This window comes from Oncorhynchus kisutch, linkage group LG9 (assembly GCF_002021735.2).
Source record: "Oncorhynchus kisutch isolate 150728-3 linkage group LG9, Okis_V2, whole genome shotgun sequence".
Taxonomy (NCBI): Eukaryota; Metazoa; Chordata; class Actinopteri; order Salmoniformes; family Salmonidae; genus Oncorhynchus; species Oncorhynchus kisutch.
In genome coordinates, this window is record NC_034182.2 from 13,752,582 (window position 1) to 13,815,185 (window position 62,604).

Genomic DNA, 62,604 nt, shown 5'->3' on the forward strand with positions numbered 1-62,604 from the left:
GCCTAGGAACAGTGGGTTAACTGCCTTGTTCAGGGGCAGAATGACAGATTTTTACCTTGTCAGCTCGGGGATTTGATCTTGCAACCTTTCCGTTACTAGTCCAACGGTCTAACCACTAGGCTACCTGCCGCCCCATAATATTTCAAACGGACAAAAAACATTCAGAAATCAAAACATAGATCAAAATGTTACAGTTCTTTCAGGACAAAACATTTTTACCACTTCAAAATGCATCAAGTAAATAAAAACATACACCTCACTGGAACGTTAAATGGAATCGCAGGTTGCCGGGTAATGTTCTCAGAGAATGTTGGCAACACCCCTGGAAAAAGTTACTATAGCCTTTTGTTTCACTACCGGCCACAGAGAATTACACTCCTACCTCAGAAAAATGAAATCTATGGCCTGATAGACTACAGACATACGTAGATAACTGGTAGGGGTAGGGATTTTTTAATAAATAAAAAAATCATTTTTCCTTTTGTTGTAATAGTTATGGGGAGGGGGAATTGTGGGTGAAAAATGTAAAGTTTGTTTCCTTTTCTATCTTTGTGTGCGAGGTGTGTTTGGGGGGTGTTCACGCCCCCTGACTTTTTCCACATTTTGTTGCATTGCAGCCTTGTTCTTGAATGGATTAGGTTGTTTTTTATTTGGTCCGTCTTGGAGTGGGGCTGTGGCGTGGCGGGGTGGGGTGCAGGCGGGCAGGGAGTCTGGGTGCTTTCCGGGTGCTCTGTATACTCATGTCTGTCAAGTTATTGTTTAATGACAAATGTAATTCAATTGCATTGTTGTTAAATCATAAAAGGAAACAAAAACTATAATAAAAACATTTAAATGCAATCCAACAAGGAACTGTATGGCTTAGTAGTGTATCAGATTTTGACAAAACCACTACAACAGAGCAATATCAAGAATCTCAAGCACTGCATAGAACGTGAAGCTTTTGCTATTAAAAACTGCACAGGCATTTAAGAAAAGATGCCCAAGAATCACACCTAGGCCTTGTTAGCGGTCTGTGTCAGAACCAAGAGAGTTTGATAAGGAATTAACTGTACTTTGTTTTCCCCCTGCTACAGTAGGCCTTCCCCTTTGGAGAGGCACCGGTAAGTATCCGTTCCCGTCATGCAGATATTAAAAAGCTTAACCAGAGATAGTTTTCAAGTAAATTAGAGAAAACAAAATCTCCTGATTAGTCAATTAAGTGGCACATTAGCCAGAGAGTTAATTAAAAGATAGGGCCATAGTCTTTAAGGATACGTCGCTATGGCAAGAGGAGTGTTTAAACAGGAGATTGAACAAATGCTGCTTATTAAAAACTTACAGTGAATCACTTGACATCTAACACATCTTGCACCTAGAGCTACACAAACAGATTGTCACACGGTGCCAGTCCCTGGATTCCACTATGTAAATCTTTGGGATGGGAGAAAGCGAGGAGATGTAGAAGAGAAGTGCCATGCGTCACACCATGCTGGCACGTCAAAATGTTAAAGCTTCCTACAATCAGGGGCTTAGTGTGGCTGCCACAGCAACCGATGAGGGAAAAACACCCAACTCTTACTGTTCACTATGCGTTGACTCTTCGAATTGCTTAAATTTACGTTAAGGAACACACAAACATATCTCTGGACTGGCAACAAATCTCAGCTGCAGATGCTTATCCACAAAAGTATTTTGCTTTGTATAAAGGCATAGCTTGTGCATAAACAAGGCTGTGGGATGCTGTTTGTAATCAGACACAAGCATTCATAAGAACATTCAGAGAAAGGGGAATATTACACTCTCATACCTTCTTAAGCAATTCTTAATGGAAAAAGGCAGGAGTTGAGGCAGAGAGCCCTGAGAGTTAACAGTAAGGTACACTAAAACATCACAGTTCAGTGGGTGTGCGTGTCTGTCAGAAAGACTGAGCCCTGAGAGTTAAGAGTTAGGTACACTAAAACATCACAGTTCACTGCACTGTGTTGCCGCCTCAGCATCACGTTCAATCCAGAACAATGCGACAGCTGACAGCTTGCGCCGAGGAGCATCACGCTAAAACGGAATTATTTCTGCCACGTGTTAATTTATTAACAACCACACATGCTCTAATGTAGGCACATTTGAATATACATTTTTAACCTGGAAGTCGAATCATGAATATTCTTGCCAGGCAGACATGAGGAATATTTCTCTTTGTTATGTGCGTTTGAATTTTGAAGGATGGGGTGAGAGAAAAAAGGGGAGACAGACACACATTTGTGTGAATGTCCGCAGGGCACATCTTCTTTAAGGGCAGATATCAACACTTCATCACCTGGAACATATCTGAAACCTTCTCTGCCCCACAATACGGTCTCCGTAGCTGCAGCTTGTCGTCTAAAAGAAGCATGCACCAGGTTTTAAACTAACTGGTTAGTTTTAAAGGGTCAAGGACTTGACAGCAAACATATAGAATACTTTAAGATGAGGTACTGATTAACAGATGATAAAATACACAATTGAAAAAGAGATGACGGCATGAAAGACCAATATTTGAAGTATCTTTAACGCAGAAACTAGTTTTAACGCATGCAGAGCACTGACAAAAATCAAGCAAGAGGCTGGGTCACAGAGTTCAGATTAACATAATTATGACACAGTACTATGAATGGGACCATAGAACACTGTATATATTCATCAAGTATGTTGTGACAAAAAGGTCTGTCCCAAGTGTGAAGGCAGCAGGTGTTTCGATACACATACACCTGCAAAGTATCTCACATATTATTATTCCCCTAGGTTACACATGCATGAAACCTGCAGATTCCTTCTTCAGGTTATGGGGCTGACTTCACCATCACCAACAAAGCCATTGTGTGTAACAGTGACAGGTTGTTACTGAATGGTTGGTAAACAAGGATGTAAACAGAGATGTAGTTGTTGACTTCGGATGAGACAATTAAGAGGTTGACAAGGAAACAAACACATCAAGGCGATGCATCTGTGAGTTGAGAAAGAGTCTCAGGTGTAGAATGCTACCTGTGTGCCTACAGTAGGTGGTATCTCTGTTACAGCGAGACTGAAAGACTTGAAATGCATTGTTAAAAGTGCTGTACGAAATGACTCAATAGGTATACGCAGATTGATCAATTATCACAATGAATCTCAACTAAAACCATAATAGGCATTTATTCATCTCTGTGTGAATAAATGCAATATGCAGCCACATTGCTGTGTGTGTGTGTGCTTTCCTCTGTGTATATGAGACTTCACTTGTCAGTCATGTTAACTCAATGCGAAGAGGGCTGCTCCAAGCGGAAATTTGAGTCCTATAGCAGCACAGAGCTGGTAGTATTAAGACCTTCTATCCATCCGCCCATGTTTTTTTCTGCATGGAAGGAGGTAAACTACGCTCTCTTAACTACCAGCCTGTGTATAGTAGCTCCGCTGGGCTTATTCGGGGGGGGGGGGGTAACGCCAGCCTGGTGTGTATCTACGCAAGCACACACAAAAGTTTTTGTTATTACACACCATTAAATATGTTCCACCTCCTATCGTAGAATCTACATAGTAACATGAACCTTTAATAATTTCTACATTCTGCCTGTTTACTATTGAATAAAAACGGGAGCAAAGTAATGCGTGATCTGAATAGGCTACGTAATAAAATGAAGATTGTATTTTTAAGAACAATCTTAAAAAGAAGCCATTGTCTGTGTTTAATTTAGTTTATTAGGCTCCCCATTAGCTACTGCACATGGAGCAGCTACTTTTCCTCAGGTCCACATAAAACATAGAAATACATGACAAAGTACAGAACAGTTACAGACAAGAACATTGTAAGATATTAAATTCCAAATAAAAAATACGAGTTCTATATTGGAAGGTCACCAAGAGAAACTCTTATTTTTTTTACACAATATGCATACACTACATGCATACACTTCATTCCAAAATCATGGGCATTAATATGGACTTTGTCCATCCTTTGCTGCTATAACATTCCTCCACTCTTCTGGGAAGGCTTTCCACTAGATGTTGGAACATTGCTGCTGGGACTTGCTTCCATTCAGCCACAAGAGCATTAGTGAGGTCGGGCACTGATGTTGGGCGATTAGGCCTTGCTCGCAGTCAGCGTTCCAATTCCATCCCAAAGGTGTTCGATGGGGTTGAAGTCAGGGATCTGTGCAGGCCAGTCAACTTCTTCCACACCTCTCTTGACAAACCATGTTTGTATGGACCTCGCTTTGTACACGAGGGCATTGTCATGAAACAAGAAAGGGCCTTCCCTTGTTGCCACAAAGTTGGAAGCACAGAATCGTCTAGAATGTCATTGTATGCTGTAGCGTTAAATTTCCCTTCACTGGAACTAAGGGGCCTAGCCCGAACCACGAAAAACAGCCCCAGACCATTATTCCTCCTCCACCAAACTTGACAGTTGCCACTATGAATTGGGGCACGTAGCGTTCTCCTCGAATCCCCCGGATGATTTTTTTTTTTTAAGTCATCAGCAATCTACACACAATACAGCATAATGACAAAGCAAAACCAGAAATACCTTCAGACCCTTTGCTATGAGACTTACATTGATCATCCTTGAGATGTCTACACAACTTGATTGGAGTCACCTGTGGTAAATTCAATTGATTGGACATGATTTGGAAAGGCACACACCTGTCTATATTAAGGTGCCCACAGTTGACAGTGCATGTCACAACTAAAAAACAAGCCATGGGGTTGAAGGAATTGTCTGTAGTTCTCAGAGACAGGATTGTTGAGGCACAGATCTGTGGAAGGTACCAAAAAATTTCTGCTGCATTGAAGGTCCCCAAGAACACAGTGGCCTCCATCATTCTTAAATTGAAGAAGTTTGGAACCACCAAGACTCTTCCTAGAGCCAAAATGAGCAATCGGGGGAGAAGGGACTTGGTCAGGAAGGTGACCAAGAACCCAAAGGCTCTGACAGAGCTCTAGAGGTCCTCTGTGGAGATGGGAGATCCTTCCAGAAAGACAACCATCTCTGTAGCACTCTACCAATCAGGCCTTTATGGTTGAGTGGCCAGATGGAAGCTACTCCTCAGTAAAAGGCACATGACAGCCCGCTTGGAGTTTGCCAAAGTATATATTTAATTACACATTTGCAAAAAAAGTTCAGCTTCTTCAACTTGTTCAATGGTCACACCCTTTACTCAAACCTCCAGGTGAGGTTTAGCTCTAAGAGAATGCATTGAACCAAATACAATGCTTTTGGTTTTAAATGTATTTAAGACCAGTTTATTGTAAATTACCCATTCGGACCCTGACTGTAACTCCTTACTAAGAGTCTCAATGAATTCACTGGCTGTAGGTGTAGAGTGTGCAATCAGAGGCATCCATACTGTAAAACTTCCATTAATAGCCAAGACATGTATTTGCTTAAATCACTGAACACAACAGGCGCTTAGAGACAGGCTTCTATTTAAGCCAGGCGTCTATTTCCTTAATGCACAAAGCTGTTGCTTATTTGCATAGTTCATTGTTGAATTCCAGCAGTTTTATTTTACCAGGTAAATTGACTGAGAACACATTAATTTACAGCAACAACCTGGGGCATAGTTACAGCAGGGGGGGGGGGGGGGAGATTAATGAGCCAATTGGAAGCTTAGGTGGCCATTATGGTATGAGGGCTAGATTGGGAATTTAGCCAGGACACTGGGGTTAACATCCCTACCTTTATGTTAAGTGCCATGGGATCGTTAGTGACCAGTGTCAGGACACCCGTTGAACATCCTATCTGAAAGATGGCACCTTACAAAGGACAATGTCCCTAATCACACTGCCGTGGGGTATTGGGATATTATTTTAGGAGTAATATCCCACTGGCCAGTAGGAGTGCCTCCTACTGGTCCCCCAACACCACTTCCTGGTCTCCCATCCAGGTACCAACCAGGACCTACCCTGCTTACCTTCAGAGGAAAGCCAGCAGTGGGATGCAGGGTGGTATGCTGCTGACCTGACATCTTTGACTGTGCATTTAAGTTCTTATTTTCTTTCGCCACTAGAGGGCGATCTGATGATTTCTAGGAGTCTGTACTCCCCAATTGTTGACTGTTTTTGTGCTTGCCAGTTAGCTAGCAGTTCTCAGCTGTTAGCAGCCAATGGCTAGCAGTTTCTCACTGGCAAGAAACTGATTATTGCTGTCATTACTGAATTATTTAATGTAACAAATCATGGTAACATCGTAAACAATTCATTTAAACCCAGCGTTTATTTAAAAGTAATTTATTAGCTCAAACGTGGGCCAATACCGGGCTATTAGAAAGGGAGTGGCAGCTATTTGAGACTGCGTTTAATTTACGTTTTACATGTGTCATTTGTAAAAATAGAGAACAGAAACGGCCCAAGGCAACTGTCCTGAGGGATACCGCACTGTACATATCTGATATTAGTGTCTGCATTAGTTACATACCTTTGACAAGCATGGCAGCATTACCTGGTTGTAAATAACCGGAGTATAATGAAGCAAGCACTCAGCGTTCCAAACAAACTGTCAATCCCAACGAGATGACTGGAGGCCAGTTGGAGCCGTTCATTTAAGTCATGTTAAGAGCAACAACAAAAAAATCAAACCAGCGACCCGGGGAGAAAATACAACACATCAGTAAATGACAGGTAACAATGGTGACATCTAATTTATAGTTCAAGGACCGTGTACAAGCAAACAAACAGGCAGTTCTGTTCCACACGTCCTTCTCAATTTGCCTCTCCCACGGTCCATTACCTTTTGGAGAGAAAAAAAAAAAAAGAGAAAAAAAAAGTTGAAAGTGTACAACTTTAGTATGATGTCTCACTTGCAGTGCAGAGGCCTGAGCCCGCAGCCCAGTCTTAAACACCCCCCAAATAAAGAAAACAAGCTGACAGGTCTTGATACAAATGGTCGATTTACATGCATGCTTACTTACAGATACAACTCACAGAGGGTGGGGTTGGGGGTAGAAGGCTGTAACGGGTGGGGGACACTTTGTGCAATCGAGCGGAAATTATTTGAAAACATCTCATTGTGTCTACCCTATTTCCTTCCATCCCTCCTTGCTTTCTTTCCTTCATTTCTTCCTTTCAATCTCTTAGGCAGGTGTTGTCAGTCCCCACTTCACAGAGTCAAGTGGCAGAAACGTTGAACCTCTGCTCCCCATTCCTCCGGCAGGTTTTGGGCTCAGCTCGTGATCTTTGTATGCGCATGGCACTTGCTGTCTTTACATGTTGTCTTCAGCGCCTCCAGGTAACAGAAAGATTAAGCACAGTGAGATGCCCTCATACAGCAGCAAAGCTTTAGTGAAGGGGATCTTCAAATATTTAGGGTATGAGTAGAACGACACGTTGCTGTGCAAAAGGGAAAAAAATACAAATCTAACCATTTACATTTAATTCCTGGGTGTCTGTTTTGTTAGAAAAAGAGCAAAAATAGCATTTTTGTAAAAGATAATACATTTATTTGTAAAGTGTGATATCCTATGTGAGGTGATGGTGGAATATTTCATGTTAAATATAAGTGTTCATACATCATTAAATGCACATACATCAAATCGCTACTAAAAAATACATCTATAAAAGGTTAAGATATCTAGCCATTTCTATAAATGATCATCCATCAAAATGATAATAAAAAAAACGGCAAATTTTCTAATTTAAAATATCCCTTTATCCCTCCACAATATTTTCATCAATATAATTTTCATGTGTGCAGACTCAAGCCATATTCTCAAGCATTTTCATAACAAGCAAATAAACATCACGTGGTTTCACCATTCTGGCCCTGTGTCAGAGTCAATTAACTTCTCCAGGTAATGACCCCATTTGCATAGTAAACCGGGCCTGTGTGTGAACCCTAATGGGGCCACTACCTGAGGAGATTAATTTAGAGTGACATGACTTGAACTCCATTCCTTTTCCCCCTCCATCTTGCTTACCCCCTCCGAAAGATCTGCCTCATATTATTTTTATACCGCGCTACAAGCCTAAATAGCGGGAGTCCTTGAAACTTTGACACAGGCTCTGAGAAGAAAGGACGTTGCTTGCATTATGCATCATCACATGTGATGTTCGGAGCAGGTGCATCACTGGGCTGCATGGTGTTCCTAGCCATGGCAGAGCATAAAATAATACCCAAGCTTCATAAGTGAAATGGAACATGAGATGTGTCTTTTTACCAAACATGCTGTGTCTCTGTTCTAATTACCAGGTAAAGAGGTTTAATTTGCACGGGCTGAAAGGACAGCAGTACAAAAGCACAAACACACTAACGCTAAACATAATGACGAGTACTATAACTGGACCATTTGGAAGACACAGTCCTATGCGGTAAATTGCCATGTAATGCAACCACCCTCTTGTTCCTATCAAATTACTTGTATTAGTTATAATTATCAGTATGGTTAATCTTATCAATATGTGACTGAAGCCTACCTCTAATGTGAAAATGAGGCAACTAAACACCATTAAAAGCCCCATCCCTTTATGCAATAAAAAGTGACAGTATAAATTTGTTCTCATGGCTAAGGGCAGCAGACATTCATTTTCTGAGTGACAATTCCATCCCACCCAGAAAGAAGAGAGAAAGGAGACAGCGCAAGAGAGAGGAAGAGAAAGGAGGGGTGGTAAGGCACTTTTATTTAATATTGAGAGATGACCCCAGGTCCAAGAAGCACCAAATTTCAAGACCGAAAACAGAAACAATGGATGTGTCTTAATTGTGACATTACAGGCACTCGCACAGCCAGGAACAGAGGGGGACTGATTAAAAGGATGGGAAAGGTGGGTGACTTTGTGAAAAGGTCATCGCACACTTACACACCTGGGGTTTTCACATATTTTCCTCTCAAAAAAGAGAGAGGAAAAAAAGAGTGAAAGAAAGAACTCCTATGTGATTATAGAGAAAGGAAATGCGTTTCGGGGGCCGGGGACAATATTTTACAATGCATTAGTGAAATAAGATGGTAATTTCCTGGGCAGTGTGTATCCAGGCAGAAAATGACAAAAGGGAAGGATCCTCCCTATCTCTGTTAGCTTGCAGCAGGTTCGCCTGCCATCATCACCCAATCGCCAGGTGGGCTAGGCGCAGGGGTTAATTGAGAGGTTAACAGGAGGTTGTGTCAGTCAAAGGTCAGGGCATTGCTCTCCATGGTCCCTGCTGACCTCGCCGAGTGTTGGTGGCCGTGTTTCCATGTTCCTCCGCTGCGTCTACGTGAGAGGCTCTCTAATAGAGAGTAGAGCAGAGGGGAACCACACTGAGCCGTACTACATAGACGACCCATTGTCTATGAGTGATGAATTGTGGTGAAGATGAAAGAGGACGGTAGCGTAACAGGCAGTGTATCATTGACCAGAGAACCTGTGCTGTAGTCATACTACTGACCCCCCACATTACACACCGGTGTCATTGTTACCCTATACATTGATAAAAAAATATTATAAAAGAATATTATAATATGCAATTTGAGGGATTATAGTACCTGCCAATTCATAACTATTTTGGAAAGCAGACAGTACAATTACAGTACACAAGCTAATAGAGTTGGTCAAAGAGCGCACACACAGAGACCACCACACATTGACTGCTGCCCACCAAATAAGGATGTACATATGCCATACAGTACATTCGGAAAGTATTCAGACCTCGACTTTTTCCACATTTTGTTACAGCCTTATTCTAAAATGGATTAAATTGTATTTTTCCTCAAACTACACACAATAACACAAAATTGGCGTTTTTTTAATGCAAATGTATTTTAAAAATGAAACACCACATTTACATATGTATTCCAACCCTTTACTCAGTACTTTCTTGAAGCACCTTTGGCAGCGATTACAGCTTCAAGTCTTCTTGGGTATGACGCTACTAGCTGGTACACCTTTATTAGGGGATTTCCCCATTCATCTCTACAGATCCTCTCAAGCTCTGTCAGGTTGGATGGGGAGCGTCGCTGCACAGCTATTTTCAGGTCTCTGCAGAGATGTTCAATTGATTCAAGTCTGGGCTTTGGCTCGGCCACTTCAAGGACATTCAGAGACTTGTCCCGAAGTCACTCCTGCGTTGTCTTTGCTGTGTGCTTAGAATCGTTGTCCTGTTGGAAGGTGAACCGTCGCCCCAGTCTGAGGTCCTGAGCGCTCTGAAGCAGGTTTTCATCAAGGATCTCTCTGTACTTTGCTCTGTTCATCTTTGCCTTGATCCTGACTAGTCTCCCAGTCCCTGCTGCTGACAAACATCCCCACAGCATGATGCTGCCACCACCATGCTTCACCTTAAGGATGGTGCCAGGTTTCCTCCAGATGTGACACTTGGCATTCAGGCCAAAGAGCTCAATCTTGGTTTCATCAGACCAGAGAATCTTGTTTCTCATGGTCCGTGAGTCCTTTAGGTGCCTTTTGGCAAACTCCAAGCAGGCTGTCATGTGCCTTTTAGTGAGGCTTCCTTCTGGCCACTCTAGCATAAAAGCCTGCTTGGTGGAATTCTGCAGATATGGTCGTCCTTCTGAAAGGTTCACCCACTGACAGGAACTCTGTAGCTCTGTCAGTGACCATTGGGTTCTTGGTCACCTCCCTGACCAAGGGCCTTCTCCCCCAATTGCTCAGTTTGGCCGGGCGGTCAGTCGTCATGGTGGCTCCAAAGTCCTTTCATTTAATAATGGAGGTCAATGTAGTCTTGGGGACCTTCAATTCTGCATACATTTCTGTGACAACACAATCCTGTCTCGGAGCGTTACGGACAATGCCTTCGACCTCATGGCTTGGTTTTTGCTCTGACATGCACTGTAAACTGTGGGACCTTATATAGACTGGTGTGTGCCTTTCCAAATCATGTCCAATCAATTGACCATAGGTGAACTCTAATCAAGTTGTAGAAACATCAAGGATAATGGAAACAGGATGCACCTGAGCTCAATTGAAAGTCTCATAGGAAAGGGTCTGAATACGTACGTAAATAAGGTGTTTTGTATTTTTAATACATTTGCAAAAAATTCTAAAACCTGTTTTCGCTTTGTCATTATGAGGAACAACATTTAATCAATTTTAGAATAAGGCTATAAAGTAACTAAATGTTAAAAAGTGAAGGTGTCTGAATACTTTCTAAATGCACTGTATGTATAACATACTGGTAGCTTACGAGCAGATCGTTTTGTGCTGTAGCCATGTGTTCATCCTGTTAATCTCATGCCAATGCTATGTATGGCATGAAAAGGAGTGACAAAACAGTTGGCTAAAGTGCCAAGGGATCTGCTTCCATGCCAGTAATTGTTACAAAATGGCTCAAAGCCTATCTGAAGACAAGCTATAAAAAGTCAAATTTACAATGTTCATACTTCTTTTTATATGTTTTATTATTTCAGACATGATTCTGAATTAATGTACAACAACCTACAAACTGTTGTATGCTAAATGCAGTGAAAAGGAGGTATTCTAGAAGATGGAAAAGGTGAAGACGGTACAGTATATCATATACACAACTAGTGGACAGAATATAAAAACATACTACAGTTAGAGGGGAAAAAAAGATAAATACATGTAAATACTATGTCTTCACATTATCTATAGTGTTGTTCCTGTTCATAGGCCTGTATAGCCAGAAGAAAATATCCAGAGAAAGACCGTGTTAGTTAATCATACGAATGTTAAGAGGTCTGCGGCTTAGTTTCATACAGAGTGCGACTGAACACTATCTGCTGCGGAGGTGTCCTTCCAACTCCTTTAAACATAATGACAATCCACCATTAGAGAAGCAAGCCTAAGATCTGACAGCACATTATCTTTGATGGTGTGAAGTGAAGGAACTTTGCCATTTAGAAAAGCAACACACTAATGAGTCCCTGTGTTAAGTATCACTAAAACAACATCAAAGCAAATCTTTGAAACTGAGAAAGTGATTCACCAAACTCAACTTGATACACGGAAGAAGAAAAAAAAAATCTGCTGGGGAAAAAAAATGTTGTTCATTAGTTTAGGATTCTCTTCTCTGAATCTGACTGTCCAGAATACTTCCTTATTGTGTTGCGAGTCATTCACTTGTAATCCAAAAGCCGCTTATGGCAAACAGGGTCAGCCATGTTTTAATTCCTTATCACTTTCTGTTACTAAAGAGTGCATTTGAACAAGTAATACTGAGGCAGTATCCCAAATACATGCTAAATAACATCACAGAACTAACTGTCGTACCGTACAGTATGTAATCAAAGTGGAGTGTAAGACTGAGCAAATAATTGATTGACAACAATATAAAACAATGATTGTAGGGAACAAAATGTTATGACAATGATAAAATGTTGCGCAATTCACCAGTCGTAAAAATTTCTCGTCCCTTGTATATTCCAGGAAGCCAGTATTTCCAATGTATATCCAGTAAATTCACGGCTTGAAAGACTGACAGGTGAAAACCATGGTGAGGGTCTTCAGGATAGACTAAAACCATTATTTCCAACAATATGGCTTTAACATTGCGTGAGGGCACACGCTACAGTATAACTCAAATGTGCATTAATCATTAGTTATATCAGGCCAACAATCAGACAAGAATACTACTACTCATATCTGGAGTGAACTGCTGACGGTAGGCCTAAATAAAAAATCTCCTCTGATCTAATAACAGCAATGGCAGCATACTCCAAAGCCTGACAACCCAGATGTCCTTGAACTCCATGTTAACCCTATGGTTAACCCTGCCTGTCATCCATCAATCCTTCTCAAAAGAGATTTGTTGATACAGGTAGATATTAGCAGAAGTCTCTCATGGACAGACTACGTAACAGAAATGGTTTCGTAACATCTTCCAAAAGACTCTGGGATGCGACGACAAGCAGAGATTTTAGTTGTGGGTGTCCGAGATTAGCGTTGGTTATACATAATGGAGCTCCATTTGTGCAGTTTTGTAAGTAACTCAAGCACACTTGAATCCGAAAGACTACTAAAACGTGCCCTACAAAGCACGTACATTATTTACATAGTTGAAATGTTACAGAACAAAAACTGAAATCTGGATTAAATACATTAACAGAAAAGGTATACACTAATCTACCTGATTTAGTGCTGATCTTCAAACTTTCTTTACACGAAGCTTTCCAATATTTCTTTACATGGAGCTTTTCAATACGTATCGTTTTGCAAACTACAGTAGATATGGACTATAACTACGGCTGTTCTGTTGTTACACATTGTTCACGAATGTGTGTCTCGTAGTTCTTATACCTCTAATTGAAGGTGTATTAATATGAGTAGGAAAAACACATCCCAAAAAACATCAAAGTTATTACAGTGTCATACAGTACTGACTAAACACACTAAAAGGTTGCTAAATATCAAGGTAGAACATGTATTCCTTTGGTTTAGTGTCAGGAATTTACATTTTGGTAGTGAAAAAATAAGAAAACTTTCAAGGCAAAGATGTCAGTCGGACAGTATTCCTGAAATGATAGAGATGATCTTCCTATCCAATAAGGCATCTAAGGTAATACTTTTTAAAGAGCTGATTAACATATCGGTCAAAATTAAACACACACTTTGGTAAAAATAAAAAAAAAATCATATAGCATGTTTATACTTATGGTACGTAACAAAAAGCATTTATAAAACTATTTTTGGCCCCTGCTTGGCCATGTTGGCAGAGAGGCCCAGTGTAGATTAATAGATCTCTCTGTGTGGGCTTAAATCGAAGGCACGCACTTGTACACACACACATATGCTAAACACACACACCTAATTAGCCCACACACACACTTTTCCTCTCCCTCCCTCCCTCCCTCCCTCCCTCCCTGCTGGAGCGTAAAGTACAGGTAGCAGTAGCACTATGGCCAACATTCCCAATCCCATCGCCATCATGGTCCTTCCTATGTGGGGAAGCAGATGCCGCAGCACTCCATGCAGATCTCCAGGCAGTCGGAGGACTCGCAGCAGGCGTCCATGATGCCACAGTCCATGTCGTCGCAGGGGCAGTTGCAGTCATCTCCCATGTCCTCAGCGCAGCAGCAGCAGCAGGCCTCCGAGGTGCAGGTGCCACAGCTAGCCTGGGCCACCACCATGTTGCACAGGGTCAGGAACTCACAGAACAGACAGGCCAGGATGCAGTGGACACAGCAGTCTGGGTCCAACACACACCATGTCCATAGAGACGGGTGGAGGATTATGAAAAAGGATGAAGGATGGATGAAAAACACAGAAAACCACACAAAGCATGATCAAATACAAAGAAAACAAAAACAAATGTCTTAAAAGCCAGTGGGGGGAAAAAAATCTGATTAAAACCCCTGCCTGGAACAGAGCGAGTTAATCCCTGGTCTTTTGTAATCAGAAGCCTTGAGCAGGGCTCAGGCAGTTATACAGTCACAAATCAGACTGGCCAATTACTTTGACACGTACAGTATGATAACGTCCTTACAGTAAATAAGTCAAGATAAGACTATCACTATTGACTGACAAAACAGATGAAACCACAGAATGAACTGGAAGAACAGTATTTTCAATAGTATAATATTGTATCTCTATGGATAAAACTCTGTGTGTGTGTGTGTGTGTGTGTGTGTGTGTGTGTGTGTGTGTGTGTGTGTGTGTGTGTGTGTGTGTGTGTGTGTGCGTGTGTGTGTGTGTGTGTGTGTGTATATTCAGGTGCATAAGAGAGAGTGTAAGCTGTGTAGAAGTTGCTGACTAAGCAGGGAGGAGGAAGGAGAGCCAAATGGAATCAGGGAAAATTCCAAAGGGACTGAATTCCACTTTTGGGTTTTGATTAGCAGCTTTCTAAATAATTGGGGCATTATCATGCAAATGCACAGACTTGATTACGTAAAGCTGATTAGCAAAGTCCGAATTCTTCTCCCTGGCAAATTGTTGTGCTAATGCTGCCATTTCTCTCATCACTGATTAACATTTAACCTCTGTAGACCTTTTACGTGTCTGGTGAGCATGACGCCAAATCACTGTTGTTTTCCAATGAACGGATGGAAAACCCTCTTCTCTATTTCACCAATAAAACAGCTGTTGTATTTTGTGGAATTTATTATTCCGTTTTTTTGTTCAGTGGTGTTAAAACATTTTACAGAATGTAAGTGATGTCATGCACTAACATCCGTTACATGAAAGTCAGATGGTACACAGTTAAAAAATAAATAAAAGATGGATGGATGGACAGATTTAGGCAAAACAATAAGTAAAGAACAGGTAGAATTCAAATAATCAAAGCACATGCAAGCATTTTAAACAATGTTAGTTGAAATGAATGGAGAGACATCTTTGTAATAAATCATGGGTACTAAATCACAGATCTACTCTGACATGCTGTTTTCTGTAACATGCAAGGAGCCGTGAAGGTTCTCCCCGCCACACTAGAGATGGACCGATTATGACCTTTCAACGCAGATTATTTATTGGAGGACCAAAAAATCCGATAGCGATTAATCGGACGATTTCTACATATATATTTGTAATACTGAATGAACAATGAACACTTATTTTAACTTAATACATAAATAAAATCAATTTAGTCTCAAATAAATAATGAAACGCGTTCAATTTGGTTTAAATAATGCAAAAACAGTGTTGGAGAAGTGCAATTGTGTGCCATGTAAAAAAGCTAAACATTAAGTTCCGTGCTCAGAACATATGAAAGCTGGTGGTTCCTTTTAACGCGAGTCTTCAATATTCCCAGTTAAGAAGTTTTAAGTTGTAGTTATTATTGGACTCTCTCTCTCTATACCATTTGTATTTCATATACCTTTGACTATTGGATGTTCTTATAGGCACTATAGTGTTGCCAGCCTAATCTCAGGCATTGATAGGCTTGATGACATAAACAGAGCTGTGCTTCAAGCATTGTGAAAAGCTGCTGGAAAACAGAGGACAGTGTGGTTTGAATGAATGCTTGAGCCTGCTGCTGCCTACCACCGCTCAGTCAGACTGCTCTATCAAATATAAAATCATAGACTTAATTATAATATAATAAACACACAGAAATACGAGCCTTAAGTCATTAATATGGTCATGAAGATTGCTATGAAAATTTGAAAAATCGCCCTAAATAAAATCGTCCAGAGCATGCACCTCTACCCACACTGTAGTCAAGGCCCAGCAGAGCTTTGGAGATGCAAGACATTTATATGGATAGAAAAATGCCAGTACAATCAGTGTCTTTGCATAACTTTCATCAGACGTTCTCAGCCTGTCAGAAAGACAGGGCTCCTTTTTGACAGCCGCAAAGCTTGACCAGTAGCGCTGTACTGGACACAAATCAGAGAATGCAAACATGAAACGATACAAACGGGTTCACCAAGATGTTTGAACGCTGATTATCATAGGCAACTACAACAGAGACACTTTAGAACAAAAGTATCATATTTCCGCATTTGAAATAATTGTTATTGAAAAAAACATTCATAATTATTGTGCACCGTATTCTAGAACTTAAAACTCTGTACTACTAGAGAAAGCGAAAAGCAGAACTTTGCCAATGTCAAATGATGAAACCTCAAAGCATCTAAAACCTTGAAAGACGCTTTACGATAATTAAGCTAGTACCAGCACAGTACACTATGTTCTGATACAAAATGATCTAAATAATGTCCATAGCATCAAGCAGTTGGGGCATCTTAGTTAGCAATTCACTTGGATGTATAATTCAACAGCAGCGATTAGTGAAAACCTTACAGAAGGGGGCGAGGGGGGCTGGGTCATGTACACAAGAACGCCAGACATCTCTCCTACCACAAAGAAAAATACGGCACAAATTGACACCGCCTCAGTGAGAGAGCGTTCATGTTTAATGTCAGGCCGCGGCGAAGATGCCCAGATTCTGGAGGGCCAAAAACAGCGGCGAGCGCCTCAGAGGAAATAGTTTGAGACATCTGGAAAAAACTCCAAAGGGAGCAGCATGACATAAAACAAGCTGGAATGGGTGCACACCATCGAGCCAAGCGAAAACATTCAAATGAAGAGAGACTGTTGGGTGGAGGGCCAGTATACTGCCTAGCTGCCTGCAAGGCACAGGGAGGGAGAGAGGGAGGGTGAGAGATAGCAATTGAGAGGAGAAGCCCACCCCATGCAGTAGTCTTTAGAGTGCAAGTCCATAATGCATGAATGAGGGTCAAACATGTGGCTACGGGGAATATACAGACAAACCAAGATGTGAAGTTGGTGCAAAGAAAGCATTCCAAATTAGTCACCACAAAGGCCGTAAAAAGTATTGAATGTGACTTAAAAAGGAGTTCAAATCATAATTGATTACACAACAAATAAAAACCACAGAAAGGCCCCAACCGAACCCCGGCCTGACTAAAAGACGAGCGGTAAACGGCTCTTCAGTCAGTAGCGTACACAGAACTGTTATCACAGCTTCATTTCAGTGCCAGAGAACATGTGCCAAGAATGCTCTGCTCTAGAATCCCCTGAGCTAGTTTCTCTTCCAGTGGAGCTTTATTCTTCTAGTGTTCATAGGGGCTGTTTAGTAGCTAATTTACAGGCAAACAGATTATGGTAATCCATGTAAACATTAAAACACAACAGCTTGCTGTTATACGCCGGGAAATAAATACTTGAGTGTGAACATATTGATTTAGAAAACACAAGTCGAAGAATAACCAACACAAAAGCTGTAATGAGACTTATTGAACTGTTGCTGCTATTTTTCTTTGCCAATTAAGACATGGAAGAAAAACATGACGCCTGTGGAATACATCATTGGTGAATATTTTACTTGTATCATACCTTTTATTTATAGGGAACTCTGACTTGTTAGCCTTAGCTCTACCGTCAATCTGCTGCATATTTCAAATAGCTTAACCTTGGTGAAGACAAACAATCTCAAATTCCCCAATTCATTTAAAACAGATTTACAGTGAGCTCCAAAAGTATTTTGTTGTTTTGGCTTTGTACTCCAGCACTTTGGATTTGAAATTATACAATGACTACGAGGTTAAAGTGCAGACTGTCAGGGTATCATTCTGGACTATCTGTAATCATGGTAGCCTCCACACTAATGAAGACGTGTTTAGAAACATCATAGTCTTATTTACAATAAAAGTGACTCCAAAATGACAAAATCCATTATTTACCATTCATTTCTATTGGGCACAAAACAATCTGAAACACAACCAAAAACAAACAGCAAATGCATCCAGCAAGTCTGTAGGAGTCACAAGCTTGATGTAAATCATTGCATGCTATGAATATGGGACCAAATAATAAACTTTTGACTACTTTAATACACATAGCTGAATTTTGTCCCAATACTTTTGGCCCCCTGTACAAAAGTGCTGTAATTTCTAAACGGTTCACCCAATATGGACGAAAATACCCTCAAATTAAAGCTGGCCGTCTGCACTTTAACCCCAGTCATTATATCATTTGAAATCCAAAGTGCTGGAGTACAGAGCCAACATAATAAAAAATGTGTCACTGTCCCAATACTTTTAGAGCACACTGTATCACATATTTCACACTTATCATCTATTATTTTTTCTCCCTCTTCCTCTATAAGACAAAGTAAAAGACAAAGCGAGGAGTCAGAGACGAGGCGATGATAAGCAGGGAGCAGCAGGCAGGTTAGATAATGGATAGCAGATAACAGATAGCAGACAGCTGTTACAAGGTAAAAAGAGGATGCGTGTGTGACTCCCAGACAGACAGAGCCAATGTTAATGAGGAGCCACAGTAAGGCTGGAGACTGGAGGACAGACATAGGCCCATGCAGAGGGAGGGAGGGTGGTATGGAAGGAGGGATGACACTTAGCAGGCACCCTGGGCGGCTCATCCTCATTAGAAGGTCACACCTTACTGACCATTAGTCATTCAGAACACCAATTCATTACTGCACTCACCTCCGCACAACACCTGAGAAAATGATGGCTCCCCCTGAATTCTAAAATACATCCTTTCGGTTGTTGTTGAGGAAAATAAAGCCATACGAAGCAGGTCTTGACCAAATGAAAGTACACTTTCATCATTAAAATAAGAGAACCGAGAGAATCTGTCCATTTTTGACCGTCTTTTCTGACAAATGGAATGTTAATGGTGGAAGACCTGCAATAAAGGTGTTGATGAAGTGCTAGCGGAAAGTCTAGCCAAGCAGATGAGGGATGTGTGTTCATTGTGTGATTATTAGTCTGTGAGTGACTCTAATGACCTTAAGTTGGAGCACAGTACTTACCTCCTAGTGAGAGAGTGTGTTCTATATAAGACAGAGTGTGTGTACAGTCGGCGCCAAGCACTTATAACTCACCCTCTGGTAACGTCCCAGGCTTGTGAGATCCGGTGGAGCTTCCCTTACTCCGCCTGCTGCTGTCGCTGTTGACCGACAGGCTGGAACGAAGCTGGCTCTGCATCTTCTGGGAGACGCCGGGCGATGGGTGCTGCTTCCTGTGCTGCTCCGCCCCACAGGAACATTGCCGGCCGATTCCATTGCCGTTACTCAGGCCGGTGGAGGATTGGTGGCCATTTTGACTTCTGTCAGAAGCAGCATCTTCTCCCTCGTCGGGCTCTCCCTGCGCAGAGGCGGTTGGCTGGGGCAGCGGCTGAGGTTGAGCTGGATGGGGAAAGTTATTTAAAATGTCACACTCCTCTCTTTTCAGTTAGAGAGCACTTATTGTGCTTTCAGCATGTTTGACTGAGAACATGCCATTTATTCTCTACTAAGGTTTTACAGCTAGATTCTGAGTATGAGAAGGATGTTTAGAACGTTCAAGGTACTGACTGTCTTTGTTATGTTGGGTGCTCATGACAAGTATCAAATAAGTCACTTAATTAAGAACCATTTTTTTGTAACCCTCAAGATTTCTTGTTTTGATACCATCAGAACGGATACCGGAATCCCGAGGATAAACCTTCAATAACTGTCCTTTTTTTGTACTGCCATCATGGAACCTTAACAAATAAAGGAGAACTGAAGAAGAGGATTTACAACCCTCACACACCCAAATGATCACACAGTACAGTATCCCTGTAGGTGAACAGTGAGTGAACAAGCATTTTCTTGGAGAAGCACCCAGGTGAGTTAAGAGAAAGACTGATCCTGCATTCCTGCCCCTGCTACAGTAGAGTAGTGATTTCCCTTCCCCATTCTCAAAGCTCTGGCTCTTTACATTCTTACAGTCACTCCACGTGTGACAGGCAGCAGCCAGCCATAAAGAGTCAACCACCGAACGAATGAATGTCGGGCCATCTGATAAAATAAAGGGAGCGGTGACATTTCCAGGGGAAGAAGGAGAAGACTCCTGCACATCCAGCTCTACAGGGAGATAACTCCTGCATTACCTTCCATCTGCATCAGAAAGGAGAGAGAAGTAGCGGCACGGTGACTTATTGATCTCTGTTGAATTATTCATCTCTTTTTTTATTTTTCACTAACTCTGCATTTTAGGGTGCGAGTGCTGCACAAGCGGCGGCCCGTACGGCAATACGACACTCACAGGGGAACTTTGTTGGTGACAGCCACACGATGTAGTGTTGATTTGTAGAGTGCTACTACTGTACCTGAACTTCTCCAAGTCAAAGTGGATGCGCCAAACAGCGATCTGCATACGCCTGTTCTTTCGTTCTTTCTTTCCTGTCTGCTCACCAACTAGTGCAATTATTGTTAACAAGAGAAAGGAAAATCGAGTTCTAGCCCACCTCTTTTTTACAACACACTCAGCACCCAGGGAGACCTCTGACGAGAATGTAGATGTAAAACAATGCAATTAAAAACAGACACTGCTTTGTCTCCTCGTACAGCGGTCCGCACGCCGCCTCTATAAACAAATATAGACTTTTGGGATCAGATTTCTATGCAATTTGAATTAGACAACTGGTTGGCACAAAGGAGAATTCATTATGCTCCGATTTAAACCCAGGTTGATGGATTTGACAGCTTTTTACGTGACATTGTTAGTAAACTACGGATGGCTAACAAGAAGATTCAACAATTGCTTGTTTTCTTTTGCAAATATTCACATGTAACTTGTGAGATATCAACTTTGTTCTTATATAGTGAACATCAACAATCTATTCTGTAATAAGACACATTTTAACAGTGGAATTCAGAATCAGCAACGAACAAACCATACTATAACTAGCACAAAAGTTATCTTAAGCTGGCCTCCCGAGTGGCGCAGCGGTCTAAGGTACTGCACCGCGTGACGACAGCCTCAGGTTCGATCCCAGGCTGTGTCACAGCCAGCCGTGATCGGGAGACCCATGAGGCAGCGCACATTTGGCCCAGCTTCGTCCGGTTTAGGGGAGGGTTTGGCCGGCCGGGATATCCTTCTCATTGTGCTCTAGCAACTCCTTGTGGCGGGCCTGTAAGCTGACCTCGGTCATCAGTTGGACGGTGTTTCCTCCGACACATTGGTGCGGATGGCTTCCGGGTTAAGCGAGCGGTGTGTCAAGAAGCAGTCGGGCTTGGCAGGGTCATGTTTCGGAGGACTCATGGCTCTCGACCTTCGCATCTCCCAAGTCCGTAGGGGAGTTGCAGCAAAGAGACAAGACTAACTAACAATTGGATACCACAAAATTGGAGGGTAAAAGTTTTTTTTTTTATCATTAAAAAATACATAATAAGTTCCCTTTAAGGTCAATACCCTTTACTGATGTAGCCTACTGGGTAGGTACAAACACAGTATGTAGGCAGGACTATGTGACGCCACACTCTGGTCTAAAAGACGACACTTGCCTATGAAATAAATTACCCATAGCAGCTTGTGTAATAAAGCAGTCTCTTTTCTCATACAGAGGTCATGGAGGCATCCACAAACGACCAACCCACAGTCTGTCTATTCTCTGCCTCAGCCAGCATAATTACCTTTCCCTTTGAAGAAAGTCAAGCTTTCAATTTACAAAGTATAAATAGTTATTAGGAAACCACCGCATAAAAAAGCAGCGGTTCGGGTTTCCGACACACTAGAAAGCCTAGAAAGTGGTTCAAGTGCGAGCCTACGAAGACACATTTCCAAGGACAGGTTCCCAGTCTCTCGTGGAGACCAAGTTTTATTTTTATCCAGTGAAAGCAATGGGAGACAAAGATGAATGGACAGGAACAGGGTAATATTCATAATCATTGATCACGGTAATGATGATCCTGCCAAAGATGATGGCATGATGAACCATGTAACCACACTGAACCAAGCCAGCTAGTAGAATATACTGTAGAACTACTGGTAATAATAGAGAAATAGAACTAGCAGCAATAGATAATAACAGTTAAACATCAACTTGGATAAGAACTGTATACTCTAGACTGGGTATACAATATAAATACCTATGTAATATAAATGCACTGCAAAGTCAGTGTTCCTATCCGGACAAGGAAACATATCCCCCATAAAAAAAAGGAACAACTCCCGCTAGTTGAAATAATCATAAGCGATTAAAATTGAACAGTTGTGTGGTTTACCACAAAAACTTGTTCGGAGCTAGTGGACATACACAACCTGACAGATCGCATTAAAACACCATGTTTAGGAAAGGAGGAGGGGGGGGGGGGGGGGGGAACACTTCCAATTGGACTTCTAACCACCCTATTTCTAACACATCAACAACTGTTGAGAGTGTACATCTGTAGTTGAATAATACATGGAGTAGTCCTCTACACAGGCTGTCAAACATATCAGATGGAACTGGGGGGTGAGTGGTTCTTGACTGTCTAAGCAGCATCCCAATTTGGTCCCTTGTATCTGACAGGCTCAAATATCTCGGGAGCATTTTTAAAAAGGCCAGTGTTTGATGGATTCATGAAGAACACACAAATATAATTGCCATTTGTCACCAAGTCTTCAGTGAGTAGTACGCGACGCCATGGGGACCGCAGCGCCATTGCGCCTAGAGAGCGCTACGGTCTGTGTGCGGGATCACTCTGTATGTAAAACTGTGTATAAACACCTACTTTTTTTTTGTGGCAAAAAAAGAGGTCCTATAGGAAGAATTCAAAATTGCACCCAGAAGACACAAGGAGCATATCACACGGACCCAACAGGAAGACAGAGGAATATGAATGAACATCAACTCAAATGTGCTGCATAAACAAGAATTCTAAAATAGTTCAGGTACCGGAAATATAACTAAGAGGTCAAAACAGGGCAGCTTGGAAATTCTAATTTGCACATCACTACACTATAAGTCATAGGTAAGGCAGGAGCTGGATAGGAGTGCAAAAACTAGAGAGGTGTTTCTATGGCTCAATCCTTTTTAATATTAATGGGGGGAGAGAGAGCAAGTTCTGTTTGCAGAGACCTATTAGGATGCCTATCATAAGTAACATACAGTTAGTTATTCAAATGTCACATGTCAGCAGGCTAAACAGATCCATCCAGCCCCATCTCCTAATAGCTAGCTAGCTACACCATGCTTGTGGTTAGTGAGTCAAAATGCACTGTGGAAAGTGGAATACTCACAGGAAAAATAATACAAATATGATAAACAAGATGTAAACTAATCCAATTCAAAAACACGAAAGACATTTAAAATGGTAATTCTTCCAGTAACGTGTTTGTTTATCTTTGTACTCTTTACATATGTACATATTATAAACATGTCTCCTGTACATGTTCTGGCCTTATACCTGGTTGATCAAAATGCTAATTTGTGAATGTGCCAATGACCTAGCAGCGGTCTCATCATCCCCTAAACAGCCTGGGGTGGCGTTTCCCCTCCTAACAAACACCCCTGTAATGTCTGGCTAGCTGGGCTGCTCAATCCAAAGGGATATATTTTCTCATTTGAAATTATACATCTCTCATTCCCATATTTATAGACGCAAAACCAGGGGAATTATATGTAGAGAGGGGGGGGGGGGGGGGCAGCACCATGAACGTTATTACAAAGGCTCCGCTTTAAATTTTCCTTCGGCATATCAAAGCTCATTTACAGTTTGACCTTCCAACTCTGACAAGGACTTCCTTTATTGTGTCGAAGGACAGGTTGCTGGAAGGACAAGCAATGGCAGAATCATCATGAATTGTCCTTTCGACTACCCCAACTCAACACAACCCAGGCTGTGATCAATGTACTTGTGAGTATCTGGCGTAAAATAAAAAGCATTTTAATTGCATTCAATTTGATGAAATAAAACTAAATCTAGCGTGAAAATGTTGGGAGTGTTAGGGTGCTGTAGCTTAGAATAGCCTGGATAAGCTAGTCCGACTAGCCTAGTCAAACTGTAATTAATGGAGACTGACTAGCATTCACCAAAAAATGTAGTATAGCAGGAAGACATTCAGGCTGTGATCGGCTTGTGTAAACGCATCCGTAGTCGTCACAGCACAAAGCTTGTAGACTGGATGTGTCTTTTTGAGTGTATTTGTATCAGGGACTTCATTGGTTGATTATAATATAATATTTATAAAACTAAAAAACTAAATGAGAAACAATGACAATACTTTTTAACTAAGAAGTAATTAGGGGAAATGTATCTTGCTTCAACAGAATAAAACATGTGACAATCTCAGGATGACTCTGTTGTGGTTGTCGTGGTAATGTCAGATCACTCCTATACTAAAAAAAAAGTAACCTTCCAACTGATCACAGCTCTATTCATCTTAGCCTAGTGGCGATGGGCCATCTGTGCCTGTTGAGGGAACTAAATTACCTTCTCTGATAGGATACTCTATCAGCAGGATGTGACATGTGATGTGACAGAAGTATTAACTCTATTAGCCCCCCTATCCTCTATTCTGATGGTATTGTATAATATAGAATCTAATTCCTGGAGAAACACCCATATCTACACGTCTTATTTTCCTGCCGTTTTGAATGAGGAATAAGTCACTATTACTCAGCTCTTTTTCACCGTGGCACACTTAATTCTCTGTGACAAATTATCATTCAAATTTAGGTCTTCAAATGTAACCTGCTGTCGTGATCTGACACTTGGGTGTTTTAATATTCTGAGCCATCCTCTCTTTCCCTTGTTTCCAGTCTCTTTCCTTCCACATTTTAGACTGCCTCGCTCTCACGCTCTTGATAACAATGACAAGAAAGCAGGGTGTCTGGGATTTACTAATTTCAAATTTGGTAATTTCGCCGCTGATTGAGGGGTAAAAAAATAACCCCTTCGGACCTTGTTCTGCTTAATTACATTTTACAGTGGAGAAGGCAACTTGAAAGACAAGAGCTTGATTCGACGACCTGAACCTTTCAGGCGCTCTTGGGGAAGGTGGAGCCGATCATCAATTATCCTTCGATTTCAAAACGGAACATTTGGTGAGATGAATGTCTGGCTGCTATCTAAATCATTAAAAACACCCAATGAGCTGCCTTTTTCTCTTAAATTAATCACATTCAGAGGAAAATCATTCACATTGTGCAAATGCCAAAAGCGTTGAAGTTCTTCTCTTTCCCCCTCTTGTGTTGTGTAGAATTGTGTGCTGCTAATTTGAGTGGTGCTAATGTAGCATAACAGAACAGATCAAGGGCATCCACCACAGCCTTAAAACCTGAGTGCAGCAGAATGACACTTTTCTCCCTCCTTTTCATCTAAGACAGAAAAAAAGACCTGTGCTGTGATTCTGTCTTAAGCTTTATCAAATCCCCATTTTTTTCCCCAATCTGTTTCCATCTGAGAGCAAAAGAGGAATGTAGTAAAATCAAATGTAAAAATGTCTTCACAAGTTTGAGAAAGTGCACATCTTGCACAGATTTAGGCTTTACACAGGCAGCTACCACATTTTCTAGAAAGAACAATGATGACGTGACTCAGAGCAGGCCTAGGGGAGCTACCAGACTCTATTCTCGCAGAATGCTCCACCCTCTCTCTGACGACTCAAAACCAAAACTAAGCAACAGAGAAGTTGAGTGAAGAGGGGGGGGGGGGTATTTTCAATTTCAGTTGAAATCGATGACTCACAGATTCCACCAATTTCAAAATCTCTTTGCTGAAGTTAGCCACAAGTTCCACAGGAAACTGACTTGTTTGAAATTCAAAACGGGGCACAATGCATCTGGAGGGAGGACATTACTGTACTAACAGCACCTGAGGAGGACAAATCATTTCCAAATTAACACACAGCAACAACAAAAAACAACAAAAGAAACTAGGCAAAACTGAGCTGTCCAAAACAGCCAGCAGGTATAGGGTCTGTATGGGGCAGTCAGTCTATAAAAAATATCTATAGACATGGTTCCTTTATTTGCTCAGTATCAATCTGAGCATTAACCACATCTAATGGGACAGCTGTGGGTCAATGGTCTTTGTCTTCATAGGTGCCAATCAGGGCCTTAAGCTGTGTGATCAGACTAGGGGACAGAGGTGCTAGTCTGCCTCTGAGTGGGTTTTTAACGGAGACGGCCGTATTGATTTCAGCTCTAGCCGGAGAGCGCCGTCTGCACTGTCTGAATGGAGCCAGCCCAGCCAGGTCCCCAGTCACAGTCCAGTGATCAGAGCCCTGACAGAATGACCTACCAGAGAGGTGGTGAACCTGCAAACACCGTGGGGGCAACATCACTCGAGATCTCTGTAATAGAAAAGGGTTTTAACCTTAATGTCGGAGCCAAAACCCTGTTAGAGGCCAAGTAATCCCCCCTGCACCGCTCTCATTTGAAGTGGGCCCCTATGTGTGTGTGTGTGTGTGTGTGTGAGAGAGAGAGCTTTCCCTCTCTCTGCTCCAAGGCACTACCCCTGTGCTGTGTTGTGGGGTTGGTTTGGGAGCCAACAGAGTGGAGCTGCACTAGGGCATTACTGTTCAGGGAATGCAGCAGAGCCTTTGTAGTAGAGTTGATACAATGGAGCTCTGTGCACACCTGTTCTGACTGCTCCAAGAAGACAGGTAAACTAGGGAATGCGATCTAGGCCTGTATGTTTTACTATTATTAGAAAAACTGACAATAATTTGAATTTGTTTGAGTCCTCAAATCCTCCCTTCAACAGCGCAAAACAATCAATCTTTGGTTCTCCATAGCCAAAAACCTTGTGTGTTTGAATTATGACGGTGATATCTGATATCCACATATTAGAAATATTTGTGTATGAGATTTCAGTACATAAATGGAGGTGTGCATACACTGCCTTCGGAAAGTATTCAGACCCCTTGACTTTTTCCACTTTGTTACATTACAGCCTTAATCTAAAATGGATTAAATAAAAATCCTCAGCAATCTAAACACAATACCCCATGACGACAAAGCGAAAAGAGGTTGGTAGTATATTTTGATAATTTATTACAAATAAAAACAGAAATAGCTTATTTACATAAGTATTCAGACCCTGTGCTATGAGACTCGAAATTGAGCTCAGGTGGATCCTGTTTACATTGATCATCCTTGAGATGTGTCTACAACTTGGGAGTCCACCTGTGGTAAATTCAATTGATCGGACAAGATTTGGAAAGGCAAACACACAACTGTCGATATAAAAGGTCCCACAGTTGACAGTGCATGTCTTTCGGAGCAAAGTACAGAGAGATCCTTGATGAAAACCTGCTCCAGAGCGCTCAGGACCTCAAGACTGGCACAAATGTTCACCTTCCAACAGGAAAACGACCCTTAGCACACAGCCAAGACAACGCAAGTGGCTTCGGGACAAGTCTCTGAATGTCCTTGAGTGGCCCAAAGAGCCCGGACTTGAACTTGATCTAACATCTCTGGAGAGACCAGAAAATATCTGTTCAGCAACGCTCCCCATCTAGCCTGATAACTTGAGAGGATCTGCAGAGAAGAACGGGAGAAACTCCCCAAATACAGGTGTGCCAAGCTTGTAGCGTCATACCCAAGAAGACTCGAGGCTGTAATCGCTGCCAAAGGTGCTTCAACAAAGTACTGAGTAAAGGGTCTGAATACTTATGTAAATGTGATATTTTTTTTTCATTTTATTATTAGCAAAAAATTCTAGAAACTTGTTTTTGCTTTGTCATTATGGGGTATTGTGTGTAGATTGATGAGGGGGAAAAAAACAATGTATGCATTTTAGAATAAGGCTGTAACCTAACAAAATGTGGAAAAAGTCAAGGGGTCTGAATACTTTCCGAAGGCACTGTATCTAATCTCTTTTTTTGTTTAAAACATCCACAATGAATAGGCTTCAACACTTCTGGAAACGCTAATTGGAATGCTTGAAATTTCCCAGATGAAATCCATCTACAGCAAGACAATGAGGAAATAATTACCACAGAGGTAGAATTACAATGGCCATTTTAAATCAACCCCTGTGCTACCATTTCACCCTATTTATACTGTTTTTGATTCCATGACCCACTGGTAAGTAATCACTTGAAAATTACACCTCTGTTTTTAAATGGGCTCTTGCTTTAGGCATTTTTTTCAGTATAGACGGGGGCCTACTGGATTACAATAAAGATTTAGCTCTTGGATAACAACAACCACCATTCTGTTCTTTTTGGCAGAAATACTAGCACAAAAAAAACGGAGACAGTTTTTTATTTTATATATATATATATATAAAACGTTTCTGAAGTTCACAGGACATTACCCTGTATACTAACTAGAATATCACATTTTGCATTTGGGTCTAACTGAGCTTAACACAACACTATTCAAAACAATGATGATACCTGCATGTCCCACTATTCTGCATTCATTTCATAGATGCTATATTGAGGCATCAATAAGCAAGAAGAAAGCTCTTCTGCAACATCCACCAGCGGAGCAATAATTCATCGACATACATCTACCATTGGAAGTGTCAAATATTAAACTTCCTAAAGGTCATTTCTACACCCGGGTAATAACCTTGAAGCTTCCCGAGTAAAAGCACAATCAGGGATTCACACAAAGGCCACACTAATGTCTTTCTTTTCAAGACGACAGCCATGTCATTTGACCTCACGTCTCTTTATCCACGGAGAGAGCACTTCCAACTATTTGACAATCACAGTGAATAATGTGGCGATTAAACACCTAAAACTGGCGTTAGATCATGGCAATTTATTTAAGGCCCGGACCTACAGAGCCAAAGCCGCCTGGAGAAGATATCAGCTGAGTGTATTCCCTTAGGGGCCGAGCCACACAAGACCCTGCTAGCTGCCACATACTGGGGCCTTATAGTTGAAGGGCTCTAACAAGAAACAGTGACCTGAAGATACATGCTTTTTACACTTTGCATATTAAAAAAGGTCAGAAATAACTTGAGCTAAATAAACACAAGTTTAACTGTTAAAGAGTAACTAATTAAATAACTTTTTTTCAGTGAAAACCAGATGTTTTCGGCTAAGTTGTAGTGAAACTCGTCAATTCCGGTATTCATTTTAACAGTTTATTGCAAAAGTTATATTTTGGTCTTTTAGTAGAAAATCTAGCTCTTTTTGCCCTTAGAGGATTAACTCTACCTTGAGAAGGTTCCTCTGTCATCTCAATGGACTGGTTCAGTATGAAATACACTCCCTTCTAGATGTGCTGAGTGGTACCACCTCAAGGCGTCCCAATCTCTATAACTGGAACAGTCTGCTTAAACAGCTCATAGTTAGTTCACTGGTTGTGAGTTCTAATCCCACAAAGAGCAGATATTTTTCCTGTGCCCATCCACTTTTAATTCTAAAAAGTGAAACCATACCTGTGAGGGGTCGCCCTGATTGTAGTTGTAGATTTTCATACAGTACCCAAGAACGATCTGAGAGTTAATTTGACCATTGGAAAAAGAGCTACTTCAATATTCCAATTTTAATTGAGACCCTAATTTTCATTTTGAAGGCGAGAATTTTTTTCTTCCCAAAGCAAGAACGCAATAAATGTGAGTCCACATTTCATAGTTTTTTTTTGTGCCCCATGGGGGATTTGAACTTACAATAGATAAAGAACTCAGCACCTTACCACTGTGCGCCAACTGTCTAGAGCCTAATATACTCGCAATGCACAGAATTATATTATCAGAGTTTGCCAGTGGACTTCTGGTAAGTATGTTTTAGTGAGAAAGTGTTGGGATCAGGTACTAAGTTAACCCACTCACAAAATTAATATTTAGGAGCATTCCCCCCCCAACCACAACTTCTCACCTGAATGCATTCTTTTTGGGGGGGAAGGGTTTGGGCAAAGGTTGAAATTGGGGTCGAAGTTACCCTTTAAGACAAAGACAACATGTTCAAGTAACAAGCGCCAGCTTTTTTGTTTGATTCATGCTAATAAAAACAGACCAAGACAAATCACATGCAGCCTAGGGCACCCAACAAGTTGGAAATCGGACAGAGGGATGAAAGAAAAAAAGGAATAAATTGGCACTGTGTGGTGAGTCAGATTTCCTGTTTCAGTAAGTCAGGGCTTCGTTAGAATCAACCAGACCAGTTTAGTGTTCATCAGCTCCTCGCCCTGGATATCCAACATTGCATTCTGTAAGCTAACTGTATATTCAAAAGATTTTTATTTCCATTCAATTTGCTAAACAGAACCTCTATACACAGATTAGGTTATCATCATTATTTGAAGTGACTAAAACATGTTCCTGTACCATTCCCTCAAATGGAGTAATAGATGTGCAAGTAGAAATACTGTTGTTTCAGGCCTTTATTCTGTAAAATGAGGGAGAATGAGCAGTTTCAATGAGAGACCAGTGGAATTTCCCCCAACCTGTTTGGTGCGCAATCCCAAGAGCATGCCTTTCTTGTTTTTCTTTAATATTGACGACGCTATTGTCCGGTTGAAATATTATTGATTATGTAGGCTAAAAACAACCTGGTGATTGATTATAAACATCGTTTGACATGTTTCTACAAACTTTACGGATACTATTTGGAATTTGTCTGCCTCGTGACCGCATTTGAGCCATTGGATTACTGAACAAAATGTGCCACCAAATTGAGGTTTTTGGATATAAAGAGGGACTTTATCAAACAAAACAAACATTTGTGTAACTGGGAGTCTTGTGAGTGCAACCATACGAAGATCATCAAATGTAAGTGATTAATTTTATTGCTATTTCTGACTTTCATGACTAATCTACTTGGCTGCTAACTGTTTGTAATGTTTTGTGTGCTGAGCGCTGTCCTTAGATAATCGCATGGTTTGCTTTCACCGTAAAGCCTTTTTCAAATCTGACACGGCGGCTGGATTAACAAGTTAAGCTTTATTTTACGTATTGCACTTGTGATTTCATGAAAGTTAAATATTTATAGTAATTTAATTTGAATTTGTCGAGGTGGGACGCTAGCGGGCCAGATGTATACAGAATGGTGTCGTCTGCGTAGAGGTGGATCAAGGAATCACCCGCAGCAAGAGCGACATAATTGATATATACAGAGAAAAGAGTCAGCCCGAGAATTGTACCCTGTGGTACCTCCATAGAAACTGCCAGAGGCCCTCTGATTTGACACACTGAACTCTGTCTGAGAAGTAGTTGGTGAACCAGGCAAGGCAGTCATTTGAGAAACCAAGGCTATTGAGTCTGCCGATAAGAATACGGTGATTGACAAGAGTAGAAAGCCTTGGCCAGGTCGATGAAGACGGCTGCACAGTACTGTCTTTTATCGATGGCGGTTATGATACGTTTAGTACCTTGAGCGTGGCTGAGGGGCACCCGTGACCAGCTCGGAAACCATATTGCACAGCGGAGAAGGTAGGGCGGGATTCGAAATGGTCAGTGATCTGTTTGTTAACTTGGCTTTCAAAGACTTTAGAAAGGCAGGGCAGGATGGATATAGGTCTGTAACAGTTTGGGTTTAGAGTGTCTACCCCTTTGAAGAGGGGGATAACCGCGGCCGCAATCCAATCTTTAGGAATCTCAGACAATACGAAAGAGGTTGAACAGGCTAGTAATAGGGGTTGCGACAATGGCGGCGGATAATTTTAGGAAGAGAGGGTTCAGATTGTCTAGCCCAGCTGATTTGTATGGATCCAGATTCTGCAACTCTTTCAGGACGTCAGTTGTCTGGATTTGGGTGAAGGAGAAGTAGGGGGGGATTGGGCCAGTTGCTGCACGGGGTGGCAGAGCTGCTAGCCAGGGTTGGGGTAGCCAGGTGGAAAGTGTGGCCAACCATCATCCAAAATTCCATGACCATCACAACCCTACCTACACCAGCTAGCTACAGTAGCTACCTTGGCTTGACAAGTTCTTGCTTCGAAATCCTTTTTCGAAGCTGCTCCGGTAAACAAACCAATGGCAAGTCATTAGCGTAAGACCGAAAAGGCGCCCAGGAAAAGTTTAACATTCTAGAAACAAAGAGTTACTGTGTCAGAATGTAAACCATCCTCTAACCACAACTGCATGGATGGAAGCAATCGGGTTGTTGTTGCTATTAGCATTGCCGGAAACCACACTCTCCTTATGGAGTGGCAAACACAAGAGGGGTTTAGAGGAGTTGGATTTGCTGCTTTTTCTGATTCTACTGCTGTACTATTCAGACCTGTAACGTGGATAATCAAGTCTGTTTCAAAACGGTAAATCTTGAGGTATTGAGATTTACTTTTGCCAAGAGGCTAAAGCAGTGTGATTTAAGTGTAAAATATTGCTTTGGCAAACTTCGCAGGTTAAATGACAAGCAGTAAGAGGCATTGTGAGTGGGTTAATAGTGACACTTGAAGACAAGAGATTGGTTGGTAGTGAATTGGCAGAACATTCTGGATAGAACAGAACAGGTTGTTTCTATTATCACAGTTCTAACTCAGTGGGACTCAGTGTTGTAAATAGGGTGTGACATGTACTTTCCATTTAAAAAAAAGTGAGAACTTACCAATCAATTTATTTTAGTTATCGCCTATTATTTCTGCTGAACAAAAGGGCACAAAGATGCATGAGGAAGCATTTACATTGCTTAACACTTTACACTCGTGGGAATTGAAATGTTTTACATAATAAATATGAAATGCATAACCATTGTAGTAGTTGAAAGGGAACAGTTTGGCGATAATGGGACAATTACACTAAAGCTGAGGATTACAACAGTTCACCAGACAAGACTGAATCCAACCATTACACTTGATTTTCTATACATGTTGCCGCATTTGTTGAAAACGAAATCTGAAAATACACGGGAGACATTCAGTAACATGATAAGACTATTCCTGGAAAATGTGGGGTCGGTGCGTCATAAGACAAACAAATGACAGGGGTTTGGTTGAGGACTAACTGGTGACCCCAAGTGGCCACACACACCTCTCCAAAGTGTGCACAATTCCTAAGCAATTTCAATGCACTTCTAATGATTCAAAGAACAGCCTTCAACTCTTCTTGTCGAGCACGGTGCTCAAGTTCAGAATGCCTGCCAGTCGAAATCCATACAGCGCTGTGAAGAACATAGCCAGAGCTCTGACGTCATGTATAGCATGTTACTGTACAGCCACTATGTTCCAATTTAGACGCTTATTAGTGCATTTTCAACCCATATACTGGTATGAGTGTAAAGGGTTAAGAAACAACCAAGTGTGTATCACCTTAACTGCAAAATAACCACAGATTGCTTTGCTGTTGCTATGGCCCCTTCTCTCCTTTCATTAGTAACTGAATATTTCAACCAGGTAGCATATTTACATTTTAGTCACTTAGTACAGGGTTTCCCAAATTTGGTCATGGGGGCCCCCCTGGGTGCACATTTAGGTTTTTCCCTAGCACTACACAGTTGATTCAAATAACCAACTCATCATCAAGCTTGGATTATTTGAATCAGGGCCCCCACCAGAGAGTTTGGGAAACCCTGATTTAGCAGACGGTCTTATCCAGAGCGACTTACAGTTAGTGCACTCATCTTAAGATAGTTAGGTGGAACAACCACATCAGTCAATAGTATATATTTTTTCCACAAAGTAGCTATCAGCAAAGTCAGCGCTAGTAAGGGAGATTTCTTTTCACAAATAAGGAGAACTAAGCATGTTATCTGCTTCACTCTAAATATGGTTACAGTGCAAACACACTAAAACACTATACGTGCCTTCTAAAATGATTTAAGTGCACTGAAAGGTGAAACAAGTGGGCCTAGACAGTCAAAGCCAAACCACAACAGGATTTCCTCACTCACACTACAGAAAGCTGAAGGGTTAGAAGAGCAACCAGGGGGAAACATGCCAACTATTCGTCATTATGGCAGAATGAGAGAACGTGCATGTTACTTCATCCCATGTTATTTATTTAGACTTCAATACCATCTTGCAATTTCTCTCTGAAACTGGGAGGGTGACTTTTCAGAGGGACCATCTGTCAACAGGCATACGTCACTCTGCCACAGGGCCCAGCAGTGACAAGTGTTGATTGATGATGCCAGTTTATGACAAGTCCAAAGGTTCTGACAGAACATGGTCATGACAAAAACATTACTCAGGTAAGATAGCTGGGCTTGGCTACTGCACAAGGCTATACATGTTTAGAGTATTTCTGTCACTATGTCATTGTTTCTGTCAATGTGTACAGTACAATTGTTAGGCATTGTGTTTTGTGTGGATCCCATTAAAGTAACAGATGAGGATCTGGGCATACGCGTAATAGCAGGATTTCCTGAGGTGCCCCTCATTGTAACACTTACTTCGAACAGGGTCACAATAGGTAGGGTTTTCCCCCGTCACGTGACTTTGTACTTCAATGGACGTGCCTCTGGGACACGGTGTTCTGGATGGGTTTGTAGTTTCAGATGATTCGTTACTGCCACAAGCATCTAGGATCAAAGCACACAACATAAGAAATTGAACAACTGTTTAGCCTAAAAAGAAGGGGGAGGGAGAGCACGACAAACAGATTGTTTGCATGCCCTCCGTTGAACAACTCAACTGGTCAAAATAAAGATGCATTATGTACTTCTACTCAGAAACAGATGTAAAAGGTGAGAAGAAGGTCAACTTCGGTGGACGTAATACTAATTCCAGAGACAGAAGGACAAGCCAAGCCAAGCCAGGGCTGCCTTATTTTTGCCAGAGAAAACATTGTCCCTTTCCGTTCCTTTGTCGAAAGGTTACACAACAGAGTCGGGAGCAAGGCGGTTCAGGTAAAAGCCAATGCCAGATTTCTGGATCAAATTTTCTCTACTCCCGGCTGTGCACTACCTGCCAAGGTTGTTAGAACCATAAAAACAGCATTTATCTACATTGAAAAACGTATGTAGGTAAAAACCTGCTCTAATAACTATGCAAAAGGTCAGCCCGTCTCTCTGAGTGACGTTATTAGTACTGTGTGTTCCCTCATCAAATACTGTACATTAAATGATCATTGCAAGAGTGCCATCTCCATTCCTGCTGTGTTTAGCCAATAGGCTACAACAACAAAAAACATCTACAATGCCTTTATGACATACAAAACGAAAGGAGAACCAAGGCACTCTTCATACAATTAATTAAAATGCCTTTATTTGTATGGCATACTCAATGGAAACAAAGTTTTACATTTCTCATGCGTTTAGGCTGCATGGCTTTCGTCAGGGAATCTTTATGACATAGTTGAAAAAACAAATTCCCGGTTGCTTCAGACCAGATCCTGTTGTTTTTTTCTTCTTCATTTTATGTTTTGGTTGTAACCATAGCCCTTTTCATGTTGTTTTGTTCTGGAAATGAAGGTGATGAATGGCTCAGCACAACATGGCAAATGTTATTTTCCTTAGCCGGATGATGTATTTGTTGCAGGCCTGTAATGCTGTCGCTCTGTTTAGTAAGCAATGGAAGATAGATAAATGAGCCACAGTGGCTCTAGAGATACGGCCCAATCTTAGCCAGAGGCAGGGGCTGATAGATGGCAAGTCTTTAGTCTTGGTGTGACTCCCTCCCTCTCAGATCGATGCACACTTACAGTAGCAGTGTGTGATGCATCGCTGTATTTAGTGATTACAGTTAGAAATAAATTAGCCTATTCTCAGAACATCTACAGCCTCCTGAGAGAGGGGAAATCCAGTCTTAACTGAGAAAGGCTTTGAAGGTCCAGCAAAAATCCATTTGCCACCCGTCCCTGTGATTGCTTACTCTGTCCTACTTTGCTATTTTTGACAGTGCTGTAATGATGCTTGGTATAAATAGGATGGGTAACGGTTCAGTGGCTGTTTGAAAGAAGAAGGGGGAAAAAAACGGGGCCAAGCTTATTTTACATGTGATAATCTTACGGGCAACTAGAAAGTTAATTAAAAACTATAATTGGCTGTGGTTCCTGCTAATAGTCACCAAGGCGTTCCTTCAATCTTTATTGTGAAATAATGAAAACATTATCATGCCTAATGCTGGTGTATAGCTACTGATGTCTGGCAAAACGACAGGAATATAATTTAGAGGGAATGGGTTCATGTTGGTTGTTATTATTGTTCTGAGTGAACTGATAGATTCTGACATGCAAGGAAAACAAGATCATGATTTCAATGATGACTAATTTCCCATCTTGACCAAGTTATTATTGATGGAATATCCCAGCAATGGTAAATTGACAACAGTGTTAATTGAAAGTGGAAGAGATGTAGAGCACAAGTACAACACCGTCACCAACTAAATAAACAACAATTGCATAACAGTCATGTTGTCAGCCCTTATATGCAGAATAATGTCATACCGTGAGAGTTTGGGAGAAGAGGACTTGTCTCCTGTTGAAGGTCCTTCCCTGGCCCAGCAGGCCCTTCCAGAGGTAAGACGGTCACAGTGGACATGAGACAGTCCTCTTGGAGTGATACGCGACAGATAAAGATGAGCCTCTTTTTCCTCCTTAGTCTTCAACCCTGGGAATTTGAATGTAGACTTGAGAAACAAACCACTACTCAAGTAAACGAAAATGAGCAAGTTACTGGTTCTCTCTCATAGAGAGCAGAGTATGAGTGACGTCAAACCACAATATGTCGTTAAAAGTAAGTGGAATTTTCCCACTTTACTGCGTTACAGAAACTATAGAAACGGAAAGGAAATCTTCAACTAAGTCGTTTAAATGTATAAATATGGTTATTTACTATCGAATAAATCATAAGCCATACTATGTAAACATGCATAATAAGTTTGTTGATAAGTACCTTACAAACATGACAACTCCCTGTCTCAAGTTTGACTCACTCCCATCCCTCCTCCACAGTGAAACGCCTTCTCGTTGGAAAATTCCGCACGAGTTGTAAATTCAAATATCTCCAAAGTTATCAAAACGTTTCCAATGATTCTGTTTATCGCGCTATTCGCGCGGGAAAAGTTGAAATATTACTCCTAATGTCATCGACATTCTGCTGGTTCGCTTGAAAAAAGTTTGGACTAAAACATTTTCATCATATCCGGATTCCCGAAAGCCACTCGCGCATGCTCGGCCAGCTGCAGAAATGAGAGAGTTCGTGTGCAGTGTGTCTAAGGGCCATGGGAAAATGTTGGAGAAGTAAACTTTGACGTGGTAACTATTGCCACTTAACTGTATCCTTAACAAAGTGTCCTCGAAGTATAGCCGCTGCTCTTTTGCTCTGAATAGTATTACCTATCTTGATATCCATCGATGTTGTCCAATCATGAGCATCCTCCAAGTCATCACACAACTCAAATAGTTTTTATCTAACTATTAGGCTGATCACTACTGAAGTTTAAAACTTATTGAAGAGTACTTAAAAAATAATAATAAGTTGCATGGACTCTGTGCAATAATAATGTTTAAGATGATTTTTGAATTACTACCTCATCTCTGTAATCCACACAAACAAGTATCTGTAAGGTCCCTCAATCAAGCAAGGAATTTCCAATACAGATTCAACAAGAAAGACCTGGGAGATTTTCCAATGACTCACAAAGAAGGGAGATAAATTGATAGATAAATATACAGTACCAGTCAAAGTTTGGACACGCCTACTTATTCCAGGGTTTTTCTTTATTTTTACTATTTTCTACATTGCAGAATAATAGTGAAGACATCAAAACTATGAAAAAACACATATGGAATAATGTATTAACCAAAAAAGTGTTAAACAAATCTAAATATTATATATTTGAGATTTTTCAAAGTATGCATCCGTTGCCTTGAGGACAGCTTTGCACACTCTTGGCATTCTCTCAACCAGCTTCATGAGGTAGTCACCGGAAATGCATTTCAAATAACAGGTGTTCCTTTGTTAAAAGTTAAATTGTGACATTTATTTCCTTCTTAATGCATTTGAGCCAATCAGTTGTGTTGTGACTAGGTAGGGGTGGTACACAGAAGATGGTATTTTACCAAATAGGGCTAAGTCCATATTATGGCAACAACAGCTCAAATAAGCATAGAGAAATGACACTCCATCATTACTTTATGACATCAAGGTCAGTCAAGTGCAGTCGCAAAAACGGACAAGTGCTATGATGAGACTGGTTCTCATGAGGACCGCCACAGGAAAAGAAGACCCAGAGTTACCTCTGCTACAGAGGATAAGTTCATTAGAGTTACCAGCCTCAGAAATTTCTGCCCAAATAAATGCTTCACAGAGTTTAAGTAACAGACACATCTCAAGATCAACTGTTCAGAAAATACTGCATGAATCAGGCCTTCATGGTCAAATTGCTTACATGAAACCACTGCTAAAGGACACCAATAATAAGAAGAGATTTGCTTGGGCCAAGAAACTCGAGCAATGGACATTAGACCGGTGAAAATCTGTCCTTTGGTCTGATGAGTCCAAATTTGAGATTTTTGGTTCCAACTGCCATGTCTTTGTGAGACACAGAGAAGGTGAACGGATGATCCCCGCATGTGTGGTTCCCACTGTGAAGCATGGAGGAGTTGGTGTGATGGTGCTTTGCTGGTGACACTGTCGTGATTTATTTAGAATTCAAGGCACACTTAACCAGCATGTTTAGCACAGCATTCTGCAGCGATACACCATCCCAGTTTGTGCCATCCCAGTTTGTACTATCATTTGTTTTTCAACAGTACTATGACCCAACACACCTCCAGGCTTTGTAAGGGATATTTGACCAAGAAGGAGAGTGGTGGAGTGCTGCATCAGATGACCTGGCCTCCACAATCACCCGACCTCAACCCAATTGAGATTGTTTGGGATGAGTTGGACCGCAAAGTGAAGGAAATGTGCTCAGCATATGAGGGAACTCCTTCAAGACTGTTGGAAAAACATCCCAGACGAAGATGGTTTAAAGAATGCCAAGAGTGTGCAAAGCTGTCATTTTTTATTTTTTCACCTTTATTTAACCAGGTAAGCTAGTTGAGAACAAGTTCTCATTTACAGCTGCGACCTGGCCAAGAATAAAGCAAAGCAGTTCGACACATACAACAACATAGAGTTAAGCATGGAATAAACAAAACATACAGTCAATAATAGAGTTGAAGAGAATCTATATACAGTGTGTGCAAATTAGGTAAGATAAGGGAGGTAAGGCAATAAATAGGCCATGGTGGCGAAGTAATTACAATATACCAATTAGACACTGGAGTGATTGATGTGCAGAAGATGAATGTGCAAGTAGAGATACTGGGGTGCAAAAGGAGCAAAATAAATAAATACAGTATGGAGATGAGGTAGTTGGATGGGCTATTTGCAGATGGGCTATGTACAGGTGCAGTGATCTGTGAGCTTAAAGCTAGTGAGGGGGATATGAGTCTTCAGCTTCAGTGATTTTTGCAGTTCGTTCCAGGGATTGGCAGCAGAGAACTGGAAGGAAATTTGTTGAGTAAGTCATTTTGTAAATGACATTGCCGAAGTCGAGGATCGGTAGGATGGTCAGTTTTACAAGGGTATGTTTGGCAGCATGAGTGAAGGATGCTTTGTTGCGAAATAGGAAGCCGATTCTAGATTTAATTTTGGATTGGAGATGCTTAATGTGAGTCTGGAAGGAGAGTTTACAGTCTAACTAGACACTTAGGTATTTGTAGTTTTCCACATATTCTAAGTCAGAACCGTCCAGAGTAGTGATGCTGGACAGGCAGGCATGTGTGGGCAGCGACCGGTTGAAAAGCATGCATTTAGATTTACTTGCATTTAAGAGCAGTTGGAGGCCACGGAAGGACAGTTGTATGGCACTGAAGCTCGTCTGGAGGTTAGTTAACACAGGGTCCAAAGAAGGGACAGAAGTATACAGAATGGTGCCGTCTGCGTAGAGGTGGATCAGAGAATTACCAGCAGCATCAAGGCAAAGGGTGGCTACTTTGAAGAATCTCAAATATATATTTTGATTAACAATGTTTTAGTACTTCATGATTCCTTATGTGTTATTTCATAGTTTTAATGTCTTCACTATTATTCTACAATGTAGAAAATAGTACAAAATAAAGAAAAACCCTGGAATGAGTAGGTGTGTCCAAACTTTTGACTGGTACTGTATATATATTTTTTAAGCAGATATTGAATATCACTTTTAGCATGGTGAAGTTACACTTTGGATGGTGCATCAATACACCCAGTCACTACTAAGATAAAGGCGTCCTTCCTAACTCAGTTGCTGGAGAGGAAGGAAACCGTCTATCGGTTGGGACGTCTTTATCTTATCAATAAAGAACCATTGGTACTTGTCGTAAGAGTAGGGCATAGGAGGCTGCTGAGGAGAGAACGGATCATAATAATGGCCAGAACGGAGCAAATGACTTTGAAAAAATGTATTTGATACCATTCCACCCATTCCACTTCAGTCATTACCACTAGCCCTTTCAATCCAATTATGGTGCCCTCAACCTTCCCAATCTGGCCCTCATACCATCATGGCCACCTAATCGTCCCCAGCATCCAATTTGCTCATTCATCCCCCTACTCTTCCCTGTAACTATTCCCCATGTCATTCCTGTAAATGAGAATGTGTTCTCAGTCAACTTACCTGGTAAAATATGTATTAAAATTTTTTAAACGCTCAGGGATTTCACCATGAGGCCAATGGTGACGTTAAAACAGTTACAGAGTTTAATGGCTGTGATAGGAGAAAACTGAGGATGGATCAACATCATTGTACTTACTCCACAATACTAACCTAAATGACTGAGTGAAAAGACGGAAGATTGTACAGAATAAAATATTTCAAAACATGTATCCTGTTTGCAACAAGGCACTATAGTAATACTGCAAAAAATGTGGCAAAAAAAAACACTTTTTGTCCTGAATACAAAGCGTTATGTTTAGGACAAATCCAACACAACACGTCCCTGATTAAAACTATTGATATTTTCAAGCATGATGGTGGCTGCATCATGTTATGGGTATGCTTGTCATCGGCAAGGACTAGGGAGTTTTTTAGGATAAAAAGAAACGGAATAGAGCTAAGCACAGGTAAAATCCTAGAGGAAAGCCTAGTTCAGTCTGCTTTCCAACAGACACAAATTCACCTTTTAGCAGGACAATAACCTAAAACACAAGGCCAAATATACACTGGAGTTGCTTACCAAGATGACATTGAATGTCCCTGAGTGGCCTAGTTAAAGTTTTGACTTAAATTGGATTGAACTGGCTGTCTATCAATGATCAACAACCAACTTGAAAGAGCTTGAAGAATTAAAAAAATAATAATGTGCAAATAATGTACAATCCAGGTGTGCAAAGCTCTTAGAGACTTACCCAGAAATACTCACAGCTGTAATCGCTGCCAAAGGTGATTCTAACATGTATCGAATACATACATCTAATCAAGCTATATTAGTAACACAATCTATTTTGTGTAGATTGTTGAAGAAAAAAAAAAGTCTCTAAAAAAAACTATTCTAATCCCACCTGGTAACACAGCAAAATGTGGAAAAAGTAAAGGGGTGTGAATACTTTCTGAAAGTGCTGTATACTCCTATTTTGAAGGGGTAAGAGGGGCAGGCTCTAGTTGAGATGATCTTATCTGCCAATCAAAGCGGTGTATGTAAATATATTTAAATATGTATCTACAAGCACATATCCACATTATTGAAAAGTTTGACCAGTTACAATGTGCTTGTCCCATCACGCTCTAGCGACCACTTCAACTAGAATAACATTCTCAATAACGGTTACAGAAAAAAAAAAAAAGTCTTGCTATGACTTTGATGTCTTGTTGTTTATCTACCTTGAACACACCGTATGTCGCTCTGGATATGTTTGCCTGTTGAACGACCAAATGTAAATGGAAAACAAAAACACTTGTAAAGCATGTTGGGTATTATGCTAATAAGCCCCGCCCCCAAACAAGTCCACATTTTGTTTCTGATCAGACCAAATCTGAACGAATCATAGACGTCTAGGCTATGTTCCACAAGTTTGAACAGTAGAGTACAGTACTGTATGGTATGGTACAGTATAGTAGAGTTTTATCACTGGGGCTGATATCCCTGCTTTCCAGGACCTCTATGCCAGGCAGAGTCAGAGAAAGGCCTAAAAAATTGTCAAAGACTCCAGCCACCCAAGCTATAGACTGTTCTCTCTGCTACCACACTGCAAGCTGTACCAGTGCACCAAGTCTGAACCCAACAGGAACCTGAACAGCTTCTACAGACAAGCCATATGACTGCTAAACAAGACTTCTAAATAGCTAATCAAATGGATACGCGGACCACCTGCACTAACTCACCTGCCCTCCAGGACACCTCAAGGACGCCCACCAGGACACCGACACCACCCAATGTCACAGGAAAGCCATAAAGATCATCAAGGACAACAACCACCGAGCCACTGCCTGTTCACCCCGCTATCATCCAGAAGGCGAGGTCAGTACAGATGCAACAAAGCAGGGACAGAGAGACTGAAAAACAGCTTCTATCTCAAGGCCATCAGACTGTTAAACAGCCACCACTAACATTGAATGGCTGCTGCCAACACACTGACTCAACTCCAGCCACTTTAATAATGGAAATGGATGGAAATTGATGTAAAAATATATCACTAGCCACTTTAAACAATGCTACTTAATATAATGTTTACATACCCTACATTTCTCATCTCATATGTATATACTGTACTGTATATCATCTACTGCATCTTTATGGAATACATGTATCACTAGCCACTTTAAACTATGCCACTTTGTTTACATACCCTACATTACTCATCTCATATGTATATACTGTACTCGATACCATATACTCCATCTTGCCTATGCCGTTCTGTACCATCACGCAGTCATATATCTTTATGTACATCATCTTTATCCCTTTACACTTGTGTGTATAAGGTAGTAGTTTTGGAATTGTTACGTTAGATTACTCGTTGGTTATTACTGCATTGTCGGAACTAGAAGCACAAGCATTTCGCTACACTCGCATTAACATCTACTAACCATGTGTATGTCACAAATAAAATTGGATTTGATTTGAACTCTCTTGCACTGACTCTATGCACACACTGGACTCTACTCATACACTCAAACATACTTACACTGACACCCCAACATACACATACACCCACTACAAACGGCCACACACATAACATGTGCACACACGCATACTTACAAACATACACACACACACACACACACACACACACACACACACACACACACACACACACACACACACACACACACACACGCCGCTGCTACTGTCTATTATCTATCCTGTTGCTTAGTCACTTTACCCCTACCCACAGTGCATTTGAAAAGTATTCAGACCCCTTGACTTTTTTCACATTGTTACGTTACAGCCTTATTCTAAATCGTTTTTTCACTCATCAATCTACAAACAATGCCCTATATTGACAAAGCAAAACAGGTTTAGACATTTTTGCACATTTATTAAAAATAAAAAACTGAAATATCAAGTTTATCTGCTTGAGTATGACACTACAATCTTGGCACACCTGTATTTGGGGAGTTTTTCCCATTCTTCTCTGCAATTCCTCTCAAGCTCTGACAGGTTGGATGGGGAGCATCACTTCACAGCTATTTTCAGGTTTCGTCAGTGATGTTCGATCGGGTTCAAATCCGTGCTCTGGCTGGGCCACTCAAGGACATTCAAAGCCACTTCTGCGTTGTCTTGGCTGTGTGCTGAGGGTCGTTGTCCTGTTGGAAGGTGAACCTTAACGCCAGTCTGATGTCCTGAACACCCTGGAGCAGATTTTCATCAAGGATCTCTCTGTACTTTTCTCCATTCATCTTTCCCTCAATCCTGACTAGTCTCCCAGTCTTCTTTTACCATCTCTGAACCAATTGTGCTATTGTGTGTGTTTTTTCGCATTATTTGTAACTTATTTTTGTACATAAGGTTTCTGCCACCGTCTCTTATGATGAAAATAGCTTCTGGATATCAGGACACACGACTACTCACCTTGTACTGGACAAAGATGTTTTCTTTAACAAGTTGGACGCAAAGGATTTACTTCAGACACCCTACAAGGCCCACATCCCAGTCATTCGCAGGAGAAAGTGACAAAGATATTAGGAACGTAGGTCAGGGTGCCTTGTAAGGATCCGACGGCGAGTGTGTAACCTGCCTCTACCAAAAGTCCTATTAGCCAAAGTTCAATCATTAGATAACAAAATAGACAAGTTACGAATAGACAAGTTATGAATATCCTACCAACTGGACATTCAAAACTGTAATATCTTATATTTCACCATGTAGTGGCTGAACGACGACTTGGATAAAATATAGCTGGCAGGGTTTACTCTGCATCGGCAAGCTAGAACAGTTACCGTCGGTAAGACAAGGGGTGTCGGTCTGTGTATATTTGTAAACAACAGCTGGTGCACAAAATCTAATATTTAAGGAAGTCTCAAGGTTTTGCTCGCCTGAGGTAGAGTATCTCATGATAAGCTGTAGACTACACTATTTACCAAGATAGTTTTCATCTATATTCTTCGGAGCTGTCTATTTACCACCACAAACCGATGCTGGCACTAAGTCCATACTCAGTGAGCTGTATAAGGCCATAAGCAAACAGGAAAAGCCTCATCCAAAGGCAGCATGCCTATTGGCCGGGGACTTTAATGCAGGGAAACATAAATTCGTATTACCATTTTTTTAATACCTAATCCCTCTGCCTCTATGTGGCAAATCTGACTATAATTCCATCCTCCTCATTCCTGCTAACAAGCAAAAACTAAAGCAGGAAGCACCAGTGACTCGGTCAATAAAGAAGTGGTCAGATGACCTAGATGCTAAGCTACAGGACTGTTTTGCTAGCACAGACTGGAATAGGTTCCGGGATTCTTCCGATGGCATTGAGGAGTACACCACATCAGTCACTGGTTTCATCAACATGTGCATCGATGACGTCGTCCCCACAATGACTGTAAGTACATACCCCAACCAGAAGCCATGGATTAGATCCGCATTGAGCTAAAGGGTAGAGCTGCCGCTTTCAAGGAGAGTGACTCTAACCCGGACCCTTATAAGAAATCCTGCTATGCCATAAGACAAACAAACAGTCAAAGCGTCAATACAGGACTAAGATTGAATCATACTACACTGGCTCCAATGCTCTTCGGGTGGGCAGGGCTTGCTAACTATTACAGACTACAAAGGGAAGCACAGCCGCGAGCTGCCTAGTGACACGAGCCTACCAGACGAGCTAGATTACTTCTACGCTCGCTTCAAGGCAAGCAACAATGAAGCATACATCAACTGTTTCGGACGACTGTGTGATCACACTCACCGTAGCCGATATGAGTAAGACCTTTAAACAGGTCAACATTCACAAGGCCGCGGGGCCAGACGGATTACCAGGATGTGTACTCCGAGCATGCGCTGACCAACTGGCAAGTGTCTTCACTGACATTTTCAAACTGTGAAACATTTTCAATCAACATATTTCAAGCAGACCACCATAGTCCCTGTGCCCAAGAACACTAAAGTAACCTGCCTAAATGACTACCGATTTGTAGCACTCACATCTGTAGACATGAATTGCTTTGAAAGGCTGGTCATGGCTCACATCAACACCATTATCCCAGAAACCCTAGACCCACTCCAATTTGTATACCACCCCAACAAATCCACAGATGATGCAATCTCTATTGCACTCCACACTGCCCTTTCCCACCTGGACAAAAATAACACCTACGTGAGAACGCTATTCATTGACTGCAGCTCAGTGCCCTCAAAGCTCATCAATAAGCTAAGGACCCTGGGACTAAACACCTCCCTCTGCAACTGGATCCTGGACTTCCTGACGGAACGCCCCCAGGTGGTAAAGTTAGGTGACAACACAGTTACCACACTGATCCTCAACAGGGGGGGGCCCTCAGGGGTGCGTGCTCAGCCCCCTTCTGTACTCGCTGTTCACCCATGACTGCGTGGCCAGTCACGACTCCAACACCATCATTAAGTTTGCCAACACAACAACAGTGGTAGGCCTGATCACCAACAACGATAGACAACCTATAGGGAGGAGGTCAGAGACTTGACAGTGTGGTGCCAGGACAACAACCTCTCTCTCAACGTGATCAAGTTGTAGTGGAGCAGGATGAGAGCTTCAAATTCGTTGGTGTCCACATCAACAACAAACTATCATGGTCCAAACACACCAAGACAGTCATGAAGAGGGCACGACAAAGCCTATGCCCCCTCAGGAGACTGAAAAGATTTGGCATGGGTCCTCAGGAAAAAAGTTATACAGCTACACCATTGAGAGCATTCTGACTGGTTGCATCACTGCCTGGTATGGCAACTGCTCTGCCTCCGACCACAAGGCACTACAGAGGGTAGTGCGTACGGCCCAGTACGTCACTGGGGCTAAGCTTCCTGCCATCCAGGACCTCTATACCAGGCGGTGTCAGAGGAAGGCCCTAAAAATTGTCAAAGACTCCATAGACACCCTAGTCATAGACTCTCTGCTACCGCATGGCAAGCGGTACCGGAGCACCAAGTCTAGGTCCAAGAGGCTTCTAAACAGCTTCTACCCCCAAGCCATAAGACTTCTGAACAGCTAATCAAATGGCTACCCAGACTATTTGCATTGCCCCCCCCCCCCCCCCCCACACACTGCTGCTACTCTCTTATTATCTATGCATAGCCACTTTAATAACTCTACCTACATGTACATAATTACCTAATTTACCTCGACCCCGGTGCCCCGCACAGACACATTGACTCTGTACCAGTACCCCCTGTATATAGCCCCGCTATTGTTATTTACGGCTGCTCTTTAATTATTTGTTATTTTCTTTCTTTCTTTTTAGTTTTTTTTTTCTTAAAACTGCATTGTTGGATAAGGGCTTGAAAGTAAGCATTTCACTGTAAGGTTGTATTTGGCGCATGTGACAAATAAAAAAACATTCCCACTGCGTGATGCTGCCGCCACCATGCTTCACTCTAGGGATGGTGCCAGGTTTTCTCCAGACGTGACGCTTGGCATTCAGGCCAAAGTGTTCAATCTTGGTTTAATCAGACCAGAGAATCTTGTTTCTCATGGTCGGAGTCCTTTAGCTGCCTTTGGCAAACTCCAAATGGGCTGTCATGTGCCTTTTACTGAGGAGTGGCTTCCGCCTGGCCACGCTACCATAAAGTCCTGATTGGTGGAGAGCAATCTGGAAGGTTCTCCCATCTCCACAGAGGAACTCCTAAGCTCTTTCAGAGTGACCATTGGGTTCTTGGTCACATCCCTGACCAAGGCTCTTCTCCCCCTTTGCTCAGTTTGGCCAGGTAGCCAGCTCTAGGAAGAGTCTTGGTGGTTCAAAACGTCTTTCATTTAAGAATGATTGAAGCCCCTGTGTTCTTGGGGACCGTCAATGCCGCAGACATTTTTTTGTACCCTTTTTGGTGCCTCAACACAATACTGTCTCGGCGCTCTAAGGACAATTACTTCGACGTCATGGCTTGGTTTTTGCTCTGACATGCGCTGTCAACTGTGGAACCTTTTATAGACAGGTGTGTGCCCTTCCAAATCATGTCCAATCAATTGAATTTACCACAGGTACCAATCAAGTTGTAGAAACATCTCAAGGACAATCAATGTAAACAGGATGCACCTGAGCTCAATTCCGAGTCACATAGCAAAGGATAGTTATTTAAATAAGGTATTTCTGTTTTACATTTTTACTAAATTTGCAAACATTTAAAAAAAAATCTGTTTTCACTTTGTCATTATGAGGTATTGTGTGTAGTTTGATGAGGATTCTTCTTTTTTTTTAAATCAATTTTAGAAAAAGGCTGTAACGTAACAAAATATGGAAAATGTCAAGGGGTTTGAAAACTTTCCGAATGCACTGTATATGTAGATACAATATCTACCTCAATTACCTCGTACCCCTGCACATCATCTCGATACTGGTACTCCCTGTATATAGCCATGTTATTTTTACTCTTTATTGTTATTCATTATTCACTGTATATTTATTCCTTGTGTCACTATTTCTATTATTATACATATTTTTTTATCTTTATCTTTAATTATGCGCTGTTGGAAAAGGACCTGTAAACATTTCCCTGTTAGTCTACACCTGTTGTTTATGAAGCATGTGACAAATAACATTTGATTTGATATTGATTTGATTTTTATTTGTATTCATTAGAGTAGAGTACAGTACAATACGGTACAGTACAGTAGATTTTAGTTCAGTAGAGTAGAGTACAGTATGGTACAGTAGTACAGACTAGTTTAATTCAGTAGAGTAGAGTACAGTACCGTTTAATTCAGTAGAGTACATTATAATAATATACTGTACTTTATTCTACTGTACTGTACTCTAATGTACTGTACTGTGCCATACTCTACTTTTCGTAACTGTACTTTCCTATAGTGTACTGTAATGAACTGTACTCTGCTGTGCTCTACTGTACTGTACTGTGATGTCCAAACTTGTGAAGCAAATCTGAATCAATTATAGACGTCTATGTTTGGGCCAAATATAGGCTAGTCTGGACGAGATCAGACGTCTATAGATGTTGAAATCAAGGCCAGTCCAGACCAAATCTGAATCTGAACATAAATGTCTAAGATTGGTTCGGGTATGATCCGGACCGCACCAAAAAGCAACAGCCGTGGACATTGGAATCAAGGCCTGTCCGGACCACACCAAAAAAAGATGGCAAGTCCGGACAGGACCAAAAAAAGACGTCCAAAAGTCGTTCCGTGCTTAGTGGGAACTGTCCTCACAGCTCTGTGCCAAATGTCTTAAAGAGACAACACGCTGTTTTCGAAACTTTTACATTGGACATGCATTTATTTAGTTCAACATTAGTTTTGAACTTTGTCTTCTTTTTAAACACAGATAGCACCCCATGCCGTGGCCTCAGTGCAGGATCCGTATAGGGCGTTTTGTTAGCGCAGTATCTTGCTGATTGCTATTATCTACCATGAACCATTTTGGTAACAGAAGTGAAATGTAACATGAGAATGGGATGACTGATGTGAAATATGCCCTCCTCATTGACTGGGTGAACTCCATTTTCTGCTCCTAATGCAGAAATCACTCCGGGTCTCTGGCATAATGATTTACGATGAATCTGTGTCAATGTTGAACTCACAAACCCCACATAATCCATCTTGCAGATATCTACCCACCTTGCAGTCGGACTGGTGGAAGGCAGCATTCCCTGTTTCTAAGTGTTGAATCTATTACTGGGCTCATCTGTAATCACAGTGGGCCTTCGTGATCCACAGATGGTAATTACCTGGATACAGATACTCTGTTAAAGGTAAAAACTTGGCAAACCACGGTTGCTGTGCTTCCAAACTATTGCCCCTGTCTGTTTGGGATGTTTCAATGGATGGTAACTGGGAACGGAAATGGCTAAAATTGCATTAAAGTAATAGGCCACGGATCTTGGTGGAGTGGATATTGTACAAGTCAAAGATTGAATGCTGTGCACTGCAAATAACTCAAATACTGTATCTCAGATGTATATCTTCTTGCGCAAGTTCAGCTTCTTCTTTGAGACAGTGATTTTTCACGCATTCAGACTACACTGCAAAATCTATTTTCCCCTGCCTTTTTTAGAGAGTGACACACACACTGACAAACACTATCTTGTGTGTGATCATGTGCGGTATCAGCGCCTAAATAAGTCGAGGTGGAATCCTCTGTGTACACACTACATCACAGCAGGTTGTCACATTGTGTCAGTGTCGTGTCAGCGCCGTGTCAGCATTGTGCATCTGTTGCAGTCACATCTCAGAAGACACAGGAAATGTCTCTATTGACTTCATCTGTTTGTTTGGCAGCCTGCCTGATTGCTGGAGTAGAAAGGATCCAGACAAAGCCAGTCAGTAATCCCTATTCACTCTCTGAGTCCACTGTCCAAAACACATTACTTTACAGTGCAAAAAATGAAGCAAAACTATCTGTCACCACCGCTGCTACTCTAGTGATAAAAGGCCATCCGGTGTTATAATGTTGTAAACATACATACTGTGCAGCCCAGGCACACTGTTTAGAGAAAGTTATAGAGTCCTGATATAGAAATGCAGTACCAGTCAAATGTTTGCACACAGCTACTCATTCCAGTTTTTTTTTATTTGTTCTATTTTCTACATTGTAGAGTAATAGTGAAGACATCAAAACTATGAAATAACACATATGGAATCATATAGTAACCAAAAAAAGTGTTAAACTAATCTAAATAGATTTGAGATTATAGATTCTTCAAAGTAGCCACCCTTTGCCTTGATGACAGCTTTGCACACTCTTGGCATTCTCTCAACCAGCTTCATGAGGTAGTCACCTGGAATGCATTTCAATTAACAGGTGTGCCTTGCTAAAAGTTAATTTATGGAATCTCGATCCTTCTCAATCTGTTTGAGCCAATCAGTTGTGTTGTGACCAGGTAGGGGTGGTACAGAAGATATCCCTATTTGGTTAAAAAACAAAGTCCATATTATGGCAAGAACAGCTCAAATAAGCAAAGAGAAATGACAGTCCATCATTACAGTAAGACATGAAGGTCAGTCAATAAAGTTAAAGTTTCTTCAAGTGCAGTCGCACAAACCATCAAGCGCTGTGTTAAAACTGGCTCTCATGAGGACCGCCACAGGAGATTCAGAGTTTAAGTTCATTAAAGTTAACTGCGCCTCAGATGGCTGCCAAAATATGTCACGCCTACTCCCACTCTTCCCCCCTGGCGCTCGAGTGCGATAGGCTGCCCTGCATTATGTACTCCTGCCACCATCATTATGCACACCTGCCTTACCTGTTTATTACCTCCCTTATATTTGTCATTTTCCCAGCTCAGTTCCCAGCTCCTGCATTGATTGTCGTCTGTCTTTGTGTTTCCCAGTTCTGACGCTGTTCCTGTCAAGTTGCATGTCCGTTCCAAATTAAATGTCAACTCCCCGTACCTGCTTCTCTTCTGCAGCGTCGTTCCTTACAGAATGCAGCAGCCATCAAATTAAGCATCAGAGAGTGCTGGTGGTTCGGGTTGGTGGTGACTTTGGGTCCGGGGGTTGCTGCCGATGGAACCGGGGGTACCTTAGCTGAATCGTCAGGCTTCCATGTCCCAGTTGGCTCGAGAGGTTCCCTTGCCCCGGTTGGCTCGGAAGGCGCCCATCCCACGTCAGGCCTCAGACGGATCATCAGGTTTTTACACCCAGCCGGCTTGTCAGGCTGCTACACTTCAGCCGGATCATTGGGCTCCCACTCCTTAGCGGGATCGACAAGCTTTCACACCTCAGCCAGATCATCAGGCTCATATGCCTCAGCCGGTTCACTGGGATTTTACGCCCAGCCGGCTTGTCCAGGGCCTGTGCCTCGGCTGACCCGTCAAGCTGGCACAGGTGGGACGGTGGGTGGCGCCCCTAGAGGGGGGTACTGTCACGCCTGCTCCCGCTCTTCCCCCCTGGCGCTCGAGGGTGCCAGGCTGCCCTGCATTATGCACTCCTGCCACCATCATTACGCACAGCTGCCTTCCTTTGTCACGTGCCTCAGCGATATTGTACTCACCTGGACTCAATCACCTGTTTATTACCTCCCCTATATTTGTTTCCCAGCTCTGTTCCCCGCTGCTGTATTGATTGTCGTCTGTCTTTGTGTCTCCCAGTTCTGACTCTGTTTGTCACGATCGTCGTATGAAGCGGACCAAAATGCAGCGTGGTATGTGTTCATGATGATATTTTAATTAAAGAAAGCACTGAACACTGAATACAAACTATACAAAACAATAAACAAATAATGACCATGAAGCTATAATGAGAACTATGCTGACACAAGCAACTAACATAGACAATCACCCACAACCCACAATGACAAAACAGGCTACCTAAATATGGCTCCCAATCAGAGACAATGACTAACACCTGCCTCTGATTGAGAACCATATCAGGCCAAACACAGAAACAGACAAACTAGACATCCAACATAGAATGCCCACTCAGATCACACCCTGACCAAACAAAACATAGAAACATACAAAGCAAACTATGGTCAGGGTGTGACACTGTTTCTGTCCTGTTGCATGTCCGTTCCAAATTAAATGTCAACTCCCCGTACCTGCTTCTCTTCTGCAGCGTCGTTCCTTACAAAATAAATGCTTCACAGAGTTCAAGTAACACACACATCTCAAGATCAAATGTTCAGAGGAGACTGCGTGAATCAGGCATTCATGGTCGAATTGCTGCAAAGAAACCACTACTAAAGGACACCAATTATAAGAAGAGACTTGCTTGGGCCAAGAAACACGAGCAACGGACCGGCGGAAAATCTGTCCTTTGGTCTGAAGAGTTCAAATGTGAGATTCTTGGTTCCAACCGCTGTGTCTTTGTGGGACGCAGAGTAGGTGAACGGATGATCTCAGCATGTGTGGTTCCCACCGTGAAGCATAGAGGAGGAGGTGTGATGGTGTGGGGGTGCTTTGCTGGTTACGCTGTCAGAGATTTTTTTAGAATTCAAGGCACATTTAACCAGCATTCTGCAGCGATACGCCATCGCATCTGGTTTGCTCTTAGTGGGACTATCATTTGTTTTTCTAGAGTGTGCAAAGCTGTCATCAAGGCAAAGGGTGGCGACTTTGAAGAATCTAAAATATTAAATATATTTGGATTTGTTTAACACTTTTTTGGTAACTACATGATTCCATATGTGTTATTTCATAGTTGTGATGTCGTCACTATTATTAAACAATGCAGAAAATAGTACAAATTAAGAAAAAGTATTGAATGATAAGGTGTGGCCAAACCTTTGACTGGTACTATATGTATACATTGTATTTGCCACAGAGGCCCACTCTGTCTGAGAGTCAAGGCACGTGCTTTGCAACTTGTTCCTAACTGATAATCAATGACAATACAAGCCAAATGAGAAAAGTGTCACTTAATTACAGTAGGCTATGTGGGTGCTCCTAGGTAAGAACAAACTGTTCAAAGCTAGGGGATGGAAATATGTCAGTAGTATTCAGATCTGGGCCTCATGCTGTTTTTTTCTCTTCCTGGAAGTTCATGATTGGTTGATTAATGGATTAATGTCATTGATTGCCCAGAAAGTCCACTCATTCTCAGCTCTGAATCAGTCCCTGATTAGAGGGAAAGAAAGGAAACCCTGCAGTGCTGAGGAGAACTTCAAGGCCCAGAGTTGAATAGTCCTAAACTAGGACCTGCTGATGTACTTATAGTTAACTAAGAGGTACACCATGGTCCTTATGCACCGCTCTCACCAGTGGCCTGTGGTGGAAGCATTTGGTTTTTGTTATGGAATTAAAGTTTCACACCAAACGGTGTAAAAGAAAAGCAGTAGAACTGGAAACCTGCAATTATGCCTAATGAGCTTATTCTTCGGCGCTGTGATTGGAATCGAAATGTGAAACTTACCGACGGACCCGGGTCCTCGTCTTGACTTTAATGGCCAAGCGAAATGAGAAGGTGACACTTTGAACCACAACACTACGGCACAGCCACAATACACACCCGTAACTGATCAAACCTTCAAAGAAACTCAAAAGGAAGTCAATGGCTAGAATGAGAGGAACTTAATACGTCGAGCTTTGATGCTAACAGAGGACAAAATGCCAGCCATCCACAGACCAAGCTGACCGTGACATTGGGTGACCCTTGACGCCCTGCGTGATTAACAGCATTATGGTCATTTCTGACGGCTTTTGAAATACTCTCTGATCAACACTCTGCACCCTTTTATTGGTCTCACTGTCAGACACTGAGACGTACTTTGTTTTCACAGAGCAAGCCTAGTCTGGAGCTGTCTGCTTGAAACAAATGTGACATGAACAGACATGAGACTCATTAAAAAAACAAGTTTCCTGGTGATCAGCACTGTTGGGTAATTACTATAATTGATTGGTGATTCAAATGCAAACAAACACCAGCTGCCTCAAGGGAAGGTAGAGAGGAAGAAGAAGAAGAAGAAGAAGAAGAAGAAGCAGAAGAAGAAGTGAGCAGCTGAGTAATATTGCGCCTCCGCTTGCCTTGGACACATCTGGACTCAAAATTTGGAATGAGTGAAGAATGCACATAATCAGTAGCAAATGTTCACACCGGGTCAGACTAGCCATGAGTTCATGAATATGTATCCCTCTCTCCAATAAAAAACAAAAGAATGGCCCTTGGTCTGAGCAAAAGAGAGGTTGATGGAAAACCAATGTTTAAAAAACAAAAGACAGCTCGGCAGGTTTTCACGATGATAACTAAGGCCAGACGACTCATAGTCCACATGTACAGCAGCAGGACAACGTGACAGTTAGGCTATAACAATATGGCTGACAGCTCCTGATGATGGGATCCAAAGATCAAAGTCGAGGCCCATCTGCTGCTAATTTAACCTTGTTGACGTTCTACCCCAAGCCACAGATACATGTGTCATATAATCCAATCCATCGCAGTCCTGCACTAATTTTCTGCTGTTGATACAGATGAGCAGAGACTAAGAGTGAATAAGAAGTTAATCTGAGTCAGAATTAGTTAGTTTTAAAAGTGGAACTGGACCCCCTGGCCCTGGGGATCATTGCAACACTCATCAGCACCCCCAAACACAGGTACACACACACAAGCACATACACACGCATGCACATGTACACTCACACACACACACACACACACACACACACACACACACACACACACACACACACACACACACACACACACACACACACACACACACACACACACACACACACACACACACGCACGCACGCACGCGCACACACTTAACCAACCTCCCTAACCCCTACCACCAGCAGCCTGTAGCTCTCATGCCAGTTCCTCCACTTTCACAGCAGAGTTATAGTGCGTGAGACCAGCAACATGTCAAATTTCACCACAGTAAGAGAGGAATGTGTGACTACGTGCTAAATACATGTCATTCTAGGTTACGGAAAGTTTGACACGTGAGGGGTTGTGTTGCTAATTCCCTTCGTGTTAACATTCTTTGATAAGCTACAGCTTGCATGTTGATGTGGACAGTGTGTCGCAGCTGATGTGGTACGTGATGAAGGTACAGTACATGTAGTTTATGTTCGGTATGACTGTTGCGATGCAAACCAAAGATATGTAAAAACTCTTCTCGGCTTTTGTTAAAATAAAATATACGATTTGTTAAACTTGAAGGGGCAATCTGCAATTCAAACAATAAGAAAGTGACCTCACCACCACTGTTTTGGTAAAGGGATGAGGGATGGGGCTGAGGAGATGTGAACACTTTCAAATGAATTGACAGAACTATGGATGTAAGGATAGACCATCCATGATATCAAATGTATAGTTTTAACCATGTTGTGTATATTACTGTACGGTATATTATTTACAAACATTGGAGTAAAACAAGCTTGTATTTTGGGTTCTGATGGGGTATAACAGTTGAACTGAGCTCATTAGGCATTCATAAGTTTGATTTTTCAAGAATCAGTGGGTTTATATAAAAAAGTAAAAAAATGGATGTGGCAATCACAGATTGCCCCGTTTTGAGCAGGTTTTTTTCTATTTCTTGTCCTTGGCTGGATCTGATTGACGTTGTTTTCAAAGCTGAACACCATCACAATATTTGGATCTTTCTGATTCATCAGAGACATATCATTACCATAAACCTAAGCCAAAGATATACAGTGGAGACACTGGCTAAAAAAAATCACAGTAGGTTACTTATTTGGGAAGGCGTGACGCCACACAGCCTGTGTGTCCAGCTTTGAGCCGTCTCACACAGTGCCAAACACATACCCCAGAGTCCTGTTAGTGTACCCCCCTGAGTGCAGCAGGGCAAGACTAGAGGCGTATCATCACACACACACACGCATTCGTGCACACACACACATACACAACGCTGTGAAGCCGCCATAATATTCCACAAAACTACAATTCTGCCTATTTTTGATTAATTGAATGGCCCTGCATAAGCCTCAGATTAGACTTTGACATATATTATAATTAAATAAGGCAAATCTGGAAGTGAAGAAATATCACATTTTTAATAAATGTGGGTTTTAATTTACCTCATGTGGAGGACTGTGGTCACCTGCAAAGAAGCCAATCCACAGTGTCTAGCTTTGGCTGGCTGTGCAGATATAAAATAAACCCAATGCAATTTGTATGGAACAGCAGTCAAATATTTATCCAGTTGATGAGGTCTGGCTCTGTGTGCGGCTCTGACAATAATTAAAGACAAACCAAGCTAAAGGCGAGACACAATGACATCAATGTTGAAATGGTGTAACATCCAGATGGCTTGGTACGAATAGCTGGCACAATAGTGGACAGTGTAACAGTATTAGGGAATTTTTAATTAGCTACCTCCTGTTTAGACTGTTTGATGTGTTCTGACGAGACATTTTAAGTGCCCCGGATGGCTGTCTACCTTGATTGTAGAATCAGGTCAAGCACTTTGTTTAGACTAGAATTCTAAAATCCCAAATAAACCTTTAAGCACCCTAGGTTCATCCAAATTCCCCAACCATGTCTTCCTTCTCAACTCATTATCGGCCATTACTACGCACGCCGGTCAAATACACCTTGCCGTAGTTTGCCATTGAAAAATATCAGTTGACTTTGACGTTCAGTGCTGTATATTATTGACAAACAGGTAGAATGGGTATTGTTAGTATAGTAAAGGGTGGCCTGTTGAGAAGGCATTGGTCTCACTGACATGGGATCAGTCTGAGGTAGGTGTCCGATGAGCACCACTCACCACCCTCTGGGAAGAATAAGAGGAGCGCACCTAAAAATCAATGAAGTACTGGAGCTCTCTGTGGTCTCCTTCATCGAGTAGAAATTTATGTGTAGTGTGTGTGTTCTCTCTCTATGGCTCATAGAGGACCCTGCTCCCAACATAGACTGACAACTCAGTTAAAAGGGAAATACGTCCACAGGCATCTTTATACCATTCAAAGCCGTCAGGCCCAGTGTTGTGATATGTCTATTTGTGAGTACGTATTTTTTTATGTGTGCTTGCGTGCGATTGAGTGTGTGCCTGTGCCACCTCACGTAAATACAAGCCTGAGTTGCCCTGTATCCATTCAGAATGTGATGATGCTATTTTTCTATTTTCATACAGTCAAACATGCCTTTTCAAATGTCAAATCTAAGCCAAGGACTCACAGAATTAATGTGAAGGTTGTGAGATGTGGAAGGAAACAAGGCAGGATGGGAGAAAGAGGGGATTTCACAAATCTCAGATCAAAGATGTCTAATTATGTAAATCAAGAATTCTCCAAATGTCAGCATTACTAAAGAGGATTAGGATTTGAGAAGGTAAACGATAAATCACCAATCAGCTTGCCCAAATCAATACAATAAATATGATATTAACCATAATTAAAAAATATACTTGCAAAGTAACTTTGAGGTTTAATCATACATACTTATTTCAGTGCGAACTGAAAAATGTATTAATATTAAGGGAACAACTCAATAAGGTAAATATGAATATCCTCGGCTGATTCAGCAAAACCATGTTTTTTGTTAATTACAGTACCTTTGCTCACGTGTTCCTAGAAATGGAAGAGGACGTTAAACAGAACAGAACTGAAAAACAGTCTGGACAAATCTTTTCAGAAGGCAGAGGGGGCTCTTTGGAAAACATCCTCAATGACCACGTTGACATTAGAAATGACTGCTGGCTGATGCTATCTGCAGTGCTGCCGCCATTCACACAGCTCAGAGAGCAGAGTCTGTTCCAGGTTGTGTCTGATACTCCCTGTATCAGGGATGGGCAACTCCGGCCCTCGGGGGCCAGAGTGGTGTCACACTCTTTCCCATCACTAGCCAACACAGCTCATTAAACTAACTGCATTCTAAAATGGAATATCACGATTAGTTGATTATTGGAGTCAGGTGTGGTAGCTGGGGCTGGGCCAAAAGTGTGACACAAATTAGGCCCCCGAATACTGGAGTTTAGTGCACTACTTTTGAAAAGTAGTGCACTATGTAGGGAATAGGGTGCCATTTTCGACAGAACAACAGAGAACAGAGTCTGTTCCAGCTCTGTTTCTGTTCGGCGTTTATCTCCTGCCAGTGTCATGGCGACAGAGGAATGTAGATGTGGCTAACCTGTGCTCCAGTAAAATAATCTGTTTCCGGATCTGTTTGTGCTGTTTTGTCAACTCTTATGGCCTTTTATTGGTCAGACAGCACAAACAGATCTGGGACCAGGCTGGGGAGCCAACATGGTGACCTGTTCTCACCTTGTTACATACTGTACACTAACACTACAACAGCTCAGTCTCACCAAGAGGACATTCATCACGGGCAGCACTCTAAGACGATACTGTGTCCCACAAACTAATACCTATTCAACATTTACAGTTTTTTTAAACCCCTTTGATATTTTGATGTTTGACTTTGGAGCCAATAGCTTATTTTTAAATGATTATTATAATAACCCCCGATGAAATGTGGATTTGAGAGCCTTGCATTTTAAAACGAACAACAACAACCTTAATTCACCAGGCGATGAATGCAGCATTACCTGTCTGAGACCCCTGTGGTTTCCAGTTAAATGAAGATTAGATCCGATTAATTATATCTCCCTATGTGTCTAACCTGGGAGGGTTTGCTTCAGCATCCTGATGAGGCTGTGTGTGTGCGCGTGCGAGCGCGCGTGTGCGTGTGTTATGACGCTGTTTCATATTAGAGGAGATAAGACAACCCATCGATAAGAGACTTAATTACAGTCAATAGAAAGCACATTTAACTCACAAATTACAGTTCAATATGTTCTTACTATAACTTTGCATTAGAAATGGTTGTTTTGCTATTTGCTTTGGGAAGCTCCTTTGTGATTTCTAACTACCTATTGCATCAAGTGTTCGTGGCGTTATTGGATAGGCCAGTCATCTAGTCGTCTTCTGTTTGCTGTCTACCGTGTCACTCACAACCCCATTGAACACATTGGGATGAACTTGAGACAGAACAAAACATTAAGTATTACAATCCATTTGCATATCATTAGGAAGATGGGAGGCCACCACCCCTATGGGTTACTCCCGTATAAATATATTTAAATATATAAATATCATGAATACATTAATTGATCTTGCCCTCATATCATCTCTAAAAGCAAGCAGGCCTCCCGTCTGTAGTGCAAGGCCGCCTTGTTTCTCTGGGGAGAGGACTCGCATGACACATAGAGACAGAAACACACAAATAACACACACAGGCACGGAAACAAACAGACGCAGGCATGAACAGATGCAGACACACACACGCACGCACAGTTCTGTGTCTATCTGACTTTTCATTTTTTACAGTTCAACGAAAAGAGCAATTACATCAGCGTCTGCAAGCCTGAAGACGTGAGCGTCGCTGTGGGCCAACACCTGGCCGCGTTTAGTGGTGCAGGAGCCGCGCTGCAGCCAGATGTGAGCTGCAGGTCTGGGGCACACGGAGACTGTGATCCAGCCCTGACAATGAACCCTGGGTCTGAGCGGCGAGAGGAACCAGTGAAACCCTGAAAACACTTCCATCACAACCAGTTAATATTATTATCCTTCACGAGCGTAGAGTCCAGCCATCAGTGTTTAAGACTTCAACCATCCGTCAGCTATTCATTTAGCATGTGTCCGTGTTTTCCTATTGAATCAGTGAGATTAGCATTACAAAGCAAAGGGTTTTGAAATGTTGTCAAAACATATCACCACTGATATTGCTTCAAACATGCCAAGTGTAAGAAGTACACTGCACAACACACAACACATAATGTAAGACGTTTGGGCAGGAATGAGCGGACGGTGTGATCTGCAGAGAGAGAGAGGAAGAGGCACAAACAGAGAGAGAAAAACACAAACAGAGAGAGAGGGGGAGAGGGAGAGAGATACATTGGAATTAAAACATTAATTCCCTGAATTATTTACATTGCATATAACTTACAAGTAATGCATAGTGCAACCATCATCCATGTTCATTTTGTTGTTAACCTCATTGCATTGTACTGTATTTACTGAAATGCTGTACCACTATACTGCTTTGACAATATCTACAAATTGTACTTTATGCCGAAAAAGCAATCTGAATCCGATAGAGAGACAGAGAGAGAGAGAGAGAGCGAGAGAGAGAGAGAGTAGAGAGAGAGAGAGAGAGAGAGAGAGAGAGAGAGACAGAGAGACAGAGTAGAGAGAGAGAGAGAGAGAGAGACAGAGAGAGAGAGACAGAGAGACAGAGTAGAGAGAGAGAGAGAGAGAGAGAGAGAGACAGAGTAGAGAGAGAGAGAGAGAGACAGAGTAGAGAGAGAGAGAGAGACAGAGAGACAGAGAGAGAGAGAGAGAGACAGAGAGAGAGAGAGAGAGAGACAGAGAGAGAGAGAGAGAGAGAGAGAGAGAGAGAGAGAGAGAAGAAGAAGAAGAAGAAGAAGAAAGAAGGAGAGCCGTTATGGCATTTGACCCTCATGTGACCTGCATGCCAACCCCTCACATGTGGTTCACATCTGTCCTCCCACTGCAATGCCTCTTCTGGCTCTAGCTTCTGGCTCTGAGCCACTTGTTGCAGCAGCAGGCATGGAACATGGAGCCCCAGTCAGCCTCCATACGCCTGCTAGCCAATTAACAGCAAAATAAACCCAAACAGATTTCAATTGATAAATCTTTAATGATACGAGGGATTTTACACAAATTCACACTTGACAGTGTTAATTTAAAGCAAATACCAAAGCTTGATTAAAAATTCCCCAAGCAAGGGAGAAGATAAATGTTTGAATAATTTATCAGATTTAATTGACACGACCGTGATGCTGTAAACAGAAATGTTTTGGTGTTCGTAATGCATTTTGACACGGAAGGAGTTTTTGGGACGAATCCAAAAAAGAGCACAACGGGAAATGTGGGCCAGACAAGAGAGAGAGGGGGGGGGGGGGTCACAAGAGGAGGCCAACAAGGGGAGGCTCCCCTTCCTGATTTAGTAAGCCGTCTGCGAATGCACTAAATGAACTTTCAGTACCCTCTATTTACATATTATTCCAGATCTGCTCAGGCTGCAAGTGAGACCGCCATCGGGTATCTTATAATAACTCATTTGAAAAAAAAGACAGGATAGGAACCAGGCTGTGCGAACGTTCAGCAAACACAGTGGTACACAAACCTCGGAGCCAGCCCCGGGCAAAAGCACTTTATTTTGACCCTGGGAAGATGACACTAAACAAGGATGTAAATACACTGAGAGAGAGGGAAAGGAGGAGAGGGAGCCAATAATTCTCACACCGGGCACATCTGGTGTTTGTGACAGCCGTGCGTTTGGGCTATGTTGTGGCTCTTGACACCGCGACACACACACACACACACCAGCCTTTATGTGTTCAACCTGGCGCTACTGTCATGGCCTCTCTCAGGTGTGTGTGTGCTGATAGACAGACCGCCACACAGATGGAGAGGGACAGACAGAGGGAAAGAGAGGGAGGGAGGGAAGGAGGGAGGGGGAGAGCGAGAGATAAAGAGAGGTAGAGAGCGAGAGAAAGAGAGAGAGGGGGGGGGAGCTAGAGAGAGGGTGGTGAGAGCTAGAGAGAGTGAGAGAGAGAGTTAGAGAGAAAGAGGGGGGGAGAGCGAGAGAGAAAGAGACGAAAGAGAGCATTTGGAGAATGAGAATGTAGGAGTTGTGGAGACATACATAGGAGACTCGCCAGAAGATATATGACCTGCAGGTGTGTATATAGGCGACCACTTGTACGATAAGACACCTATTTGCATGTGTGTAGTCACTCCTTCCTGGCAGGTCTGGACCTGGTAAACATCACCGTTATCTGTAAACAAACAGACTTACTAGTGACTATAAATGAATACATCAAATTTTGATGGGAATCGCCATGTTCGTCTCCCGAGCAACAGAACAGCCTGCACCATGATACAATGTACACCTGAATACATGAATACAAAACCAGGAGCCTTGCTGTTTGTAGGGCTATGTTGACTGGATTTTTCAAGATGTTACTTTGATTTGACACGAGTCTGGGCTCAGCGGAGTGGAGAGACAGACAGACACAGGGACAGAGAGCATCGTATACAGTACAGGGCCATTGTCTGTGGAGGCAGAGAGAGACGGAGGCACAAGCATGTCACTACGGAGGAAACCAAGGGGAAGACACACAACAAGATCATTTGTTTTGGTCAGAGATCTGAATAGCAGACAGTTTGGCACAAAACACACACACACACACAGAACAGGGTTTTGTCCCATTGATATTTTTGTTCATACAGTTGAAATGAGATCAGTCTGCAGTCCGAGAAAAAGCCTCTGTTGTGTGTCTGTACCCCACCAGCAGTGAACGATCGCTCATTTCCAAGGTATAACACCAATCTCGGCACGGGGGGGCCTTGAAGCACAGCTGACATTATAACACACACCAGACGTTTACTTGCCGGGACAATGTATCACTTTCACATCAAAGGAAACGTCTCCTTTAAAAGGAAGCGGTGATGGAAGTCAGCTCGCTTGTGCTTTATTCACTTCCATCAATAAACATGCAGTCGGGGTATACGGTAATCAGGAAACATGCAGTCGGGGTATACGGTAATCAGGAAACATGGCCAAATAGGGTTGACAATGTATCAAAGCCTGTGCTCGGAGGCAACAGCAAAACCCTAACAAGCCAGTTTATTACCGGTAGCTGTTACTGACATTAGTCAAAACCAAAAGAAAGATAAAATAGAATAAGGAATGA

The 62,604-nt window shown here is 41.9% G+C and overlaps 1 protein-coding gene across 1 annotated transcript; it reads right to left on the minus strand.

Moving 5' to 3' along the window:
- Positions 1–11,297: 11,297 nt before the first annotated feature.
- On the minus strand, positions 11,298–37,148 carry LOC109896781 (myoD family inhibitor domain-containing protein). The gene is made up of 5 exons (XM_020491131.2): positions 36,768–37,148; positions 36,320–36,482; positions 34,326–34,454; positions 19,187–19,489; positions 11,298–14,062 (listed from the first exon to the last, which is right to left on the minus strand). Exons 2-5 carry the CDS (start codon positions 36,411–36,413, stop codon positions 13,812–13,814), a joined length of 777 nt encoding a protein of 258 aa, XP_020346720.2. The 5' UTR covers positions 36,414–36,482; positions 36,768–37,148; the 3' UTR covers positions 11,298–13,811.
- Positions 37,149–62,604: the final 25,456 nt, after the last annotated feature.

What these genes read in the sequence shown, in the direction of transcription:
- LOC109896781 (XM_020491131.2), bottom strand. Translation starts at nt 36,413, where the DNA reads ATGTCCACTGTGACCGTCTTACCTCTGGAAGGGCCTGCTGGGCCAGGG. An exon ending in CTATTGTGACCCTGTTCGAA is followed by an intron (nt 19,490 to 34,325) that starts GTAAGTGTTACA and finishes TTCCCCATCCAG; the next exon opens with CTCAACCTCAGCCGCTGCCC. An exon ending in GCCTGGGACGTTACCAGAGG is followed by an intron (nt 14,063 to 19,186) that starts GTGAGTTATAAG and finishes TGTTGGACCCAG; the next exon opens with ACTGCTGTGTCCACTGCATC.